At 38.7% G+C, this 72,089-nt stretch overlaps 1 protein-coding gene across 1 annotated transcript; it reads right to left on the bottom strand.

Annotated features, from left to right (window-relative positions):
- Positions 1 to 21,348: 21,348 nt before the first annotated feature.
- On the bottom strand, positions 21,349 to 32,072 carry C2H3orf85 (chromosome 2 C3orf85 homolog). Its single transcript, XM_063150403.1, has 4 exons — positions 31,946 to 32,072; positions 24,346 to 24,494; positions 24,064 to 24,149; positions 21,349 to 22,283 (listed from the first exon to the last, which is right to left on the bottom strand). Exons 1-4 carry the CDS (start codon positions 31,992 to 31,994, stop codon positions 22,118 to 22,120), a joined length of 450 nt encoding a protein of 149 aa, XP_063006473.1. The 5' UTR covers positions 31,995 to 32,072; the 3' UTR covers positions 21,349 to 22,117.
- Positions 32,073 to 72,089: the final 40,017 nt, after the last annotated feature.

Below are 72,089 nucleotides of genomic sequence, written 5' to 3'. Positions count from 1 at the left end.
ACTCTGTTCTCTTGGCTTAGTCTCCACCTGTCAGGTACTCTTTTGAAGAAAAAAAGATCAGGGAGAAACCAAATAGATTTAGGCTTCCTTATTTTGAACCAGATTTTCCAGTGAAATCTATAGGCAAGTGTTATATTCTCATTCTTAGAGAAACAATTTCATTGTGGCCCTGCCTGTCTCCTCTCCTTCAAAGCTGCTGTTTCATTCACTTGTCTACTATGGGAATTTTCTGCCCATCTTTTCATATCAGGAGTTATAAATCAATTGTGGTACTTGGCCCATCATTCAAAGATGATGGAAAGCCTGTGGCATAGCTTTGTTTTGATAGAAAGAGCCCACTTCTGTGTCTCTGACACGGGAGGTAAAATGCTGCTGGAAGACAGAGCCTGAAGAGTCCTTCTATCTGCTGTGGGAACAGCAGCCCCTTGATGGAGATTCAGTGAAGTAGGAAAGCTGGAAGGTGGTTCCTCTGCATGTCTCAAAGGAACATCCCACAGTCTGCCAGTAGTGATCCTGGTATGGCTGTAAATGGTTCCAGATTCCCCATCTCCTCCTAACTCAGAGGATAATATCCAAGAACTTTGTACTGAAAGCTGGTTGTTTTTTTCTTGCATTGAGCAGGAATGGCTGGAACTTAAGAAGACAAAGCAGAATTATCACATCCCTAGCTTTTAAACACATTGATTTTAGAGGTTATCCATATCTTTCTGGCATGTTAGGTGCACAAACTCAATGTCTACTTGTTGCAGCTACAAGGAGCACTCCTCAACTCCTAGAATTGGAGGCAGACTACAGCAGTAACCCAGCTCTGTAGTATTTTTGGGCAATTATCTCCACAATGTAAACCTGGGCCAAATTTTTCCAAGGGTGCTGGGGTATGCTATGTGTCACCCTGATTTTTTAAGATTTTCCAAGCCTTCTGATGTTGACATTCTTGTAGTGAACTTTCTCACACACTTTCTGTAAATAACTCATTGTGTTGCATTCCTTTATGGAAGAGGAGAAAGTTGATGGACTGTTAGTTTGTTCAGTGTTATTGGAGAGGAAGCTCTCTCACTCTCCAATCCACTGTCACGTTTGGAAAACTATAAATTTTGGAGTCAGAATATAAACTTCCCTTTTTTTCTTCACCTTGAGAACAGTGGTGTGCACTTGTGTTCTTTTGTGTCCTATAGGGACAGCTGTGGTTCTCTTTCATGGCTGAGCTATAATTGTCTAATGAAAGGTGATAATTTGCTGTTTTACCATGGTCATTGGAAATATCTTTGAAAGATAGCATAGAATGCAATAAAAGAAATAACAGGACTCAAGTCAGGGCCAAGGCTGTTGCTGAATAGAAAACCGAGAGTTGTTATAGCAACAGGAGATTTTTTTTAACAAATTCATGGACTTTAGAACCCTAACATAGATATAACTGAGAAAGTCTAGATGGTACCTCTTAGTTTTGTGTGTGTTTGCTGCACTTGCACTCCAGGCTGACCAAAGCTAAGTGCCTGTATTGCTGCCATCATAAGCCCTAGCTTTCAAGACTCATTGAGGATCCAAGCCTTGGATATATCAGCCCATCATCTGCTGTAATTGGGACATGGTTTTTGGAACACAGTTATTTGTACTGGAGCCCATGTGGACCAGGCTTCCATCTGCCCATGAGGTACTGTGCAGGCACAGCCTAGCTGCGTTTGCCTTGTTTTGCTGTCAGCAGCGTTCTGAAGATCTCAGAGATGTAAAGCAGACTTCTTTAAATGAGAGATGGCAGCTGCTATGCCATCTCTTATCTGGTATGGGGCATGTCTAATCCACTCACTAATAACCAAACGTCACCTGCATGAGCCTGGATTTGAACAGCATTCCTGCCCCTTGTAATGCTAAAATAGTAGCTACCACAAGAGTAGGAGTTTTCCTCACACATAAAAGCAGGAGAAGGGATTAGTAACATCCACAAACAAGGTGTAGATGAATACATGTTCCACTAGAAGCCAAGCAGATATTTGACCTCAGGTTCATATTTCTGTAAACACATACCTTGGCATCGTATCATTCAGTTTCTCAATAGGATGCAATAGAAGCCATTTCTCATTCATCTCGGTTGTCTTGCTGTGTTATGTTACAAATGATTACTGTTAATTCTGTGTTTAATTGTGCTTAGCGTAATTTATTTGCTATCCAGTGATTTTAACTGTTGGACATAGCAAAATATGGTTGTTTTCTCTTCTGCTTCCTTCTGCTTCTCATTTGTGGATGCTGAAAGCAGCTGGACCTGTTCCAGGTGAATGGAAATAATTATGGGCATGTACAACAAATTCATTAATCTCAAGAAGGTAAGTCATGTGCAGCTATGCTTGGAGTATTCTTCATGAATTGTCTTCATCTTTCCTGTCCTTACAAAATTCCTTTATTTTAGTTTTCCATCACAAACCTATTCTCTGAGAACCTACCTCCTGTCTCTTTCTAATGGGGTTTGCAAGCAAATTGCATTTCAACTAAAATTGGTAATGATTACATGATGTTTCCTTAACCAAAATGCCTGTCCCAGAGATTCTGGAGGAAAGGGAAGTCCTGAATCTTTCAAATGCAATTGGAGCAGTAGGACTATTTTGTACAATGTGAGCCCAAAGGAGCAATTTTCCTTGGTGTCATTGTCCCTTAATTTTAAGTATATTTCTCCTGGGTTCCAAATGCAGAGCACTCAGAACACAAATACTTTATTTTGTAAAGTTTAGTGGTCTGAAAATAATCCATGTATTTCTGCTAGACTCACTTTTACTTTCCTCTTGGTTTGGCCTTTTTAATCCTTGTGTGCCATTTGTCAGTCTTTTATTGGACTAGGAGTAAACCTTGTTCCATTGCTTCCTAGAGGTTTTGCTTGCCCTTGAAGCCTCTGCTGGATGATTCTGTTCAAATCTTACCCTCCAAGGCTGCCAAAGTGCTTGAGTAGGAATCCACATGAAAAGCCAAGCACAAACCAGGGTGTTGAAGTCAGGCAGCAAAAGGAAGTGCATCATGATGGCTTTCAAAGAGGGTAAGAACCATGCATCCAGAACAGTAGCAGATATGTTCAGGTCTCAGTACATACACATTGGTTTAAGTATTTCCATGCCCTTTCAAGTATAAGAACAGAGACTTGTGTGCATAACCCTGTGGTACAGCTAATGAACTTCCTGAGGTATGCAGATGGAAGCTGATCCTTCATCTCAAAATCAAATCTGATAATGCCCACATCACTGCCTTTTAAATATAGTGGGTTTGATCATATCAGGGAATGTTTCCAGCTTATCCATATTCAATTTATGTTACTTTTGTTTCTTATTTATCAAAAATACACTCTGTGTGAAAAAATGAGATTTTTCATTTTCCTTAATAGAAGGAGCTTTTGAAGATGTCTCAGCTCTTGTTCACTGTCATCTGCCAAAAAAAAATAATGACAAAATACAAGGCAGTGCAGACATTGCATCTAATGTGATTAGTCTTCTAATGCAGAGGATGTAAGGAAGAACACTGTCTGCAGGTAAAATGGACGCCATGGTAAATGTTTTAAAGAGTGTTTAGTGTTTAAAGAGTGAAAGGCTACTCTGAAATACAAAAAACCATACAAAATTAGCAATTTTTTCACTGTAGATTCTCGTCTTATGTATATACAGTACTTAATTACCTTGAGGAGGAACTGCAGTAAGACTGCATGGAGATGCAGTGCTGGGAGAAGCAACATAAATTTGGTATGGTAGGTTATGATTAAATCTTTACCCCAATCAGATTTTGCAAAGGTGCACTTCAGGCAGCAATTTGAATTATTGGAGGTGAATGGCAGCAGAAACTTAAGAATCTATTTCTCTTATAATGCACTGTAGACCTCTCTGCACAATTGTTGTGGCTCAAATCCAGCTGGAAATGAAGCACTACACAGCTGCTTAACCAGGCAAAAAATGCAGCCACAATAAAAGTGACCTCAGTTAAGAACTGAGTTGTATCTTCTACCCAGTGTTGAAGGGGAGGTCTAGTATTTTATCTGATTTCTAAGTTCATTCCCATTTAACTGTAAAGGGTTTGATGATGGGACAGAGAGTTTTCTGTTTGCTGTTGTGAATGGGCCTCCAATCTATGTACTGAACTTTATTAGATGGATAGTGCTTTCACAGACATGCCTGGGAACTTCTGGATTTTATGATCCCGAAGGTCCATCTGAGGTCTATAAAAGCAAAAAACCCCAAACCATAATCTACTATTTGGATATGCAGATGGATCTTCTCATCTTCTGTTTCCCAGATAATATTTATTGTATTTTCAGTTTGTCACAATTTGGACTGGTCAGAAACATCTCAATTTTTAAATTGTTATAAATTTGCTGATTTGAGTTGTTTTTAAAACCTCCCTTTTTGTGTGTGTGTGTGTGTAAAATACTCCAGCAGTAGCGCTATCAATAATTATCAGCCCATAATGGAATTTTCACTTGAGAGACAGACAAAATATCAGATGTAACCTGGAAAATCAGCAGAATTGAAGTGTGGTGGAGAGGGGCCTTACACTGTATGCTACGTACTGCTAGTGATTGGCCCAGGTACCTGCATGCAGAATATTTTGTGCTGTGTGTACATATAATCCTTATTCCTCCTAGTTCCCCGTATCAAACTGAAAAGCTGTGCAGTCTTAGGCTCATATTAATTAAAAACTCTCCCCAGCTTACAAACATTTGAGGATGTAAAACTTCTTGTTTGTTAGCAAACTTCAGCTGCCCTTTCCTGATCTCTAACTCTACCACAGCTTACATATCAATGCAATGTTATTCTGATTTGAAAAACCTGTTTAAGAATTGAGGAGTTTTTCTGGCATCACAGTTCCAAAACTGGGGTATATTAAAGGACTGTGTCAAAAATACATGGATAAAATTCATATACATGGATAAAATTTCATAGTTTTGCTCTCAACATTTTGAACTATTCTGGTGTCTTCTGTGAGGGGAGCTCCCTAGAAGGTCATAAATAAATTTCATAGAAACATTTGAGTTCTTCAGTATTCATTCTTTTCAGCTTAATCCAAAGAACAGATTTGATTCACAGAGAAGAGAATTGTTTTGGCATTAATTTCTAAATAAAACCTGAGGATGGCAAACTCTGTGTGGTGCATAGATTCACAGTAGGAACTGGGGCAACAGACTATCCTGTAAATGGTCCCTGGTTAAGTATCATCTTCTGTAAAATGGATAGATAATATTTTGCAAGCAAGGAAAAAAATCAGCTGCTTCAGTAGGGACACACATTAATTTAATTGCTGTTATTGCATATTTCCATATCAGCAAAGTACAATCTGCATTATTTTTCTAGTGTCATAATATTCTTTCCAGTTCAATAGCAGTCTTCAAAGTGAAAATCTCAGCTGTTTTCTGTTAGTCTCCCACCTGGGAAGAAGATTTAAAATCAGTTGTATCAGCAGTTTGTTCTTGCTGGCATTGAGATTATATTTTCTTCCCCCTCCCTAAGTATCCTAATGATTTTTTCTGTTCTCTGCCATGGCTCCATTCATGAAACAGCCATGCAAAATTAAAGATTCAAGGCTTTCTTGCAACAGGAGTATCCTAGAAAAAGAAGAATGGGTATCTAAACAGCTATGTCTTAGCAATAAAAAATATTCCACTCTGATTATGAAGATCCTTTGCACAAATTTGGTTATGGCAGGATTTTGCACTAACTGACATGGAGTGAAAAAGTTATGTGGGGACAAAAACGAGTAAGTAATTGTTGATGTGAATGTAGTAGACTTTGTTCAGTTTCTTCATTGACTTTAGGACTTAAGAGCATGGAACTTCATACTGCCCTAATTAGGATGCCAGCGGAAAGAAATTATTTAGATCTCTGTTTAGCATTCTGTAGAAGTGGCAAGTCCTACAAGAGTGTCAGTTAGATCCATGGACCTCTCCAGGGAAGGAGGAGAGCTAGGGAAGCATGATGATTATTTAATGCATACAAATGCTGGATAAGAATAGTTATATTTAATGAAAATGCTGCGGGGGTGATAGCCACTGTCTTCATTTGTCTACAACTGCAGATGATATGTCCTGTATTTTTCCTCTTTGTGCATGTCTTCTTTGGAGCTGTAAATGTACAATTAATGCAGCGTAGAAATGCGCACTAGCCATATTATTGAAAGTTATCATGGCATTAACTTTCAAAAATTAGTAGCAACTTGAAGTTGAAGCTGTATAAAAGACTTTCCTGTGAGGAATTCCATCATACAAAGCATTGAAATTTATTTCAATATTATTTTATTAGAGCTTTTTAATAACTACGGACAGATAAGCAGGTCTGTCCATTATCTTGGCAGAACATTTGTATTAATAATGTCATTCAATTTCCAATGATTGCCACAGAATATTCTGTCCCTTTCAGGAGCATAGTTTAAGCTTATATGCAAAAGCCAATCTTCTATGGGGCCCATTCTCTTCCACTGGGCTCCCAAGTCACAGCTGTTTTGCTCAGCTGGCTGACAGCCCTCCCTTAAATAATACAGCCAAAGAAAATAGAAAAAATACGTTGTGGCGCGCATCCATAATACCAAATTCTGAATGCATGCATGGTAGACAGAATAATAGTCACCTTTTTTGTTTTAAGATAATTCTGCTGTTTATAAAATGTGACACTAGGTCATTTTGTAATGCAAAACTGTACCTTCAATTATTTACAGGTACTTCTATGGGTTTTCTTTTTTTTTTTAAGATTCATAACCTGAAGTCCAGCAATTTATTTCAAAGCATAACTTTGCCTCTAAGTGGGATATTTGTAGCCATGATAAGGGATGAAAGAAGAAGATATATTCTAGTTAACCCTTCTCTTCAAAAAGATCAAGTGCCAAGTTCTAACACTGAATTTGAAGTAGCAGCAGATTTCTTGTAATGCTGCAGAACTCACCAAAGCCTTACGTGTAATGTTCCTGGTTTGGAGTGATATCCAGATTTATATATTTCAAGCAGGAGTTATATTTTTAGTGGATAGGCAAAGCAAATAATTATTTATGGATATCATTTATGCTACACTGTTCTGAGTTTTATCTCTGGAAGAGCCCGTCTCTGTATTCAGAGCACACATCATGAAACAATGAAGAAATTCAAGGTTTGCTGTAGCACCACAAGAAATATCCTTTTCTGTTCATAATGAGATTTTTAAAGTACTGCTGAGAAGAATTCAAATATCTATATTGGCTGCAAACAAGTTTTTGTCCTTGAGTTATCTTGACTTCATTTAATTCAGGACAGTTCAGTGTTTGTATTATACCTCCACAGCTCTCAGAATCTTACATAGAAAAGGGCCACTAAGATCCATTGTTCTCCCTCTTCTTTGCAGGTCAAGGCAGTATTGTTCCTTAAATTGCATTTTTATGCCATTTGCCTGGCCTTGGTAAAGCTTTGTTAGGCTGATTTTAAAAAAGGACAGCTACAGGAAATGAGCCACACAGAATGAAGATGAGAAAGCTTCCAAATTTGGAAGCTGATAAAACTGGGTTGTGGTATTCATGCCAAAATGTGGCAGGAGTGTCCTGAAAAGTGCATTGGGGATGACTCCTGCTGTTAAGTGTAGAATTGAAAGTAATGATGGCCACTTGTGGCTTCAGGGCATGAAAACACAAGTACTTTGTATAAATCAAGTTTATGACCTTAAGGTTCTGCAGTTGTGCACTGTGAGGAATGAAAACCTTTTAGGATGCTGATACAGAAGTGAGAGAATACTAGGTTGAATTCTTAGATGCATCTGTTCAGGTTTTTTCTCTTGAACTCTGAGTCTTAGATAATATTCACACTGTTGACAAAAAATGGAAGACGTTGTTCTCCTAATTTTAAAATTAAAACAGATTTTGGGTTTTATATGGAAACTTGTAAGATTTAGTTTTTGTCTGCTGACTAAAGGGAAGTGCTTTATCTGAGGGAAAAGTTAGGAATTGCACAGCCAGCAGTAGAATGGTGGAAAATTGGATTTATGCAACTGAAGATACCTTTACTTTCTAATTCTAGGGCACTTATTAACAAAATAGTAAAAATTAAGGTAATTTAGAATTTACCAGAAATAGCTAATATGATAAGTGTTCTGCTCAAATATCTGTTCTTAAAAGCTTTTCTACAGCTTTTTCCGGCTGCAGTCTGTCGTCTTATTTGTAAGTTGCAGTTTAATGTGGAAACGGCACAGCTGCTAAATATAAAGAGGTAACAAATATAAGCATTTACGTAAGTAACATTAGATGGCTTACCAAGACATACGACACAAACAGATTGGACAGTTGCTGGCTAGACTGTCTTTACTTTAAAATCTCTTCTTTCAATATGTTTTTTTATTAATATCATCATAATTTTAATTTTATGAGCTAGTTTTGAAATATTAGCAGTACTCTCCATGCTGCCCTCCAACTCTTAAAGCCATAGCTCCTTCACTAAAATGTTAACTATTGGCATCTTTCATGTGACCCTTATATTTTACAGTCTCATCCTGTCTTTAAAAACTTTTTCTCCTAGATTTATACATCCTTTGGCTTCCTCTTCTCTGTAAATCAATTGACCCTGTAGGTCTTCATGGTCACCTTTTTGTTCTCTGATAAGCACTAGAAACAAGAAAAACACCTAAAATGCTATTTAAAGTCATCACTTACGACATATGAGGTAATACTTCTCAAAATGAACAGGGCTGCTCATGGTTGCAAGTTCCAGTCTCTCTGCAAGACCCCAAGCTGAAATCCCTCTGCAACTGAAGCAGTTACAGACAGTGGGTTCCTCGTGGTGAGGTAACTGTCCTTGTGCTCTCACACAGCATATGTGAAATAGTGTCACTTATTTTGAGTTTCTGTCATCTGGAGAATCCTTGATGCATGTTTGCTGAGTTCCTTTGTTTTGCCTTTTTTTTTTGACACAGGGATTGGCTTCAGAGAACAGGATTCACGCCAGTCTGTTAGCACAGCACAACATTCCATATGGCCACACATTCCTCCTCACTGTTTACAAAGGGTGCCACAAATGAGCTGATGTGCTCATCCACCTCCTCTGAAATACTGGGAAGAAGTGAAGCCCTCACTAAGGCAGGATGGGCAGGTGATACAGCTCCATGATGTGCAGCTTCTGGGAAAGTGGTTGGAGTAGGGGCTAAGGGTGAAATGAGAACTTGAAATAGAGATATTGTCACAAATACAAACCTCAGCACTGTATGGACTGCTATGAAGGAAATCAACTCCATCCCAGTTAGAGAGAGTACACACACCAGAAATGTTCAATTCACAAAGGAAAGAAATGCCTCGTTCCCCAGACCTTGAGGCTATGTGCAGCCAGCTCTATAAACATCCCTGTGAGATCCCAAACCAACTTGTCAGTTTTCTGCAGCGTGTAGGGTTGGACATTTTCTATAGGGCAAATTATGCCATAATTGGTGACACCTGTGAAAACACACTTGACAGTGGGGTTTGGGTGGGACTGATTTCGTCCTGATGTTTACTTAGGTCATGAATGAGCAAACAGCAACAACATTTTTCCCTCTGTAGTGCAGTCCCAGTTAATTGGCAAGCTAGGAAAAAATAGGGAGAAATTACTAGTCATGGCAGTCTGCTACTATGATGGTTAACAGTATATAGATCTGTACAATAAAATGAAATATCTTAAAGCAGCTCTTCAGAGAGGCAATCTACTTGGAATACCTTTTTCTCTGTCTCCATAGCATGATATATGTAAAGAAGCACAAAACTACTAAACACATGTAAGCTTGTGAACGGGAATTTGCTGGCTGCAGTTAGACATATAAGTCAGACTTGAAAATAAACCATTTTAAAAATTAATCCTGTGCAGAAGACAAAAAAAAAGGAGAGTGACCACTGAGAGAGCCAATAATTTGCCTATTGTTCATATACCTGAACACCTGCTATATCCTGTGAATTTCCTGGATTTCCATCAGGCCTGCCTTCTATGTGGGATTTCTCTCCAATAGACTTCAACGTAAGGGACCAGAAACAAGGGCTACTTAAGATGAGTGCTGCTGGTGGTGTGTAGAAGGGTGCCCTGTATTTTTTCTTCCCCATTATTTGAGAGAGAGCAAGCACTAGCTACTATCCTGGAGCTCTTCCTTTAATTAATTAGTAGTCATTTTAATAAAAGAATATCTTTGAGCAGAAATGAGAACAGGGTTGTGAAAACCATGTCTGTTCCAGTGACTTACAATGAGCTTTTTTTTCCTTTTTCTGATTTTGAAAGTTATCAATACAGCGCCAGTAACTTCATTATACCTCAATTTCAAGCTTCTCTCAATTCCACTGCTTTCTCTAACTCTTGAAGTGGTGTTTGCACAGGGCAGGATGAAGAATGTTACTCATGGTTAATTCTCTTCTTATATGCTTCAGTGTGTCCACTGCAGAGGAATTGGGCAAGGCTGGAGGGACTGCAAACCAAAGCCTAGTGCTGATTGATCTCTGTTGCTTCTTTTCTGCTTTTGTCTCGTGGTCTACAGGTATTCAGCTGTGTCTCAGCATCTCCTTAACTTCTCCAAAGCTAAAGAATAGTATTGCATCAAGAACTGTATCAAGAACAGTATTGCTTTACTTTCTTCACCTGTAACTGTATTATAAAAGTCTGCCTAAATACATATTCTCGAGGTCATATCCCTGGTATGTTATGGTTCAGGGAAATGCCTCCTCCAGACTGTGGTGAACTTGTGTCTATTGCTGCAAAAATCCTCTGAGCTGGGAAAATAATGTCAGGGCTGGACGGGAGTTCAAAAGTGAAGTGACTTTTCAGAAGAAACAGAACACAGTGATTACAGTCTGGAAAGTGAAGAGTTTTAGGTTAGTTCTCTGTATATTCCTCTGATGGTCCTTGAAACCATCTCTGTGTGAGGAGGTGTGAAGAATAATTGCTGTTTCTCTGGGATGGAAATGTGGTTTATTGAGGGAATTATGAGTCAGAAGTTTCCATTGTAACAGCACCAATAAGGGGTGGGATGAAGAGGTTCTTTGAGTTTGCTGGGGTTTTGTTTTCCTTTGATCCCTTCAAAACAGTATGGGCTGATTTATTTGTCCAAACTAATATCAGTGATACTCTATTTAGCTACAGAAAATTGCAGCTGAAGCTGGCACAGGTATAAAAAAGTATTGCTATTTTAAGCACCTGTTCATCAAGTGTCTTACCATAAATTCATTTCAAATAGAGAGATCACTAAGTGACACCTTTTCATCATCATCAAATAAGTTTTGGACAAAAGATGTTGACATAAGACTCACTGACTTTGCCATCAGTTGTGAAGCACAGACCTGTCCTATCTCTGCACATAATTTAAGGCCACAGTTATGGTCGGAAACAGAAAATATTTTGCTTTCATTAAAAAATAATCTGAAGTCAGCTGGAATGTCAGCTGCTCTTTTGTCTATGAGAAATCTGCTTATCATCTGGAGGAAATAGTTAAAATGGCTCTTGCAGAATGCTGATACTGATCTATGGTGTCTTTTATAAGTGCTTTAAAAAAGGCTGGTAAACCTGACTAGTCTATTGATGAACAAATAGCACTGTGCAGAATTCTTTCTTCACCTCAGACAGGTTTTTTGACAAAATTATGATTGGACTGTACATAATAACACTTGAACTACAGAAGAAATTATAATCTCCTAAATAGGACATGAGGATTACAAATGACAGTCCAAAATAATGAGCAGGGATTAGCTAATTAAATTTTACCTGTGCATGCTACATTCTGTCTCTTGTTCCTGTTTTAGTTAGAAGACACAGACACGGGTGAGTTGCTTTAGATTAAAATAAAAACTATAGTGCTCTCATCTTCAAACTCAATTAAAAGTAATTACCATTTTTTGAAAACTTTTTCAAGGCAGGGAATTGCAGGATTACACTTTTGCATGTTCTCACAAGTTCCTTTCTCTTGGCATGCAAGCAAGTTGCCAGTCATCGTAGAAAATGTTTTGGCAGTACCTTCCTGACACTTCTGTGTGGGAGGTGTAAGAAGAAATAGGGAGTTCGCTCTTTGCTGCAACTATTCTTTCAAGAAGTGAGATTTTTGAGGTGGAGTTGCTTCCTGAGAGCTAAGAAATGGGGGTTGTCAAAGATCTCCAAAGGGGAGAATAGCAAGAGTTATAAAATGGCCTTTAAACATAATATTTGTTTAAAATTTTTACTACATGAGCAACAGCCTGTTGTAAACAGAAGTATGTGCTGTGTATGATCCCTCTTCCACCCAACTCCAGCCAACTTCTTCAACTCTAGAATCCAAACTCTGTGCTTCAGATGCTTTTCAGGGAGGTTTCCTGACTTGTGCTGGGAGCCCTTTGGGTTGACTGACTTGTGCTGGGAGCCCTGGGGGACAGCAGGGAAGCCAGGAGTAAAAAGGAGTGATGCCCCAGTCACAGCTCTCTCCTCCTTGATGGCACCTACAAGCCTTGGTAAGGCAGGTTTCCTTGGACTCTGCACAAATTCTGCAAGGTCAAATGAAGAATGGATGGTCTCCACTTCCTCTAACCTCGTGGGGACTCCCAGCTGTGTCTGAACTGCCTCTCCAGAGCCCCGTCTGGCTCCATCCTCTCCCGTCCAGGCCAGTGGTGACATACACCAGGTGACAAACACCCTGCTCCTTGTTTAAAAAACACAACCCCCAATTTGACCCTACCCCAGCCTTCTCTGTCCAAACTGTTGTGTTGCGTTTTTCTGCTTCATGTTACACCCCCAAATAAGCAAAACCTCACAGCCTTTCCCCGTGTACATGATGGTTCCACCATCACCATCGAGTTCAGCTTGGGATGATGCCACTTCCCATTTTTTGAGTTATTTTTTGCAGGGCCAGAAGCTGGACTTGATTATCCTTGTGGATGCCTTCCAGCTCAGGATATCCTGTGATTCTATGATTTCTTCTTGCTTCCTCCTGCCAGGAAGGGAGATCCTCACAGTACCATCCACGGTCATGTGTGTAATCCCCAGAGCATGATCAGAGCCCTTTTCGCATAAAAGCTGGAGTCTCCTGTGTGGTGTCTTTTCAGCAGGCTTGCCTCCTTACAGTAACTTACAGCACAGTGACACACTGTTATCATGGCTTGTGTAATGATAAATACTCTGCTGGGTGACTAAATCACTTGGTCTTCCCCATGATAGCCTTAAGCAAAAAAAAACAAGTCTCAAGAGGAAGAAGAAAAGATGTCTTTTAGGGGAACAACATACAAAACTTATAAGTTATTTCCTGGGAAAGAATGCTCTGTGTACAAGATCTTTAAAGTGTGAAGGTTTTAAAGGCATGGGGATGAAAAAGGTAGTAGTCCAAAATCCAGACATTTTATTTTTTGAAAGAGAAATATTTTTCAATTCTTTTAGTTCATTAATTTTTCCTACTTTTTCCTACTTTCTGTGTCTTGAGGCCACATGAGTTTCCAATTCCCAGACAACAGGATCAGAATCACAGTGTTTTGTGTGACCCCCATTCCCCTCCACCTGCACATGGCACATTTCATCTTTTCTCCTTGCTGCCCTCCTGCTCACTGCACGTTTTTGCATGAGCAGCCCAGACACTTGGCTGTTATCTCACAATCACCTGCCCCACAAACCAATGCATGAAAGAGTTCATCTGCAGCATCCAAAAATGGAAACATTGGCACAAATATTCATAAAAGTCCTTGCAAGGAAATGCAAGGAAATTTGAAATTAAAATTCTATTCAAATTCTATTGAAACTAAATCTAAAAGATCACTTTGTGCTTCCACTTCACTATTTTCAGCTGCCTTATGCAGACACTTCCCCTCCTCACCTGTTCTGTGCTTCTTTGTGCCCCAGCTCCAGGCTGCATCTGCCAGACATGAACTCTTCCCAGCCAAACTCATTCACTCCCATGGATGCTCTGCTCTCCTGGAAGGAGGCAAACTTATTTTTCAATTCAGTTTTTATTCTCCCAAGCCAAATTTCTTTCCAATGTATTCAGGATGATGTGTTTCCACTAAATAAAAACTTGATCTCCTTTTTGGAGGAGAAGCTCAGGAATATTTCTGTTGCAAAATATGACTCGTATATGGGGTTTGACTATGTTATTTAACTGTTTCTACACTTACCAAGGAGTTACACTTCATTTTTCCCTGTTCTTTTCCCAGACATATCAACATTAACCTCTGAATGTGAAATGTGAAACTGCCAAAGTTTCTAGCGGATACCAGCTCAAAATTAACTACAACATTTGACCAAACCACTGAATCAGAAAAATACATGCAGTTCATTACTAACTCTTGTCACTAGGCATGATGGTAATCAATTGATTTAGGCTGATTATTGGCTGATTTGAGAGGTGTTTTGGGCTTTACAGAAGGTGTTAATATTGAGACTTAGGCTTTATTCAATGATGTGTTGAATGACTTCCAGGACTGATACCATCTCGCAAGAAGAAATTCTTGAGTCATCCCATGCAGTTCTAAAAATCTGAGGCTCTTTTTGGAAGAATCTTTCTCTCACCATTATGATAGTACTATGCAGAGGAAGAAAAAGTCAGTGAATTTAATTCAAACAATCTGGAGCCTTGTGGGACAAAATGAAACTCTGTCCAGAAGCTGTAGCCTATAGAATCACTGGTAGTAGCTGTAGTTTCAATAAGACTGTTTCAATAAGCCATTTTGCAGATTTAAATTAATTTCATATCCTTTTGACTGACCTGATCTCCCTTGAATGTGCTTAAAAAAAGTATTTCCTCTGTAAGTGTGCAAAGTTGAGGGTTAGTGCTAAAAAGCATCTCTACTAGAACATGGAAGGGAATTCAGGTAATTCAGATGGTTATCTATGCATAAGTAAGTAAAAATACAAGTAGCTTCTCTTCAATCAACTTGCAACGGGAGTTCAAGTGACATGTATATCCATGCATGTATATTTGTGGGTTGAAAATTTTAATTGTTCTTCTGCTGGTCAATAAGGTGAGTGCCCAGTAGGACCTGTGCTCATTCCTCCTAAAAGCAAAGACAACACAACAGGATCTGCTGTAAAAATTTCAGCTTGGCATTCAAGATTAAATATGATTTTGTAGTTTCTAAGAAATGTAATATTAAAAAAATGTATAAAAGCTGTAAAATTAAAATAAATACTTAAACCCAACTGAAAAAAAATCCCAACTCTTATTTTCTTCAAATTACTCAAGCCTTCTTCAGCGACATTGAGCCCAGGGAAGAGATGAAAATGAAAAACTGAGTTTCACTCTCGAAGGAGACACTGCTAGCATATTATTATATCTGTCTATTATACGAATTGTTCTATTCTACCTGTGCAATCTTTGCACGAATTCATCACCCTCCAATGTTTCTGCTGATGAAGTACCTGTACAAATGCTATCATTAATTATTTCTGGAGGCACTGTCTTACCAAATTAGCAGGACATCCGTACATGCTGGAAAAGCCTCAGGCCTCATTATCACCTTGTAATTTGATGACACTTTCCAACCTTTTTTGGAAATTCATGTTCTCACTGTGAACTGTTATGCCATCTTAACAGCCAACTTTTCTGGGTTTGAAAAAAAAATCTGTGATATATATTTCCTTGCATTAATGCAAGCTTGGAGATCTCGAAAGCCCACAGTTTATCAATCTCTTATTGGTCCATTCAATTTAACTTCCAATCTAGGCAGTGGGGAAAAGAAGAAAATGAATTAGGCATATATATATATATATATATATATATATATATATATATATACATGTATATAGCCTGTCCTTGAGGAGACTTTCTACAAAACTGTTGTTTAGTCACAAGTTAATAACAATCCTGTCACAAGATAATGAGACAGAAACACAATCCATTATTTGCATTGGATATAATGATTGGTTGCACATCAAGTGATCTTGTACCAGAAAGGTAATGAATTCAATTCTGTCCTCTTCAGTGCTGTGAGCCTGAAACACACACGTTTCAGGATGTCCAATTTTAGGGGCTGGTAAAATCAACTCAAAATTGATTGACTCCTGATGCTGCAAAACTTGTTCAAGAAGCCATATCACTTGTACCAGGGTCAAATGCAAAGGACAGATCCAGTCTTTGCTAGCCAATTTATTGACACAGATGAGCTACTTTTAATCCTTGTTCAGAACCAGAACTGACAATTTCAAAATATTTCTCTGAGAGTTCCCAATCTGGACATCTGGATATTAACAGCAGTCTCAAGCTAGCAGGTTTCAGGGCACATTAGTTCAATTTGAAAAAGATTTAGAGAAAACTTGGCTTGCCCAGGCTGTCTAATGACCTTCTGGGACAGATACAGTTATCTGCTCCTGATTCTCCTGACTCATTTCTTCTAATCAATTGGCTACAATGTAGGTGATGCAGTCTTCTTCTGCGTTAATCTCATTAACTCATTAATAGTTCTTTCAGAAGCTGATTTTAGGAGGGTGTGAATAAATTTTCAGCATGCGTTGGTAACTGCCCCTCCATTTCCACCATGCAATTTTATATGTTAGTTAAGAACTGAAAAGGAAGACTGTCAAACGGGATCCTGTCCTCAGTTGTCACTGTTTCCATTAATAACATAGCTTCAAAGCTTTCTCTGTGGGAAAGAGGGATCCATCTGATGAGCAATTCTCTCAAAATCCTTCAGCTTCGTTTTCTGGTTTCAGACTAGTATGCCTGAATTACAAAAACTATAATTTCAAGAGAAGGGACTTTTTTGTAATTCTCTTATTTTGTAATTGCTGCTGCATATGCTGTCCTTGATACAGTTGACTTGACAGATCAAGGCAGACTGGACATTTTAGTGAGGCACAGAGTAATCTTTGGTTGCTATACAAGTACCTGTACTTGTACTTGGGCTAGATGTAATCCTCTGGCAATTATTAAGAGAATGAAAATAGATTTTAGCTTGGGGCAGAGAGGATGAGAAAGGATGAGTATGTGTAATCCTGAATAATGAAAGGGAGGCTATTCTCTTATTTGTAGAAAAATTATTTCTGTTATCCACAAAGTATAATATTGAATTGTTTGTACACTTAGCAAAAGGTAATTGTTTCAAATGATTTATGAGTAAAAGCATGGGGGTTTTTAAATTTTTGTTCCTCTTAAGTTCACTATTTAAATGTTTTAAATAGGCTCTTCCTCATTATTGCAAGTTCTCTAAATTAAAAACCAAAAGTCAGCAGATGTAGCTTTGCTATAATGTAGTTGCTTTATAAGGTACCATTGGAAAATTTGGACTGCATCCTGCCCACAGTTTAACATGGGGCTGTATAAGTCCCAAGCCATCAGGAAGGTTGTGGTAGATCTTTTGGCAGTGAGCCTCCTGCCTGAACTCCATAGGAAGGGTAGCACCATAAATATTTCAACAGAGACACCAAGAGGAAGCAGCACTTCATAGTTCTCAGTGCTGTGTTCAACTAAAGCCAGTTTGAAGTTACAAATAATATATTTTTAAAATATTTCTTCTAAATAACTACCAAATCAGTTGTTTTTCAGTGCTAATCAGCCACCAGCATCATCCATGGTTTTCTTTTTAGTCACTTTCTTTCTGTGGTTGTTTTCTTGCCCTTAGATAGTCCTACCTTCATTTTGAAGATGCCACAATAACTGTTTTCTCATTGCACCTTGCACAGTCCAGCCTTGGATTTATGATAATAGGATTGACAGCAGTTTTAAGGATGTTTTATAAGCCTTGCTTGAGTGAGCTCCCTGCTGCACAGCAGCTTTCAATCACAAGCAGGACATAGTTGAATTATTCAGATAGGATTTCACATACTTATTCAGTTCTGCCACGGAGTCAGTGACTGGCATGAAATCACCTTAGCAGTGGCTGCTATGACCAGGAATAAGGAGGTGAATAGGAAGTGTCACTCCAAGCTGACTATCCTGTAATGCTTCATAGAGAAAGAAGCTTTTAGTAGTTGACCCTAGAGGGCTGAAATTCGTCTGTCGGTCCCTTCTTCCCTCCCTATCCCTGTCTGGATTGACACTGGCATAGGGAAAGCTTGCTCCCCTTGGGAGGTGGTGGTTAAATTTGCATTACGAGTCTCAATGAGTACTTGTTCTATCTCTAAGGCAGTCAGCTGCAGCTCTCAGCCTGCCTAGCGCTGCAGTGGGATGTGGCTTGGGCTCAAAGGGAACAGCTGTTTGCTGTGTTGCCTTACATTGATCACCTTTACAGATATCCAGCTTGATACCACTCATCTCTCATAGAAGGAATTGCTCCTCTTTTTAGCAGCTGGTGGAAAGTAGGCTCTGCAGGTTTGATGTAATATTGTTTGAAATTCATAGCTCTTCAACAGTGTTTGAGGCAGAATAGTAATTATTGATGTTTGTTTACTTAACATAATAGTCACATACAAAGACTGCTTATTTCCTGGCTGAACTTTTTGGGTTTTGGATAACTTTCTATGTTTATATTTTAACTACTGAGCTCATGTTCTCCTATGGATGGTGCAAAACACTAACAATTTATTTCACACTCTACATGAAGAGGTTGTGGCAATGCTCCTGCCTCAGGTGGGTGGTTGATACACTTAATCAGCCAATATAAATTGCCTTGAACACAGCTCACTCTTGCTGGCAGCCAGCAGCAGGTGTAGATTAGATGAGTATTTTGTCTCAGCTGTTCTGGTTTAAATTAAGACAACAGAAGATCAAATGTAAAGCAAGGCACAGTATTAGTGTGATGCAAGCTCAAAAGGTTTATGCATTAAAATTATCTGGGACCAGGTTCAATCACATGAACTACAGCAGTGATGAAGTAGTGGATAGAATTTTCACTGAATACCAGTTGCCACTGTTCAGTTTAAAGAAACCATTTCAGGTCATAAAATAAGTGTTTTTTTCTCATTGCCTCTATATACTCACCTGCTGAGTTCATAGACAACTGTATCTTAGTACTTATCCCACACTCAACACTTGTAATGTGGGTTATATATAGGTTACTTGGATTCTACAGCTTTTTCTCTTCACTGTGTTCAGAATGACTTGCTTTTCTCATTAAAAGAAAGCTATGGAGTATTAATATTTTTCTTCAATTATTATTGAAATGACAGGTTTTCTTACTTCTCCTGTCATGTCTGACTAGAGTGAATCCTTCCTCTGTTTCCCTAACAAAGCAAGGCTCCTACAACCATGCTGTCTCCATAGGTACACATTTATCCCTTATGTCTAGCCACAGTAATTTTTTAACTTGTGGGCTGTTTTCAATTCAACTTGACAGAGTAGAAAAGATTCAAAGGCAGTTTGATTCTTCTAAGATTAGGAAAGATAGGGATACAAGAAGCTGGGGAAATGGGCAGGTGCTCTGAGGAAGGATTTGCAGCATGACTGACTTGCCACTCCCATGGGAAGGACACCCTGTAAGGGCCTTGCCTGGCAAAAAGCTGCTGCTGGAGTTGGATATCAACCATGAGATACCTGGAAATCCTGATTTCTGTTGTTCTGTTATTTTAGTCACCGTGTTCACATGAGTCAGAAACAGTTGGAAAATCAGGCTGCCTGGTGGAAGTTCTGCATCCATCCAGTTAACATCTATACAGAGACAAACCTGACTCTAGCTTCCTGTGACTCCTCTTCCTCTCTGCCTGTTCCCTCTCTCAGAGGAACTCTGTTCTCTCTAGCCTCAGGGAGCTCTGGTATTTGTGTGGCTTAGGGTTTTTCTCCTCAAAAAACTTGCAGTATTCAGAAAATAGTAATAAATACTGCTCTCCATTGCACCAGAAGCAAAATGCCCTGAGACCTGTAATTCCACTCCCATGATCAGCACAGATGTACTTGAAGTTCTCTTTAGTTTAACACTACTCTTTGGTTTTGTCATTGCTAAGGTATTGCATGTGTAGAAAAAGCTGTGCTGTGTAGAAAAAAGCAAGGAGATAAAATTTGTAGGTGGAAACATAAAGATGCATTGGAAAAGTCAGCAGAAAAGAGTCCAGCTTTACTTGTGTCAAAGTACTGAAACAATACGTGAAGATAAACAGGGGTAGCAAATTCACAGGGTAAATATTTTCCCCAGTTATTAATAAATGCAGATTAAGGTGTTTAATATTCAAATGCTGTGAACACCATTTGCTCATTGTCATGAGTGGCATGTATTTGATAACACAAAATAAGCATCTCGTCCTCCACCGCTACTCATGCGTGCACAATTCTTCCCATTTAATTCAGCAAGACTAATTATCTGAATTACTGACATTAGCTTGAAGCTATGGATTTGCAGATTGAGTATTGAGTCTCTGGCTTTCAGAACAACTCCTTTAAAGGAATTAGTCATGTCTAAGTACAACAGATCTGTCAAATTGCATCCCCTGGCATTGTCTGACGTTTTGGTTGCAAAGCCAGCCTTGTGCAAGACTGTCCTCGTGGCAATAGACAGTGGTTATCCTAATTTTATGGCTCTGACAACCCTAAAATGGCTCATAAGGGTTGGGCAGTTACTTCACTAGCTGATAGCAGATAGTAGCTGATAGCACTTCACTTTACCTTCCACCTCACTAATGGACTTTGTCATCCCCACTCCAGGGATGTCTACTGTCCATCTGCAAACCAGGTCCTGAACTACCTCCATTTTGGTTTAACTTGACATGCAGGCATGAAAACTGCAGTTAATGCACAGAGAGATCACAAACCTCTGCCTTGACAGAAACTACACCAATTAGAGAGATGGGCAGAAAAGAGCAATACTTCAGGAACGGGTTCACAAGTGGCGTGAGCATCAATGCCGGCAGAGTTGCAACTTCTCTGGGACCAGCAAGATGCTCAGCTGGAGCAGGTGCATCCTTGGAGTTTCAATGCATATCCACTTAAAATAAAAGGCAATGCTTATCCTTACGGTCCTGCACTTTGCTATAAATTGAAGAGTTTCAGTAACTCTATCATGTCTGTGCTGCTACTGAGGAAAACACTGGAATTTTTAGGGTCTGGACCCCTAGCTTATCCAAGATTGACCAGTGCAGAGAAGGCAGACAGCAGGGACAGGCCATGACTGTGTTTAACCAGTGAGGTCTTTAGTCTATATATCACTTGTCAACCCTCATCTTTGAATGAACTGTTCATAATTAAGTAGTGTGACTAAAGATGTGAAATCCTACACGGCAAATACTGAACTTGCACCTCATTTATCTCTTTCAAGTGTTTAATGAACTTTCAGCTTCAGCTAATGAATAATGGCAATTTCAGGGTCATTGTCCTACGCAGGGAAATTAATAATGACCTAAGAATAGTTTCATACCTAGAAGCATGGTAGAGATTGCCAAAAATCCAGAATGTGGATTTCTTTCTAGAAGATCCAACATTGTCTTCAAATTTGTTCCAGTTAGTGTACAGTCCATATTCACAAAGAATCCTGAAAGCACAACATGAACAAACTGCTCTTTGGGGATAAAAAGCAAGCAAAAATTTCCTTCCTTCACCTACCCTGACATTAGGTTACCATACATTTTGTTTTCCTGAACAGGTCATCTTTATTCATGCAGAAATTTTGACCAAGTTTGAAAAAGCTTTTTATTGTTAGCATTATATTAATAATATATAAAAGAAACATGGAAGCCTCATCCTCTCTTCAAAGATGTTCTGAAATAAGGTACATTAATTAACAGGAACTAGGAAACTTCCAAGCTCAAGAACATAAAGAACATTTGTCACCACCATTTTCTTTATAGAAAAGGAGCCATGAATGTTTCTACCATTTCCCATTTCTGTGGAATAAGAAAAAACAACTCACAGTAATAGCTGTGAGTTCAGTTCATTTTGGCATTCAAGACCAAGTACAGAAGATTAAATGAGGAAAGAGAAGCATTGACATGAATGAATGTGTACTACAACACCTACTACTAGTACTTGAAAAAATGGAAATGCACTTGAACTACAGAGGTATACCTGAAGCAAATGTGCTCTACTTCTCTCATCCATCCAAAGTAACCCATTTTAATTTCTTCTTCACCTCTCAAAAACATTTCATGTTTAAGGAAAATACTGAGAAATAAAAACGTGGTTTTCAGTCACAGAAGCAGGAATGTGTGTCTTCAAACAGTTTTTTAGTCAAAAGAATGTTTTACCTGAACACCAGACATTTTAAATCCAACCTGCTAAAAGTTCATGGTTGTTTTCTTCAACATATTCAATTTACCATGACTTACATCTCAGTTCTACTTATGAATATAAAATATGCAGTATTTATGCAGAGAATTAGTGTGTTAATTTTGAGTTTAGACCCAAGTGGGAGGAGATATAGTCATCTTATCAAATACATAATGGCAAATACATAACACGCCATAACATGGCCAGATACAGGATGTGTAGGATTTAATAGCTTGTTGCTGGAGGTGAGTCTCAGACTGCTGTAGATGCTCCATGTAGGATCTGATGTTGTTGCTAGAAAAGATGGAATAAATTACTTTTAGAAAAACAAAAATCACAGAATTAATTAAAGATCCTATCAACAGGTGTAGTCTTCAGATTTGCCAGCTTTTGCAAATGTTTTCTTCTGGAAGTTCAGCCCCTGAACCACATTCCTGCATAGGTTTTATGGGCTTTCCATTTCAGAACTATCAATAATGAAGAAAAATAAGGTTGGAAAGAATTCTTCTACTTTTCCATAATGGTCTTTGTAACTTCTAGCTTGATGCTTCTTTGCTACTATATGGCTTCTCAAAAACTCTAGATGTCAATTCCTGTCACATTAGCACTGGAAAGTTTATTTCAGTCTGTGAGTTAACTAGCCTTGCTTTAAAATCATAACCATATTTCAGTGGGAGTGCCTGCAAATGTGTTTATGTAAGTGGCTTTAATCCTGTCATACAACAATCATTAGGATTATCTTTCTGGAGGCATAACTCATCCTGGAGTCTGCCTGGCAGCTGCTGCAATCACAGCCATCAGGCACATGGATGCACAACCAGTAATTAGACAAAGGGCTTTTCTCTGTCAGGAATTTTGCTGATGGGAAAGACAGTGGGTTTTTCTCAGAAAACCGAATAAAGTGTCTTCAGGTAAATTTGTCATAAGGCAGAAGTGACTGCTGTTATCCACCCATATCAGTATTAGAAATTGTGAATGAATAACCTGGTGCTTCCTTCCAGTTGCCCAAGGGCTCCAGCTGAAGCCTCAGCAGGAGGGAAAGTAAACTATAGCTTTTAGCTATTCCCTCCTACTTTATTTCTGCTCAAAGTAAGTGAAACTGGTGTCACCTTTCAGGTGGAACAGTCCTGGAAAGCTTACTCTGAGAGTCTCCAAGTCAAATTCCTATCTTATAAAAAAAAAAAAAAGGTCTTTTCAAAAGCAACATTTCAAAATGAACCACATTTTCAAAAAAAAAAGGTACTTTTTAAGTCAATAAAATTCAAAGCACATTCAATTCAAAGTATATTAGAAGTTTACCCATTTTCCTCTTCCTGGCTTCAGTCAGACTGACAGATTGCTGTCTTAGTAATTATTTTAAGTATTGAAACTGTAGAGTTTTAGTTCTACCTGCTCCTTTAGTTCTACCATTTTTAAGGACTGCAGTATCTTCTCAGGAAAAGTGCTCCACAGGAATAATGTGGGTATTGTGCTTGTCCAACTGAATAATTTAGTAATTGTTCCCCAAATTTGAAAAAAAATTTGTTCCAAAAATGTGTCCAATCCTTAACAATTTCTCTGAGACAGTTTGCAACACTTTGTTTCATGTACTCCTGTGCCAATCTATAAATATTGCTTTTACCAACTGCTATGTCTCATTCTCTGTTTTGTTCTGCTGAGATTTTATTCCACACTGAATATAGTTTTGCTACTGAAATAGATGGTGTTTTTTATCTTTTATTTTTCTCCTCAGGAATTGCTTTCTGTCTGCTTTTTAAATCAACTCTATAGGAAGCAGTTTAGTTTCTGTGGACTTTTAAAAGGATATATATTCTTTAAGCCCTTAATGAGCTTTTCCAAAACATACTTTAAAAAGACTCTGCCACAATAAAATGACCACATTTAAATAACCATTAAACTCAGACAGCAGAAATAAATCTTCTTTAGTTTTTCAAGATACAATTGGGTTTTTCACTGTGTCAGGCTATGACACTATAAACCAATTGTCAGCAGTTTTTTAGGGGCCAGTTTTACTTACTCAGGTACACACAGGCTCCGAGTCTATGAAATGCTCTGTTGAGAAACCCCATCGAACCCAGCTGTCGAAGGATCGAAGGCATAAGGGTCCAAGTCCATGTAGTATTTTGCTGTTTCCCTCAGAGCTGCCCATGATTCACTAATCTGAAGTAGATCAATACAGAAAGGAATATTCTGAGCTTTAATACTAAATAAATATTCTCTGTGACTACTGAGCAGCCTTGCCCAGGTTGATAAATCAGAAAAACTTCCTCCCATGACCCAAAGGATGTATGTTACACATTAATTCCAGACCCATGCTTTCTCTTTCTCAGTAGGTGCTGCATGAGGAAGGAGATACCTGTTGAGCCACAGTGTGTGCCCACGTGTTCTGGCTGCTGCCTGAGTCCCAGTAGCTCGGAGAATATGGTACGTGTCGTTTGAGCCGCAGGAACTGATTCACTGATTCTTCTGTCAGAAAGGGTGCTCCAAGGACACTCGAAACAGAAGCTAATAAATATTTGTAATATCATAAAAATATGTTTGAATGTGCACTTCAATAATACGCTTATATCCACAGAACATGGTTTTGAATCTGTAGTTTATTTAATAAAAATCAGAGGTGGTCCTACCTTAGATTCACAGAAAGAAAATTTATTTTTAGGCCTGAAGTTAATAAAACAAATGTTCTAAATCATTATTTTGCAGTTGAATCTGAAGTAAATAAAGTTACAACTTAATTGAGGAACTAATTTATTTTTAATGCAAAATTTTGTTACAAAAATCCTCTTAGACTATAATTCCACTAGTCTCAGGTGTGCTGAGAGCCTAAAGTTTTTTAAAATAACACAAACCCTACCTATGAATGTATCTATGGTTTCTGACCCTCCTGGTTTATATGTGATATTTACTCTCATTAGTATCAACATAGAAACCACATGCTTGGAAATTACTTTCTGAAGAGAAGATATTGCACTTCTAATCTTGTTATTGCATTGCTTCAGATAGCTTCTGAGGTCACCATAGATGCAGGAGGAGTCCTTACAAATCCTGAAAAAAATATTCTTCACAAGACAAAGGCCAGAATTCCTCTTTAGCTTCACATGAAAGATGCTGGTACAGGGAAAAAACCTTTTCGTTTTAGTCTTGAGTGTTTGAGACAAATTAATTTTGAGACAAATTAATTTCGGGCTGAAAGAGTCCAAAATAGCATGTCAGTCCAAATCACACAATTTTTAATGAACCACTGATTAAGATGGAGCTCAGATCCATCAACTGAGCTGAGGCCAGTGTCTGCAAACAGCTGTGCTCCAATTTAGTCAAGTGGGTTTAAATGGACACTTGAGAGCGACCTGCACATACTTGGAACACATGGGCCAAGAACCTCAACCGTTTTCTAATATGTCTTAGAGTAGAAGCTCAGCAGGGCAATCTATAACCTCACTCACAGCTCTCCTATGCCCTGATTCCTGAATTTCTAGGGGGAAAATCTAACTGGGAGTATCAAATGTTTGCTTTCATATGCAATTTCAGTTGAATTCAGTTCACTTGTAATTATTTCTGGCTTTCCTGATCATCCACAATATTGCTGCTTTTTAGTTTTTTAAATAGAAGAAAATGTTCGTTGAATTCATATACGTAGAAGATATGTGAGCTAGAGTGTTTGCTGGTCCTTTTCACTTTGTTTCTTTTCAGTGCCAAAAATGCTTAAAAAGAAGATGAGAAAGAGTTTGGTTATACAGTAATGAACAAAAAAATAAAAAGTGAGGATAGTCATAATCTTTGCTCTTAATACAGACATCAAATAGTACTTTAGAAAAGTTACTTAGCAAGCAATCACAGTCCCAGTAGTTCCTTGCTACTTCAGTTTCTTCATATTCCAAGTTATTATAATCATAAAGTGGAGGTAGAAGTTTTAGGGCAGGGAATTTTCAAGGAATACCATCTTCAAAAATGTTACCAACTCCATGAAAAAAAGTAAGTTCAGACATTTGGTGGAAGGCTGGGAAAGAAGAAAATATATTTCATGCATATGTCTATTAAGCTGCTATACTTGTATTCTAGAGCTGCACAAGAGAAAACTATGCTTGTACCAAATTTCAACATTCCTCTGGCAATTTACTATTTTCCAATAGAAAAATCTCTGAGCTGTTGATTTCTCTTTAGGGAATTTTGGGTGGATTTTTTTGTATTAAATATTTTGTAAGCTCATGATTACATTTCTGGACTGAAATAACTGAACTGGGATCAGAAACTGACTCAATCCCAGAAATTTAAAAGGCTTCAATTTTCTTTAAATGTACATATAGTTAGTAAGGGCCATTAAACATTACATTTTATCACCAATATGTGCTCTGGCCCTCCAAATTTGAAATAAGCTGAAAAAAAAGGACATTAAGCAGCTCTGCTTCTTGTAGGTTTTTTTCTTGTTTCCAGCATCTTCAAAAATGATCTTGTCATTCCACTGGTGGGACAGTGAGGTGTTAGCTACTGTGGCACAGAGAGCTGCATCTTCAGGGTTTTATATGTCAATTTTTAATAGATAGCTTCCTCTGGCTGCATCTGTATCCAACGAGAAATGCCACCCCTAACTAGGCTAAGTATTCACTTTGATTGAAGTGCACTTGCCTGCTCTGAGGAGAGGTAGGTATGCCAGCACTGCTCTTGGCTTCTCTTGTCAATGCTGACACCCAGTTCTTATTCTTTTCTAGCTGCTATTTCATTTCCTGGGAGCTGTCTCTGCAGAACTTGTCCCCAGCTGCTGGAGCACTCCAAAAAGGCAGAAGTACCATGAGAAAATCATGTAAGAGCCGTTATATATCACCTAATCTTTAGGCTTATCTCATTCTTTCTTTGTCTTGCTGTAAAGATCACAATAAGTCTCTGAACATGGCAAACTTCACTCACCTCTGGAAAAACTCCAGCGAGATAATTTCTAGCATAACCAGAATCAGCCCTGTTGGTCTTTCAGTGTGGCTGCACATTTGCTTGTGCTCTGGCAGAGTTCAGAAAAAGCAAGGTCTCCACTCAGCTCTAATGTAGACCTGGGGTCATCAGACCAGCTGTCTCCATCTGAGTAGCCCCTCTGAATACAATGTAGAGTTTTCATCAAGTGAACTCAATTTGCTTCAATTTAAGCTTCTTGGACTGGGTGTAATTTTCCCCCTGCTTTTGAATAGCTTAACAAAATATTGTGGAAGGATTTGCTTTATAAACACAGTTTTACTGAAGGAGTGCATCTTGTAGAAGATTAGCACACAAACCGGGAGATTGGAATTTCAGAGCATCTGATATGAGACTAGAGGGGGTTAGGAGCAAGTGGGTGAATGGCTCATAGTGCATAAAGTCAAGCTGCAAAAAATGAAGAACTTCGAGTTGTACTGAAACAGTTAACTCACTGTGAAGAGCAGCCAGACATATTGTATTTTCTTTTGTGTTTTTTTTATTATTATTCAATACTGTTTTCCTCTCTTAGATAAATATGTTATTTGAAAATACTTTTAGATATAAATGTCCCAGTGGGAAAACAGAAGGAACATGTGCAGAGGGTGAACTATTGCTGAGGTTATGTCAGCTGTTACCAGTTAGAGTGTTTCCTTTCATCATCTCCTGAAGATTCACTCAGTGTTCTCACATGAAAAGCAAATTATACAAAAAAATTGGTTGTTTTGAGCAAGCAGATGCTTAGCTCATGTAATTATTGCATTCAGCAGATAGCTTTGTCTATCCTGGGCACCTAAAGACATTGTCCAGAGGGAAAACTGTTAGTAGTCATTATTGCTACCATGCCTTCTGAGCATCTGATTTTGGATTACTATGATCTGAGACTAAAATTGAGGAGAGATGGTTATACAACCTTGCCATCTTTGTCAAAAAACAAAATGTGCACTTAATCCAGCATTGAGTATATAAAAAAGAAAAAGCAAACCAATGAAAAAAGCCTGATTATGAAACGGCATATCAAATATCTTGGAATGTCCAAGTAATAATAAAAAATATCACAGCAAACTGCACTCAAAATAGAAAATCAACCTGGATACATTTTAAATTACTGTGCTTTAAAATCTCTTCATCCTAGACTTCAATGGAAGCATATTTCTCTTTACAAGGATAGATTTCTAGACAGCAACATACTCAGCTGGGTGCAGCCACAAAATCTTCCCAGGAAGACATCTTTTTCTGTCAGCTGAATTTGCAGTGATCCACTTCATCACACAATCAAAAAGATGAGTATGGGATTAAGTTTTGACACATTTGCCTGCTAAGGGACCTTTTTAATTGATATACATTTTCTTTTGTAGAAGTTAAGTAGCAAGAGCCATTGTATACTTAGTAGTCTGGGGAGAACAGGCAGGCCTCAATCTGCACATTTAATGGAAGAGTTTAATGATAGGAAGACAAATCTTCAAGCTTGCCTTAGTACAGGACATACTTCTTCTTCCACTATCTACCCCAAAGCCTGTTTGTTTTATCCACATCAGCACTATTTTATAGGTGGTAAGGAGCAATCTCTAGGCTTAGGATCAAAATTTACCCCTGGTGTGCATCTACGACAGGGAAAAGTGCTTTATGTCTGATTTGTTGTGATATTTATAAAAACCTGACAATTATTTAGCAGCATTTCAAACACTCTCTGTGCACACTACTGTTTCTTCCTAGTTTCTGAGGACTTGCAACTTTCTGACAACTTGAAAACATATTGTTTAAGTTAATATCAATGTAATTTAAATGTCAAAATTTGGTAATTGCCCTGGCTCCTTTCCTTTAGGTCTAATAACTCTTCTTATTATTGGCTATGGTGACTTTGGTCAAAATCTCAGTTCATGGAGGTAAGGCTGCCAGTCTTATCAGCTCTTTAGGACAGAGCTTGGACAGAGGCTAAACTTGGACAGAGCTAAACTTCAACCTTGCTGAGGTGGCAGGTGCTGACGTGTTAGGAACTTTGAAAAGTAAATCAAGTCTGCAGCTCAGCTGTGTTTCCTAAGACTAGAATGAGCCAGAACGGACCACCTCCCCACCAGGTTCCAGCTATCTGACTTTCTAAATCTAAGTTCACAAAGTCAGACCATAGAACTCAGTCTGAGGACTCGGAATACCACAGTGCAACAGCTGAAAAGAATGTGGCAGCAGCTGCTTCTCTCCTCACTCAAGTATTTCTCTAGATTATGTGGCATTCCATGGAAATCAAGACATCTGTCAGTACACTGCAAAAAGCAGCTGGATTGCAGCAAAGATAGACTTGTGGATTCTGCAGGTCAACTCTGGCCCAAATATCACCTTTTTTTCAGTTGAAAAGTATAATTGTATTAATGTCTAACACCGGCACATTGCTTTTCAAATTATTTTTTAAAATGTTTGTGTGTACATGTCAGGACTCATCCCCATATGGGCCACCAATTGTTGGCATCAGTGCTTGGAACCAATCTGACTGTCACCATCGGTTTATCATCTTACTACAAAACTTTCAGACCTTCTCTCTTTGAGTTCCCATGGGCAGCTCCTCACAACACTGACTCCTTTACTCTTCCTCCTGCACAGCCAGCTGACTCCTTCCTGTCCCTTGCACGACTGCCTTACCCGTACTACTCCGCACAGCAGAGCCAACAAACTCCTAACCCGCTTTTTTATAACACCCATCCTTATTGGACATAGCTGTGACCTATAAAGGGCAGGCCTGTTCCTACTCTTTAGTAATTGGTACAGCTGCAACTCCTCAGGGATGAGATTGCCTTCAGCACTGTCTCTATTCTCCTACAATCCATCCTTCCACATGTACATAGGCTTTGAATCCTGGAGTGTTTGGATGGTAACAAGCCTTAGAATAGAATTAAATTAGTCAGATTTGCTAATACCTGTTGACAGCAAGAGTTAAAGTAACTGATTAAGTGCTTCAACTCTTTGTATATCATCCAGTCTTTGAAATTTTGGCCTTATCTGTTTCTATTTCAAGCTTCAAGTAAAACAGATTTTATTCTTTGACAATTCTTAATTTCAAGAACACAAAGAGCTCTCTGGTTCAAGAGATGTCATTAGCAATCCTTAGAGCTATAGCATCAGCCTCATTCCCTCATCAGCAAAGGCATAGAGAAGTTACAGACACTTAATGCAGAATTAGCTATTGAACATATTCAATATGTGTGATGATGCCAGGGGTCAGGAAAGTTTCCAGCATGGGTAAATAGCAAGACAATTTGGCAAAAATCCTAGATAATCCTAGGGAAGGAGCTACTTCCACTGCAGCAAAGTATTAGAAAAAGCACCAGTCCATTGGTCCACTCAGTGGGTCCTGTTGAGATTTCCTTTCTACATCCATTTGTGGCAAAACACCCCCATCAGACACCTGAGAAACTTCAGCAGTTATCTCAGTGCCAAGACATCACACTCCTACCTCATCCCTTGCAGCTGCTCTCCAGAAGCTAAAGTAAAAGATCCAGAGAGCCTATTCCAAGTGCTGTGACCATGGTTTACTATGAGGAGTGATTTATAGCAGCTGAATTGATGGCATGAAGAAAAATAAGATTCTCACAACAATCTTATAGTCTCTATTTTACTTCACCACCACTTTAACTGTTGCTGAAAGGATTTACAATTAATAAAAAACTGAACTGATTGTGATCAAATTTTTAACAGCTCATTAAAACTAGTAATAAGTAGTTCTGCATGTATTTTGAAGAATAGAAACCTGGAAAAGAGGGTAAACAAGACAAGAGACATAAAAGAGAGGAAAGTAAAGTCTTCCAAAAGTAAGGGCTGCAAGCTGCTGCACTCCCAGCTTGGCCTTGGTGACACTATTTGTGCTATAAATGGCCTTCAATGGAAAGGAGGTGAAGTTCAAGAAGATAGGCAAGTACTCAGGAATTGTACCAGTTCAACTGCAGATCAGGAAGGACAAATATGGGGAAAAGGTTTATAGGTGAGCTCAAACTCGCCAAAGAGACAAAGTCCCTTTCCATCTCCTTATTTCCCTACAGAGCCTCACTGCAGCCAAAACTCAGGTTCATATGGCATGGAAGTGAATTCAAACCATGAGAGATTATACCTGACTGTGGTCCCAATTTAAAAACATTTTTCAGTAATCCACAATTAATCATTGTCTCCCTCATTCTGCCTTAGCTACTCACATCATGTATTTACCGCATGTGCATTGGAGCACTCGAATCTAAGAAATGCTTTTAATGCATGCATGTGGATAGACCATCTTGTCAGGATGCAGGCAATCACTTGGGAAGTCAGCTGTCACTTACTGCCTGCCTGGTTAGTTCTAATTTTGTGAGAAACAAATTAATCCTGCAGCACATGCACCACTGATCATTGACTGTACCAGCGTGTGCTGCTTTGGGAAGGGCATGTGGTAGCCCTGCCCCACCCATTTTCCCTCTGGTCCAAGTTTTACAGGTTGAGTCTTGATTGTAGATGCTCTGGTTACACAGTGCTGTGAAGAATTGGCATCCAGGCAGCCCAAGTGCTTTAAAACAATCAATCTCCTTAAGAAATTCAGGCCAGGTATTCCAGAAATCATTTGTGAAATAGATTATTTTGGGTCCTTATAAAGGTATGTGAAATTGTTTCCTACAAACAATAAATGTTGAGATAAGAATAATATTTAAAGAAGATTTTGTAGAAACAGCATCAAGCTCTTTTTACAATTTTAACAGTTCAGGAAATCATCCTGTAAGAATGCCTTTCAGTCAGAAATGCATCCTTCTTACTTATACATGAGCAGTAAAAAGCTCAAAAGTAGTCACGAGGAGCAGAATCAAACTATATTTCACAGAATGTTCCATGCAATCTTGCGGTACTCTCTCTTGCGGCACTCACTCTCCTGTATGTCCCTGCTGCAGTGATTTCCAGTTAATTCTCTTCCATTAGTGCTGTTCTGGTGGTAACATAGGATTTTTTTGCCAGCTGACTATTTAACAAGCATGAAGAGAATGACATGAGATAGGATGCCAAGCACGTACCTGTAAACAGCAGAGCAGACACCAAAATTTGAAACATTTTCCGAGCCATGGCAAATTACTCAGAAATGGTTTCGTTTGTAAAGTGAAGAGAGTGATACAGTTTTATACTTTGCTATCTTTAGGTTTATAAATCATTTACCAGATACGTGTAAGGGGTTGGTTCAGGCAGAGGGCAGGGTACAATGCTTAGTTCAGATTTGTCCTATATGCCCGTTTGTACACTTTGGACTTTGCAAGCTGAGTCTCTAATAAGCCATAATGGCTCATTATTGTATGGATAGATTTACTTCTTTGTAAGTTTTATGATGCAAAATAGCACATCAGGCTTGTTCTATGAGCATTTAACAGGTAAACTTCAGTCAATCAGTCTTTTGCATGACTATTTTCCCCCTCATCCTGGTGATAGGCACAGGCAGTTTATAGTCTGGCTTGAATACAGATGGTGTTAGAGTCTACCTGCTCTGAGAGCAGTGGCAGAGTATGCCATTTATTTCAGATGCATACTGCTTGGGTTAAGGAAATAAAGCTATAATAAAATTGACTAAAAAAAGCACTGAGCAGGGGAGGAGGGAAGAAATTTGGTTTCTGATCTAAGCCAGGCAGAAGTCCCAGGGTGTCTTGTTGCCTCCTGCTGGTGTAAGGACTCTGTAATGTGGGACACTATGAGTTCATGCTGCCTTACCTTTCCCACCCATCCAGCTAGCTGTTGCCTCTTATATACAACTCACCTGCTGACAGCAGCCGTTGTACCACAGAGCAGTTTATCTTTGTAAGCTCACCTACATCGACGATATGAGAGCAGAGCAAAGCTGAGCTCCGTCACACATTGGCGTGCTTAGATCTGCAGTCCATCAGCACAGGCTGGCGTGTACTCCGAGGTCTTCACGTCAGGTAATCAGACCCTGCTGACGTTACAGGTCAGGGACCAGGCTTCCTGCTGATGGGCAGTAGTGCTTCATCCTCATATCCACTATCCAGTCTAGAGAGTGCAGGGAGTAAACGTTTGCTGGGAAGCAAAATATCGAGTTATGTAGTTACAAAGCCTAACAGTTTTTTATTGCACACAGGTGGATAGGAGGGCACACTATTGTGAGAGACAACTGCTCACTTTGAAAATTTGAAAAGGTTTATTAAACCTTAACAAAAATACGAACGACTAATATGGAAAAAGTTGCAGTGCTGGGAACTGCCCTCATGCATACCACATAACCAGTTCATCTTCAGGATGGATGCTCAGTCTTTTATACCCCTGGGTTTGCACCAGCCAGCCCTGGCCCCTCCCAAAGTCTGTCAGTCAGCTCTTCTTTGCCATTTATCAGTAGAAATTGCTTTCTTGTAACTTGATTGGAGGTCAGGTGTCGCCGGGCTGCACCCTCTGAGCAACCCCTGAGCTTTTCCATTCCCCACTGCCCCATGCCAGGGACACCTGTGCAACTTCTTTGTACCAGCCCTAGACAGCCCTGGCTGTGTGATGGCAACAATACAGGGGGAAAGGGAACTGTGGGGAGAGCAGAGGACATCTAAACTACAATAACATAACTATACATCACTAAAGCCTCTCTTAATATTCACACAATAGTTATCTTTTAATTGGGAGAGCCATTCATCTCATTACCCATCTATAACAATATTGAACAGCAGGTCTAACAATGTAATCCCTAACTTTTCTGTAGGTCATGTCACAAATTTTGTACTATTTTAGTATTGTTCTAAAAAAAAAGAAAATTAATCCATCCACCCCTGGTAGCAAATTAAATATGGAGGCAGGTGTTCTGCATTCTGGTGCCATATTAACAACAAATATTAATTATCCAAACTTATCATCACCAGTTTCCCCACCTCTGAGCTACTATATTAAATGTTAGATAATAGCTTTTTTGTGGACTAGAAAAAAAAATGTAATGACTGGGATATTTAATAATAGGTGGCACAGAACTCTAGAGAACTGTAGATCCCCCAGAAATAAGTTCCAGGAAAGCATACAAGTTATCCTTTCACCTCACAAACTTTGTGGGTCACTGCCTCTACCCTTCCCCACTTTTCACTTAAATGGCTGTGCATTTCTATTGCAGCTTTCTTCCTACAGGTTTTTCCTCACAGTTCCTGATATAATGATTGGAAGACAATGTTGGTATGTCATTTTATTTTTATTGCAGTTATATCTTTAGCATGCAACCTGCTCACAGAGGTGGTCTCTGCTGGTTATATGGCAGAGGTGAAGAGAAAAGAGCAGCCAGCAACGTATCACAGGGAGGCATGCTTGACTGGCAACAAAGACCCAAGCCACCTCCTCCTATTTCATCTTAGGAAGTAAGAGGAGAAGATGAGAAAGTTTTTCAGGAGTAGGAGTCAAAAAAGTGGTAAAACAGTTAGAGGCCATAAATCCCAACTGATTCTGAGTAACCTAAGTCCAGGCTCTCAGAACCTAAAAACAGCCTTGATCCCATGATTTCCAAATAAAACCTGGAGAATATGACTTGTCGCTATCCTTTACTGATGAAGCCTTGAGTCTATTATAGGAAAAGTCCTCCCCGAGAGGCACAGAATATCTTCTGGTAGGGTCACAAAACATGATGGGGACATTGCAATGCCTGGATTTGGCTCTGAGTTCAGAGCATAAGGATTTCTCTGCTGTAGAATGGAACAGTGGTCAGCCAGATTTGGCTTTGATAGAAGATCTGGGAAGCAGCTAAATTACAGGTAGCATGTCCCCTAGCACATAGAGATCCATGACACCTGAACACTCCTAGTTTTCCTTTGTTTCATCTTCTATCCTGCCATGTTTGCTTCTTGACTGTTTCAGGCCTTGCTCTTGGCCCACACTCTGTCTTGTGTAGGCTGCCCAGCTCTGCGTTCTTCCCCTGAGACACATCTTCCTTCTTGTTGTGTGTTTTGCAACTTCACATAAAAAAGACAGTATGCCTGTAAAACCCAACATCTTCAGATTGAAGAATTTATAGATCTCTTATGAGGAGAGTGGCTTTCCAGCGTGATTTTCCTTTCCTCCTTCCTTTGGTGTCCTGTTTCCCATATCCACAAGGGGTGTTCAGCTCTGACGTTCACTCCCTCCCTACCTCCTACCCCAGTCGTACTGTAGCCAAGTCTCACTTCTGCTCACAACAGCCAGTGTTTTTCCTGAAGCCCTGTAATGTACACGTAGTTTGGGGCTTGCATGCGCCCTACTGGCTCACATACAAAAATTTTCAGAAGACAGATGAGATCTTAGCAGTTCTTTGAGGGCATTATATAGGCAATCTGGATATCACTAAAAACCCATGAAAAGCATGATTTTTTTCATTGAATGTAAAATTTCAGTTGTTAATCACTAACAGAAATGCAGGCTGTAATTTTCTGGAAGATTTGTGACTTGGCGCAAAGGCTCAAATTTTCATATGGAGGAATCAATCATTGTATCATTCTCTTATGATGTCCTCCCTCTCCTGTCAGACTTCTATTCCCTCCTTTAAAACACAGAAAGCTTAGTTAAGGGAATTGTCATCAGAATATTCAGTGCAAATTAAACTTCACAACACACATCCTTATATCATTTGCAGAAATTATCAAGATACTGGCTAAAGTGGTTCCAAAAATTTCAGCTTGATGCAGATACCTTATATAGTAAAAAAAAAAAAAAAAAAAAAAAAAAAAATTAAAATCTCAGACCAAATTATAAAACTTCAAACGAGTTATAGGTGAGTGAAAGCAGGATTATCTGAAGTGACATTTTAGGCAATATACAATACTACCAGACTTACCAAGAGGGAGTAAGGTGGACTTCAAACAGCAGAACTCCATTAGGGAAAGATCAGACCATTTTTCCTTCTACATTTCACAACCTTAGACAGTAAATCACCGTTTCAGAGGAACTATCTGTGTTCTTCCCTTAATACTATTAATTATTTTTCTTTAAGGAAAAAGAGCAAAACCCCAAACCTTAGCTGATTATAAATGAAACCATTTTAGCAAGAAAAGGATTTAAAGAGGTTGGACTCATCTTAAAAACATCCTGAGGAAGTTGATGGTGACTGGCTATACAATGAGGTCTCCAGCTCCTTGACTACTTATTTTATTTCTTTTTCACAGGTGGAGTGGTAGTAAAATATTTGAGACGGTAGCTGAATATCACTAAGATTATTTGTTGCTTCAATTTGATTGAAAGCAGATAACATAGAAAGTTACTGGGAAGGAGAAAGCAGGTAGGAAATCTTAGTTGGGTTGGGAACAAAAAGCTAAACAACTTGAGCTGGAAAATCCATATTCTTTCTCTTCTTTGGCACCAGCTCCTCATCTGCCTAGGAAGCTTAATTCTTTTGGTTCACTTTCACCAGCTAAGTATAATGCTAATCTATGAGATTTTGTAAACCTCTATGTAACTGCTGAAAAATATAATCTTCTGATGTATTTAATATGAAATTCCTCATTTGTTTTAGATTGTGTAACATTTACCAGTTCTCTTTGTTCATCTCTAAGACATCTTTGATTTAAGTAAATATGCCAACACCAGTGTTTAACTTCAGGTTTTGTGCATCTGAAAATACTGTTGTGTTGCTGTAATATCTTTTCACAGTACAGAGGAAAAAGGTGCTATGTAATATTTAAAGGAACATGAAACATAGGAAAACCTCTCTCAAGAAAAAGGACTAGGAAGAGGGAAAAGAAAATAATGACCATTGTTGTTGTGACCAGTACCCCATGACCTGTACAACCACCATATTGAAGCTCAGGACTTGAAATTAGAGGCAGTAGCTTAGTGTTTAGTGTTTCTTGACTGAATCTCAACACCTTAGTTTTGTAACCACTTCTAATATCCATAGCTGAACAAGTTGTACCACTGAACCCTGCCTCTGATCATTATTTGAGCAACATTTCTTCTGTTACTTTTGTCTTGTGGGAAAGCCTGGCTTAATTCTACATCCTATTTCTTGCTTGGTGGCAAGGCAGGAAGGCTACAGTTTGACCTGTTTTCAGTGTGGGTGCTGCTGCAGTTCGGTAGAAAAAATGATCCTTGGCAGGAGTTTTGAAAATGTACCCCATGGCTTTCAGTATTTTGGGTCAGTCACTGATTCCAGTGAATGTTTTCTATATTCTGTCCCAGAGGCTCTGAGAAGTGCAAGTCTGGAAAGACACCTGCAATCAGCCTGGCTCTGAAGGCATGTATCTGCACAGGAACTTGGGGCAGCACACTGGTTCTGGCCATGGCAAGTAGTGCAGGAGAGGATGCCTCTCTGATTCATCACTGCTAACCAACTTATCTTTAGAAAATATTCCCCCCCTGAAGAAATTCATTATTTCCTATTTTTCCAAGCTGATGCTATAAAGGCATTTTGTATAAATCTGTGTGCAATGGAATTGAACTAAGACCCAAAGAGAGATCTAATAGTGAGCAAGTTAATTGATCTTTTGTTAACCACTACTTCAAATATCTGTCATACTTTGAAGAAAGCCTACTGGCACAAGGTAAGGTATTTAGTACAGCAGGACTGTGCTCTTTACACCTTCTGACTTGGATGTGGGCTTTAGTTCAGTTTTGTCTTCCAAACAGCTACAGCTCCACCAGTCCTGCTGCTCTTGTGCTTGAGCACTTTTGTTCCTCTTATGAGAGGCTCAAGTAACTCTCTTTTCATGGTGGGAGAAGGCATGAATGCTTTATCCTGACTTGTCTTCCCAGAACTGCAATCTGCAAAACTCCTACCTTCCAATGGCATGTACTCCTCAGTTTTCCAGTTCCAGGAGCAGATTGTGCCCCGGTATTTGCACAGCACAGCCATGTCTGAGGCAGAATTCCCACACTGGTCTGCACTCCCTCTGGCTTTCTGGGTGTAGATAATAGTTTGGAGCCTTGCTCTTTCCATGACCACAGGCACTTCAATTTCCCTACAAGTATCACCCACTGGCCCAAACCTCGTAGTCCTTTTCTTAACGTGTTGAGTCACCAGGACGCACAACTACCGATTGTGGTTTCCCTCCTCTAATTGGTGCAAAGCTTAAGAAAGGATGCCAGCATCCAGATAAGTGGACTAGAAAGCTAATCACTGCTTTAAATGGTCATCTGCTTTCAAAGTCATGACCTTCATACCCGACTGTAATGCCTAATAGGCATTGTTGCTGAGATTGCGATGACCAAACTTCTAATATTCTTTGCGGAACATTTCCTATGGTACAAACAGTGTTTTACTAGAATTTCAGCAACTTCATTATGCTTTACAATATGACTGATTTGGTATGTGTTGAGTGCCTTATTTTCATGGGATAATGGGTGTCTTCAATGCAGAGTAAAATTAGAGGAGCAACAAGTATATGGATTGCCTAGATTTTTTTTTTACCATTGAACTCAAGTACAGGTCCCAAGGTGTAACTGAGTGACCTGCTTAGTCACCCTCACTGATAACTGAGACACTGGCCTTGTTCACCTGAATGCAGCTGTTCCAATCTAACAAGAAAATACAGTGGCATCAGAGTGCCCAAGAAAGTAGTGCAGCATGCAAAATCTCCAAGAAGCTGTCAGTGCTTTATTAGCTGAATGCTTTCTTCCTATTCTGCAGAAGATTACGCACTCTGGGTGCCTTTTCCTATTTAAACTTTAGGTTTCTACTTTAAAACCTCTCATGGAAGCATGACCTGTGGTTCTCATGGCAGCAGCCAGAAATTGTCACAGCATTCCAGAGAGGTTGCTACTGTCTGATCATGCTGCAGTGTAGATATTAGCTGACAGCCCTTGGAGCCATTCTAATCCATCACTCCTGATCCACAATGGAAAAATTCAGGCTTGCAAAAACAAAACACACACCCCATGATCCTCTTGATGTAGCTTAAAGCTATATCCAGAATCTTCTGTATGTTTTTCTTGTCTTTCTGCCAGCTGTGATGTAGGAACTGTGGTAGCTGCAACTTGAAACAATTTTAAATGCAGAATTTTACAAGCCCCTCTCCTCTTCTGGAAATTAATATATATTGCTTCCCCTGAACAGATTTGGGATGGTGTTTATGAAATCAAGATGATCTAGGCAGGGCAGGACCTGATGAATCTGCTCCCTCTAACACGATCCCTTGGAGGCAGAGCATGTGAATACCATCTCTCAGCTAAAACAATAAAGCTGTTGGGAGTGTCTTGTGCTGCCACCCCCTTTTTACTTACGTAGTGCCACAATTTCTAACAGCTATAAACAAACAAATGTTTTAGTTTGTCATGGAGTCAATTTTTATTACCTCTTAAAAGCTGAGTAACACACAGCAAGAAGAACTGACTTTGATATATAGGACTGAGCATCAAGCCATAGCCTGCATTCTCACAGTCCTGTCATACAACTGGGAAAATTAGTGTCCCAATGAGAAATAAGAAAAATTCTATAGCTAGAGCAATATAAGGAGCATTTTAGCTCTGTCACAAACTACAGTAAGAATTAACTGCCATTGGTGTGACTTATGCCATGGGTGTATTTAACACAGTCAAGGTAAATCCTTGTACTGTGAAGTCCATCTGTTAATCTGGCTTCGATCCCTCTGTCACCTACTGTTGCTGAAGGTGGATGAACTGATCCTTATGTGCACTTGGAAGATAAGACTTGGCTTTAAATCTCACTGGTAAGACATGGATAGATGCCCTAAGAATGGAGCTACACAGGTATGAAACGTGGTTAGATCTCACTAATTACAGTAACACGAGTCTCGTAGCTCCAGCTCTTCATAGATCATTCTGTCACACTAGCACAAAAGGAAGGAGGTGCTATACTAGATAAAAATATATATATTAGCCTTACAACTCAGTAGAGAACAGCCCTGGTAATTGCAGCACCATTTTGAAGGGTTTAATGGATGTACAGAGTGCAATATAAAAAAAAAAAGTTAAAATATAGTTTGAGATAGAGGATTAGATGCCTTGGTCTGCATTTTGCTGCTTTGAAATTCCTAACAGAACCCTTTGAATTGTGTGTTGGAATCACCACAAAAAGCAGCTCTTACCTGACTCAGTATATCTAAAACTGAGGATATTGCTCCTGTCTATTAACATGGCACAGTTACTTAGTACTGCTAATTAATTCTAATTCTTAAAAACATTCAAATTGATTTATTTTAGCTCTACTCATTACTTCCATAGTGACTGCAGATATGTTCAATAATTAGCCATTATTATGTTTTTAAGGATATATTTTTCATGTTTGTGGGATCTGAAGTGACCATTGTAGTGAGGAAAATATCAACTGTCAGCTGGCTGGTAAAAGCTTTTTCAAAATCAACCATGCCTTACAAAAGTGGCACAGGAATTGATAATGGTGCCAATGAAGTAATACAATTCAAATGTTTTGGATTTCAGGTTTGGGATTTTTTTCATTGTTTTTTAATGAGAAAAAGTATTTTATTGGGTTACATCCTCCATGATTGTGTTTCCTTTGCTATTTCAGCAATGACTGATGTCTGTGGCTTCTCAATCTCAAGAAAATGCCAAAGACATTCTCTGCATTTTATAGGAAAAGTAACTGTTGCAACTTTATTATGATTTGTTTGATTGATCAAAACTACAGTAATTATCAGCACTAAATCTGGGAAGGTATAATCTACTTTGGCATGGTGGAGATGCAGCCTCTGAGCTTCATGTCTTAATTTCCTAGACATACACAACAAACAGGAACACAGAAATCAAGGTTAATCTATAATCTCTTGCAATTGTTTCAGTAAAAAGGGGCCACCATTCATTTCAACTCACATGCAGTAGACACCATATTTAGTTGCTGATTCATGTTGACTTGCCCTTTTAGCACAGTTCCTCAAAGGAGCATCTCTGTCCAACATCTTTCTTGTCTCCAATGACCAAACAGCATATACCTCTAAAACTCCTTTATTGCGTGTGCCAGTTTATTGTTTTCCATTTTGTTATTATGATAGTTTAATTCTTTAGCATAACTACCAAGAATACATGAGAAATTCCACAATGTGCAAGTTACTTGCTGAAGTTACTTCATAGCATGAGAGCACAATAGCTCGCTAGCAGTACAGGGGGAAGTAGTAATTTTTAAATAGTTTTTAATGTGAGTTTAAAAACAACAAAGATAATTCCCAGATTAATTATGTCGATTTTCTTTTTAATAGAAAGCAAAACTTCTTCAAGAAGTAAACCACTATTTTTTAAGTCATAAGATCTAGAAATTTACTCTTTATATTTCAAGCACTTTTAAAGTGCATGGATGAAAGACTGAAATATCATGTCAAGATAAAAGAAAGTACTGAGTATTATTTAACTTTCACAGTAGAGGATCTGTATTTAAACAAGATGTGGGAGAGAAATTTCTTATAACTGAGCATTTCCAGACAGTTATTAAGTAAATGTGCCATGAAAACATGGTAAACAGAAATAGTGTTTTGACAAGGTGTTAATTCATCAGTGTGCTTGATGAGCTCAAAGATTGAAAAAATGGTCCAAGCTTCTTAATGCCTTCCTGGTATTCTGGAGGCAGGGGAGGAAAACAAAGTTCATTTGAGATGTACTTGAGAAATAAAGGATAATATAAATAAAGTTATACCTAAATATCTCTCTGCTTTGTAAAAAGCTAGTGTTCTTCAAGTTGCGTGTTGTCAGGCTGTATCTTGAAGATCAGAAGTGAGACTACCAAATGAAGCAACTGGAAAGTGTTTCCTGCTGTGCCTTGCCTCTTGTCACTGACAAGCCTACAGAAAACACCTGGGCTTACCTCTGCCTTGTCCCATTCCTAAGAAATACATGTAATGCCTTGTAAAATTCTTCTACTGTCCACTTTTTCCCCCTGACTACATGCTCTTGATGGTGGTGAGACATAAGGGAGAAGATCTGTTAAAACATGTCATTAGAGGATGGGATAGGAAAAAGTAACTGTGATGAATACATCTTTGTGCAATCTCTTCTCTTTGGATCTGACCAGACTCTCACAGCTGGAAATGTGAAACTCCACCCACATCAGCAGCATTCAGGTGTCAATAAAAATTATCAATAAAGTATCAGCCCTCAAAGGCACCCTCAAATGTCACATCATTCCGGTGATGCTGTACACGCATCTCTGCAAATTTCCTTGGCAAGTGTTCGATGTCTCTGATGCACATTTACTGAAGCACTCACCATGGCATGAAAATCAGATTGAAATATCAGGATCCTAAAAGCTGCATAGCAACATCTGGAAGGCCTAAGGACTATTTTATTGTAAGTGTCCCTAAGATGTTTAAGTTTTCTGAACTTCCCATTGCATTAGTGGTGTTCTCTCCTTCATTTCTCATGAAATATTCACTAGCTTGCCTTCTAAAGCTTTCCACCTCTTAATCCTCTCATTGTCTCTCTTGATATCAACCTTAGCTGCTGATGTGACAGCTTTTTCTAATGTATATATGTGAACTAAATGGTTTGGATAAAAGCCAAGAAAGATCTTGCCTCTTGGAGAATTGTAGTAAACAGATATTGCATTAAGACCTTGCTACTCAGAATTAAAAAAAAAATCCTAGCAAACTGCTGCCTGAACAACAACTTACTTCTACAAATCATGTGAAGGACACACAGTACTCACAGTTCTTGGTCAGTCCCACTTGCTCCTGAGCTTCAGCATCCCTGAGCTTCCCACAGATGCGTAGTAATGGCTTTAAAGTTTAAATTACATTTATTCCTTGGAGTGGCTTTATTCCATTTCTGCAGATGACTTGTTAAAACAAAAGCTAAAGCTTTTTTGACTTTTTGTTCTGCATTTTTTATGTTTTTTTCTTTTGACAAGGATTTTTATTTGGGAATCCCTCCCCGCCTGGAAGAGCCAGCCACAGAGCTTTCTGGCACTGCTGGCTTTGGTCAGTGGCCATCAGGTGCTGACAGTGCCATGATGCAGGGTGGTTTGATGTGCTAGATATCCATGTGCATCCCAGCTGCTCCCTCCTGCTAAAGCTGGGCCAGTCTCTGCTTGTATAAGCAATGCCATCCATTTACTGAGGAGAGGCCCAGGATGATGCACTTGGAAGGAAGCCCAACCTGTCTTCACTCTTGCTTCCCTCCTCCCCAAAGGGGAGAGACCTAATCATCAGTATCAGGATTGAAAGGAGGAAATAGTTCTCTTTCCTCCACTGTTTGCATCTCAAGAGGAGGGAATGAAAGGGGAAAGGGTTTGTTCTGATTACTCCTGTGTGGGAAAGGGCTTCAGCTCCAACTCCCCTTGCTAACACACACTGTTAGGGTTGACATCTATCCAGCTCCTCAGAGGTGATGTTTTTCGTAAGTCATAGAGGGATTTTGAAACAAAAATAATTTTAAATAGTTCTGTGGATTGCTGAGAATTGTAAGATCTTTGAAGCCATGTACCAGCACAGGCTAACAGCTCCCCCAGGCAGCCTGGTGTGATCCTCAGGACTCTGGGGGCTGTGGTGAGGAAGGGGCAATTCCTGACATCCTGCTGGCTGGAGCACCTCAGTGTTGAGTTAATGCCTTCAGACTCCTCAGGGGAAGCCTCTAAGGCATGGTGCCTGTGTGTTTGCAGGAAACCTTCTGCCCCTGCATCGAGAATCCAGCTGTGCAACAAGAAAGGAGGGGATAAATTAGGCAGCCCAAAAGTTTCCCTGAGACAGGCTTTTGGTTAAATATGTTCTGGTTCTCTTCTCTGGGGATGTCACAGGGGAATTCAGAGAACTTTCTTTGAAAGGAATACTCAACTAAATTTTTTTTGAGAATGTATAAGTTAGAAGGATTCATTTTTCAATCTAAAGGTCCTGTCAATGTCTTTGTAGTGTTTATTTTCAGAGTGACCAGATTTGACATATTCACTGGTAAGCACAGTGAGCCCCTTCATAGGGGAAGTGACACTAATTGCCCCTGGGAAACATATGGAGAATGTACTGGCCTGTGACCAGATCTTCTGTTTAACACTCCTGCAGGCACTCTGTCTCAGGAGTTGAAAGCTCAGCTTTAGAAATGTCAGGTGATGACATTTTCATTTCCCTTTGAAAACTATCCCACAGTCATATGGATCTTGCCTGGTAGGAACCTTTTTTTCCCTTTTTTTTCCTCTAAGCTGTTTTGTGCCTCAAATAGAAGGTAAGCAAAACTGTATGTTTTCCATTTGTGTGCAAAGCTTATTTCTTGTTAGTATGGACATTAATGAACCTGGGAAAGTACTCTTTCTAGGTGAATTGTTTTCCACTGACCTTTCTAATCTTTGTCACTGGTAGAAAGGAATGTCAGCTCCACAGAGCTGAGCAGTCTCAAACATGTTCTGCCAGTTACTTTGCTACAAACTGGAGTTGAGCTGATCTGATTGATCACAGCACCTGTTTCTGACAATAAAGATCCAACCATAATTTTTGTTGCTATTACTTTTGCTATTGCTAAAACTACTATTACTGTTGTTATTATTGCTACACAGGAGACTTATAAAACAAGGTTTTTTATAGTTTTGTGATGTCTCAGAAGCTAGCCTTCATTGGTGCTCCTCCCTTCTTCCACCATGTGTGTCATTTTCTTCACATGCTGTCAGGAGCATCACATGTGGTCTTGAATGAAGGCCAGCGTTTGCGTAGCCCTCACCAGGTTTGAAAGGGACACCATGGAAAGTTTCCTTTCTGCACAGCTTGCAACAAAATGAAATACACCCATATGTAAAACACAACATTAGTAAACAGCAAAAAACAGACCTAGAATAGCACATCAGAACATTTTATCAGCTGTCCTCTGTGGGCGAAAGGGAAAAATTTCAACCAAAATATTGTAAATTTCCTGAATGGTTTGTTTTTTTTCCCAATGTGTAGAGGTGAGCTAAAAGCAATAGTTATCATGTGACCTCAAGTAAAGTAGTTACGTGAGTCCTGAGCTGCATAGGTATATTTCTCTCTGCTGCAGAGGTAAATTTCTTTAAAGCTTTGGAATACCATACATATAGACTCATTTATTGTAAAAGGAAAAATATTTCTAGATCAATGAATATGTGTACATTATTTTTATTAGAAGAAAAAAAAATCAATATGAAACTGGGGGGATTGCTTTTTGTTGTTTCTAAGATGACTGTGCATTTTTTTAAAGGAATGTCTGATTGATCTTTAGAGAAGCCTCTCTGACTTGCTTTAAACAGTAGCACCACCACATGTCAGGAAGTGGTCAGAGGTGCAAAATACTATATTAAATCTTAATCCTCTGATTAGGAGATAAAAAACCATAAAAGTGTGCTATAAGGAAAATATTCAATAGTTTTTGTTAATTTGATAAAAAACAGGATATTGATCCTATTTGCAAGTCAGAATAATTTTCTAGCTAAATATCTTTCCTATGATTTGTCTTCCTTTGTTGTTCAGCAGCTAAATTGTATAAGGGGGCAGAGAGTCCCCCCTGGCTGCTGCATTGCCCTCTCTCCAGAACCCATATTTCATTACTTGGCTGCTGCAACCCTTGCTGTGTGGTCCTTTTGGTTTATCTCTGCATGTTGCAGTCCTTTGGAAGAAGAAGTAAAGTGAAAATCTAGCCAAAACCCCTAGGTATGTAAGAATTAAGTTTGGGACTCACATGCTCTCTTAGAAATGCAGCCATAGTGAAAAATCAAAAGAGCACTTGAGAGCACTCTTTGCTCTGAATTCGCCGATTCTCTCATGCTGTACAGCTATTGCCATGGAAAGCTGACCTGCAGCAGTGCAATTGGAGCATTAAAAAAATTGTGGTATAAATGAATGTATATGACCTTTTGCTTTGAAGTTAGTGAGGGAAGAAGCTTGCAAGGGATTCTCATTTACTTTCTGAAAGATATGTGGAACTTTAATTGAAACATGATTTGAGCATTAACTCATGTGCTTAATTGTTACTGAGTTGTGGCTGGCACCTGAACTCCAGTCCTTGTATTTTGCTTAAACCAGGTAAAATGGAACCACTGAAGATCAGTTATCTGGACAAGGTTATATATTATCTAAATCCAACACTTTAAAGGAAACTGCCATCAACACCATCTCTCTGCAAGAAAAGAGTCCAGACAAACTCACCATCACCGCACATTATAGTTTTCTACATGGTCCCACACAGCTTCCTGAAGTTCTTTATAACAAATGGCTGTCATGGTGGTAACTTTCATTGGTTTGAATGCTCTGTGGTAAAATTTTATGCCTAGTTTTGCCATTGTGTTTTGCAGTCTCACGTGTGAACACCATTAAAGTGTTGTGGTAAGACAGTGCTCTCATTCACCAGTTGCTCCTCTCTGGGGAAAAAGCTATGCGCTGTTGTAGGGAGTTCTTAGCTGTCTCAAAAGTGTTCTCTGGATTTCTCTTGCTGTGTCTTTATTTGTATGTCTCTTTTAAAGAGATTTGCCCTTTTTCTAGTAGCCAAATATTGTTGTAATAAAAAAGTATCTTTTTTAATTGATATCTCTACCACTGTCAAGTAAATAAGGCAAAATCTATCTCCTGGTATCTTTAAATTTGACACAGGCTGAAAATAAGTTGTTCCTAACATGGTGTTGCCAGATATTTTTGCAAGCCAGAGCTTTGTATTTAAGCCTTTAAAAAACATCAAGTATATGGATTTTCCTACTAAACAGAGCTCTTTGCTATCTTCAGTAGGTACCAGTACCTCCCAGAGCTCCTGAATCTGCATGTTCGTGTTCCCCTTACCACGGGACAGCAAATCAGGCTGGTCTCTGTGAGGCCACTCAGCTCTCTGATCTCAAGTATAAGATACTTGCTGTTAACAGTGTTCTCCTTATGCTAGAAATGGGAATGCTGCCCTTATCTCTTCTGAAGGTGGAAAATCAATATACTCATGCTCCTGAAGTATCCAGAGCATTGTGTCAAATATAATGCAAATATTATATTATATTATATTATATTATATTATATTATATTATATTATATTATATTATATTATATTATATTATATTATATTATATTATATTATATTATATTATATTATATTATATTATATTATATTATATTATATTATATTATATTATATTATATTATATTATATTATATTATATTATGTTATGTTATGTTATATTATGAATATAATAGAATATTTATGGTTTTATATGATTAGAGGGTGGATCCAGCCATTGCAACTTGCCTCTTGTCTCTGAAATTGTTCTCTGGCTTCTGTTGGTGACTTGGGACAGGTGGAAGGGTGCAAATGTTGGCTGCACTGTTGAGCAGGAGGAAAATTTGTTAGATTCCCACCAAGCTCAGCAGATAATAATATATCAGAACTTGAGTTCTGATAACTGCTCAGAACTTGAGTTCTGATAACTGCTTTGTTTTGAAGCTTCATGAGCATGAAGAAAATTACATTCTTGAAATTCTGTATTACAAGTAAAATTTCAGGTATTATCTGATGAATGCCTTATAGGCACAACTCAGTAAATAAAAGGCTGTTTGCATTTCAGACAAAGCAAATTATTTCATTTATGCTGGAAAGCTTTCTAAATGGACTCGATACTCCAAGATTATTAGCTACAATTGTCTCCGATCTTAAAATGTTGTTCATTTAGTGACAAATTCCAAATATCAGGCAGAATTTAGTATATGACTGTGAGTAGTCAAAAACTAATGAGTTAGCTAACTCCGTGCTTAGATTAGTTGTGGCTAATAATGCAGATGAGTACTCTGGAGTACTTATTTTCTGGTTATCTCTAAGGAATCTCTCAGAAATGTATTTTTTCTAATCATTCTGCTTCCCATTGTCTTATAGGTGTTCAGAATAATGATGTCAACTGTTATTCATATTCTTGCTTTGTGTGGATGGAGCTTCTAACTGATCTAGGTAAGAAAAACAGACAACTTCCTTCACAAATTCTGCAGGGCAGCCTGGGATTGAAATGGTTGCTCCCTTCTCCAGAAACATACAAGGAACACAACAGCACTGGTACTGCAAATTTAATCTTGACCCATCAAATGTATTTCCACATTTTTTAAAATAGAGTAGCATCTTGATAACAAGCTTTTGAGAGTAATCAGTTCTTTCTTAATTTTATTGCACGTGAACATTATTCTCTGAAAGAGAAAAGACAATGACATAAACACTACCCTTAACTGTTTTCTCAGAAAGCAGATCTTAACGAGGCAAATTGCTTTTCCTTATTTGCCACATAAGCAGTTTGGGTAAAGCTTTCAGTTAACCGTCTCTTCAGTCTGATCAAACTCAAGGGTATTTAAGTGAGTGATGTTTCTAAATCAACATGAACATTTATATTGTTTTGAAAAGTGCTCTCACTAATGACCCTTCTTGCTCAAATGCTGGCTCACTGTCTGCTGTTTGAGGAGGGAAAATCAAATGGATATAATGGGCTGTGTCTGACCTTTGTGCACCAGAAAAGAGAAAGAAAGGTAGTAGTGCATAGAGTAGTATGAAGTCTTATACTTTCACAAGAATTTATTTATATGTCTAGCAAAGACAAGAGAGAGTGGGTCTGTGTTCCTGTGAAAAATTCCTGGGGAGCAGAAGTCTGAAAAATAATTCAATCTCTCCATAGATGAGACTCAACATCCTTGCAGTTCATATGCTGGTATGTTTAAATGCCTGTGAGTAAGTAGTGGCCACCAACAACAGCTGTTGGATATTTTCTCATACAGTCAAAGCTGAAGTAAAAACCCAAGAAATTTTCAGCAAGTACTCTCTATCTGTAAATGCAGATTTGCATCTGCTGAGGAGAGATGTGATACCAGCACGACAATAAAAAAGAAGGGCAAACATCTTTATGCTATTAAAAAAAAAAAAAAACTCAAAAACATTTCAGGTGTGTTAGGGGAAAAATTATAAGACAGAAACCCTAAAATAAACATCATATTTCTGTAAAAGAGTTACCAAGGGTAAGAAACTGTGACTGAAGAAGAACAATTTCTTATTAGCTGTTTTTTCTCTGTCCTGCTTCATGTCACATGTTGCAATACACAATGCATGGATCTAAATTCAGATGTGCTTTATATGTGTTTTGTGTTGCCTTTGATAACTTTCCCACTTCAAATATATAACTCCATAACAAGGGTCTTGATAAACTCTTTCGAGAAAGGACTGTGGATAGCAGCAAGTGTGATCTGGGGTGTTCCATAAAATTCTGTTATAATAACAATTCATGATGACAGCACTGAGAGTCAAAAAAGATAAGGAATATTGTATGTGTTCCATTTGGGGCTAATCTATTCCTGGAAGTGTGCTGTAGTTGTCTTCGTTGGTTTTGGTTTGTTTTTGTTTCTGTTGTTTCAATTTTGGCTTGGTTTGGGATTTTTTTTTTTTTTTTTTTTTTTTTTTTTTTGGTAAGGGAAAAAGGTTCCTTTTGTTGAAAAAGCAAATTGTCTCTCTCAGCTGTTTAGTCATTTCTCCTTGAGGTAATGAAGTAGTGTAGCAGCTTCAAGCATTCCAGATATCCTTATTAATATCCTTATTAATATTAATATTAATATCCTTAGTTAATGTTTTACAGATTTTGAGAATTTGCCAGTGAAGGCCAAATAGCGGCTAGAGTGTATCAAAAATTTTAGAAGAACCTTCCAAGACAGCACCCCTGTGAGAAGGACAGTGCTTTGAAGTGATTTCTAGTCATGCACTTGATTTTTTATTTGCAGTCATTCAATGGGTGTACGGTAGAGAACAGATCTGAACCTAGTTCTTTAGGCTGCAAGGTTAGAACAACAAAGTAGTTCAGGCATTCTGCTGTGGTTTTGTAGCTGATATCCATCAGTTGGTATCTGGGTTATCAGGTAATTTTGCTACCTTTTTCAGGGGTAGTCCTTGAAAAGATCTCCACAGAAACAGTAGTCAGCAGCATATATTTCAGAACTATTAATCACGTCTTGAAATGAGAACTATTAGCAGATTTCTCTGTGTTTTTATTTTCCTGAGCAAAAACTCATTACAAATGCAACTCTTCTCATCCTTTCTTATTTAGCCTCATTTGTGAGGCTAAATATCTTGAGAACAATTCTTTCAGTAGTGATTTCTCAAAGAAATTAAAAATTCAAGAGTAAGAATGTTTATTTTCTATTCGTGGAAAACTAGTGCATGGGGTATACTTTTAATTATTTTAGGTAGTTGTCCTAATAATTTTAGAGTGACTAAGTGCCAAAGAACCAATCAGAGATTATGTTAGTTCATTGTGTGGAGATGCCACTCACTTTTAAATAACTTTTAAAATACTGAGGCTGAATTGATGGAATGATTTGGTGCCTTCTGTGGCACAAAAAAAGTAGACAAGCTCCCATTTTAATGGTGATAGCTTATCATGATCTAAAAATATCATTTATGCGCAGACCTTTTAATGTGCAGTAACAATGAAGTATCATTTATGATTCCATGTAGTCACCACTTTTTATCGTGTTCAGTTCCTTAATTTTCTCTGGCCAGGTTTACCATTGTTAAAATACATCCAGCAAAAGCCATGCTAAGTGGCTCAGGCTAATACAACAGAAGTCAGCCAGATCTACTACATTTTCAGAAGAATTCATGTAGATGCTATGTAGACATTGAGGGGGTTTTTTGCCCTTCGCTTGCCTTTGGTACTGTGTTTTTTTCATGTCTTTACATAGGATGCAAGAACATTTGTTTCAGCTTGTGCCTTACACAAGTGACAGAAATTCTTGGGGTTTTCCCCCTCACCTTTACAGTTCTGATTTTACAAACACTTAGAAGTTCTCCATGATTTTTCTCAATATCTTCTCTTATTGCCTTTGCCTGAATCAGCACAGGGTATTAGCCTAGTTATGGTGTTCCAGGCATCTAAAAGAGGCAAGATCTGGAAAGAGAGATTAGTGTGCTTCCTCCTCCCCAACTTTACTTCTGCAGCAGTAAACATGTATTTACATCACTAGTGACTTTCCTAGCAGGACTGTGACCTGGAACTATGAGCTTTTCTTCCATGGTTTTGTCTGAACTGAAGCAGACCTTAGAAAATAATAGCCTTCTATGTGTGCATTTGAAAAATGAATATATTTCTCTAAGACCTTTAATTTTCTCAATGTCTTAAACTTTGGGGCAATGGAGAGCCCAGCTATATACAGAAAAAATTTGAATGCTGAGCTGCTGGGCAGTTGGCATGGCTTCATTGGGCTACTGGGATCATTTCTTCAGCAGACTCGGCAGGAGCATGGTCTGTTATTACAGCAAGCCAGTAGCACCTCTGGAGGTGAAAAATAACATGGAAATGGTGCTACTTTTTTAACAAAAAGGAATATGGAGGCCTGGTTGTGAAAATTAAATTAAGTATGGAGACAGTAACAAGATTTTGTTGTGGAAAATAAATGGGACAGTATTATGGCAATACTCAGGCATTTTTCAGCAAGGTTGGATGAACAGTAGAGAAAACATTAAAAATAAATAAATAAGTAAATCTACTGCCTATGTTAGCCAAGATTTTTTGACAAGAACTACCTAGAGGATAAAAAAGTTAAGCTCAACTCTTAAAAAGGAGGAAGCCACACTGGAAATAGGGAATGCTTTAATTAGTAATCAATCTTTGTATTTATTTTGGTGGTACTTTTGTGTCTTCCGGTCCATAAGGGTAGTTTCAAATAGTTTTTTAAAGCACCATCCTCCAGTGATGCTTTAGAGGAAAGTTCCAAAATGCTGGGATTTTTTTTTTTTTACAGAGCATGTCAGACATGTCAATAAATCCTGACTCTCAATTCTTAGAAAGAATTTCTTAGATATCTTGAGCTGAGAGGGAGAAGAAATAGACTAAACAGAAAGGCCGTACCTGGTGACCAAAAGCAGCTGTGAAAAAGTAAAAAGAAATGAGGCTGTGAAAGACAAATCTGTGGGAAATCTGTGGCAGCTGCTGGCGCTCCCTGTGCACAGTGTCCACGCTGATCTCCCAGGCTTTGTTGCACGTTTCAACAGGGAGCAGCAGTGAGCACAAAGACAGGAAGAAAAGGAGGCTTGATCTTTCTTTGGTCCTGGAGCAGAGCACCCTGAAATGGGTGAGGAGCTCCCTGAAGCCACACTCAGTGGGCAGCAAGCACAACCTTGTCCTTCGTAGCTGTCCAAGAACTGTGACCAGGTAATGGCTAACAAAGCAACATAAGCAGGGCAGAGGAACAAGTCTGACTCTCTCTCTCCCAGCAACCCAGGCTTCTTTCCAACTTGTTTTTCACTGCAACTCTTTTCACACTGACAGCAGCTCCTGCTGATTCTCTGCTAGACAGCCATGCCTTGGACCTATCTATCTATCATTAAATCCCTCCAAATGGTAAATTTTCATGCAACATAGCCCCAGTAGTCCATTATAGGTCTTGTTTCTAATCAAGCACAGTGACTGTTTACTTCTGTTAGATTCAACTCTAGAGAAAATGCTCAATTGAAGCTTCCTTGCAAGGATCTGAGAAACTTACTGCAAGGAAAATTTACAAAATCCTCTAAATTTACACAAAACTTGTGGAGGTCACCTAGGACACTTCAGTCTAATAACTCTGTGATGATTGTGCCGTCTTTGCTTATTATGCACTTCATATTCACTATATAATAGAGTTTTCACTTTGAGATTTCCAAATAAACTTATTTACATGTTAAAACATTTCATCCTTCCAGGATGGCAATCACTGGAAGACTAGGTAGTTATTATTGTGTTTTGACCCACAGATGAGCACATTCCTTCAAGCTGAGAAGGCAGTTGCAAATCACTTGCCTTCTTTTTTGTCTCTAGGCTCAGGTGAGCAGATTTGCATTATTGTTGCACTCTTGGGTATTTTAATTTTCAAACCAATGCATTTGAAAGTTTAAATAACCTTTTTTGTCATGGTGGGAATTGACTTAGATTGTGGGGTTACTTATAATTTAAGTAAAGTTCAAATCACACTGGCAGGCAAGTCTGTTTAAGCACGACCATCTGTGACAAAAAAAAACCCTTGGCAGTCACTGCCACCTAAGGCAGCAAACATGGTCCAAAATATCACCTTAATACAGCCTTCTTTTTTTTTTCCTTGTCTCCAAAGTGTATTAAAGTTGCCACATAAGAATATAGGTCACTTATGCAGGTCTTTTAAAAGGGATCCTTGATCTTTTAACACATCATTTACACAGAACTGCTCCTGAAATAAATCTTTCTCTACCTAATTGGTGGACAGATTCCCACTTCTGCTGGGACCTGATCCAGCTCTCTCAGATGTCAGCACAGAGATTCTGACTAAGTGTACAAGCTGAAGCAATCCATTATTTAGCAGCTAAGTTGTTAATAAAGGCCCTTAATGGAAAGACCGATCATTGGCCCTACCAGTCTGTACCACAGGTACACATGTAAAATGTTGCTGAGTCATGTCGTGGAGGTCTGAGTAAAAGGGCTCTGCTAAAGCTTCTCATTTGTGTGAAATGCAGCTCAGCCAAAAGAAGATATTGGAATTTCACACCCCACACAAATGGCACAGTGTGGTCCTGGGTTTTCTGGGTGTTCAGCCTATGTCAGATATATTCAGGTCTAACACATAAAGCTGGTGGCACAGCTTCTATAAGAGCTTTAAGTCTTTAGGAAGACTTGCTTCCAGTCCTCTTTGTTTGTGATAAATTACAAGGGTTGGCATGCTGTTCCCTGTGTGATGTATGAACAGCCCTGATTTTTATCTTGATCTGGTTGTCAGATTTTTATCAGGATTAAGTTTACTGCTGTTTAGATGCACATTTTCTTGCATCCTTTGTAGCTGCGGAGTCCAGGAGTAAATTTTTCAGTGTTTAACCTTGACCTTATTTCTGTCTTTTCAAGTTAATGGTGTTTGACCAGTGCTCTTTCCCTGCCTGCTGCTTGTAATCTGCCTGCTGGCTGCGGGGTGAGGTGCAGATTGTACCTGTCATATACACAGCTGGATTTCATAAATGATTCACACCTATTTTCAAACAGGTGCACTTCTCATAAAATTCCTTGTAGTAGGTGTTTTATAAACTCAGCAAGCCCAATGAGTCCAGCAATATAAATCAGAAAAGACCAAGACTCTGAGGGGTTTTTTTTATTATGACCTTGCCTGTCCTTAAACCTAGATTTCAATCACAAAACCTGCCTTTCCAGTTCAAACTTCTGAAACTGGATCACAAACTCGTGGCTTTCCTCTTTCTTGTCTCATGTTTTCCCAGTGGATTTACTGTCACAAGTAATTCTTGCTCTGTGCCTTTATTTTTGTATCCCCACTGAGCTTGACTAAGGGCTCTTTTAAGGAATTCTTTTGCTTGAGGTATATAAATTTAAATATTTGGGTTCTATCTAGCAGTGTTAGCATTTCTCCTGCTTCTTTTTCCAATTGTGATAAGTGTTTATTTATAATAACTGCTTAAGAATAATAAAGTAATTGTTTCTGCTAGGCAGTTTTCCAATCAGTTGTAAAAAAATGAATTCACTGTTTTTTGAGTAAATTCAGAACTTATCCAAGTATTTGTGTGAATTTTGTAAACATTTAAGCTGAAAATAGATATCTAAAGTCCACTACTGAGCCCAGTAGAAAGCAGCACACATAAAACTTGAAAAGTACACTTGGTGTGGGGAGCGATATCAAAGCGTAGGTGACACTTTGGAAAATGCTGAGCAAAAACTTATTGGGATAAAGTGGTACAACAAAGACTTCTGGCTTGAAGAAAGTGTACGTTCAAGAGTTGTGGTATTAACATAGTGAAATCTTTAGCTCCTGCCCTGAGGAGTTGCTTTTCATTGCTTAAAGTGTCAAGGTGGCTGCCTGCTAAGTATTGTCAAAAAATGAGTCGCTGCAGGTTTCCTGCTTTGAATTGGAAAGCACTCTGGATCAGAAAGGATTGCAGGAATCTAAGCCTTTCAGTTTCTTCAGCATAAAGCAAGTTAGCTGATGTCTTCTAGATGACCTCTGAAAGTCACTTGTAATTCTTCAGCAGGCTGGAGCCCCTGCTGCAATGCCACTGCAGCTCAGGCCACATTGTGATCTGACTCTCCTGGAACAATAATCATCCAGGGCCACCCTTGCTGCAGATGCTAGCAAAGTAATGCTAGGAAAATATTAAAATACTTTTTTAGGGACCAAAAACTCATTCCTGCTGAAAATAAACTACAAAAATTGCAATTCTTCTGTTCTAAATATGTGGAATAGTGACAATATTCACTTTTCCCATCATTTTTGGAGTTGTATCAGTTTTTAGCGTGGTAATAATTTCATTTGCATGTTCCTTCTTTGTTCAATCGCTTTTTAAATATTAAGCCCATTATCTTGGTTCTCAGTCATATTTAATTGACTTTTCTATGATTTGTTCTATTTTAAGTACCTATTGCCAGTTCTCTTTTTTTATGTATCATATTTAATTTTCCCCTTTTTTGCTTCATTTTACCATGAAATCAGAATCTCTTCAGATCTTATAATGTGCTGCTACATTCTTACATTTGTTACAGATTAAGAAAGGGATATTAGAATGAAATTAGGTCTAATCAACTCTATATATTACTTCCTTCACCCAAGAGTTTAGAGCTTTGTTCAATTTGTCTTTACCTGCTCTTTTTTTTCCTCTAGCAATGTGTGCTATTTCAAAACCCTTTTATTTAGTGAGGAGAAGCAAAAAATATCAATCCAACTGATTCTTGATTGCCTTTAAATCATAAATTGTTTTTGTAGCTTGCTCAGTAGTGGAAAGGTCACAAAGAGTCAGGTTAGTTGTTCCCGTCAGCTAAATTCTATCTGCTTTCCACGTTCTTCAGCTCCTGCACAAAAAGTGTCAACTCAGAAGAGTCTGTGCTGAATGCTGTCGCTACTGTTCAACAACTCAAACACTCAGGTTTGAGTTCCTGGCTTTCATATCTCTTTTTCTTCATTCACTGATTCCATAAGAATCAAAGATGAAAAAGAGGTGGTGCATGCTATAAATATCCAATTTTTAAGTCTTGTTTCTTTGCATCCATAGAAATTGCCATCTTCATCCATTCTTGGCTCTTTCACAATTGGCATCCTTTGAGCTATGTTCTTCCCACACCTGATGTTCCTGCTGGTTTGGGATCCAAGTCTGCACTTCAGACTGTGTTTGTTAAGAAAATTCCTTCACGCAGACAAGTGGCAAGCAAAACACTCTATATGCAGGACCAAGATACTCACAATTGTGTCTACCTTTCAAGGAGTCTGACTCCACATTCCCTACCCACTGATGTAAATGTTTTCTTTTTAGCATAACTTAAGTTGTTTAATTACAGCAGGAAAACATTAGGCATATGTTCAATTTCCAGTTATTATCAGTGTCATTTCTTGTTTGGTTTATGTGCCACAAAGGTTCTTTTTTAAAAAAAATATCATTTTGTTTTGACATTCCAGGTTCTGCATATTTTGAGCTGTGCTGTTGCCAGTGCTCTGTGGGTGTTTGGTCTCTGGGAACCCTCTGGACTAAATAAATGCCTCGTAATTTACATTTTATATCTGACATATTCTTGAACACTTCATTGCTTCAGGTCCAATATTATGTTCTGCCTACTTTCAGACTCAGAGAGAGTCATTCTGACTAACTATAAGAATCTTTCAGGTAGCATAAAAAATTTGTGCTATTCATACTCCTGTTGTGCTGTGCTGCCTCATTCCTTTGTGCTTTTCTTAGTAAGTGCTAAACACTAGTCATTGATTAAGAACTTTTGCTGCAACATTTTTCACTTATTTCTCTCCTGTCGACGTGGTCTTAAGGTGTAGGAACTACTTATCTGAACTTACCTGAACAATAACCAGAATTTCTGGCTCTGAGCTACTCTGTGTTCCCATAAGGCACAGATAGATATTTAGATAGATAATAGATATCTAAAACCAGCATTCATTGAAATTGCATATTTGACTCATGCTTACTGTTCTTAAAGATATTAATCTTTTGCTAAAAGCACAGCTACAGATTGTATTTTTTTCAAAGTTTTCTTTTAATTTCCCCTGCTATTCCTCCAGCTCAAAATGAACTTCACATTGGCCAATCTTTTCTTTAGTTTTTGTCATCCACAAAAGAAGTACAACAAAAGGGTGAGGAAATGCTTGTTCATTTCATGGTCCTTGAATAAACAGAGTATCTGTTGCTTCATCAAAAACACTAGAGTAGCAGCATCCTTCTGAAGTGACAAACCTTGACTTTTGTGCTCGTCAGTCACTATAAGAAAAGGCAGAAATGAACTCTTCAAAATTCCTGGGAGTTTCAAAAACAAGCTGCTGCTTCAAACAGGGCATGTTGATTGACTTCCATGACTTTAGTATGCATCTGATACTACCTGATCTTGAGCAGGAGCACAAGTGCAGATCAGGACGCCTGTGGCAAATCTGTTCCAGGGTCTACACAGACCCTCAGTTGCTCCAGTTCACTACACTGACCAAGTACACCCCTCCCAATCATTTCTTATTGCCTCAGCAGGTGGAGCTGTAACACGTCCAGATTCTCCCTTGGCCAACATGTGCCATTGCTGGTGCACGGAGCACAGCATCTGCCTCCCATCACTGCACATATTTATCCCTTTAATTCAGGTTGGCATTTTGCATCATATTTAAACTGCACATAAAAAGGAAATTCAAGTTCTGCGCTCATTCTGCTAGTTGGGAAAAGCAATCAGTCTCTGTTTCTAACATGCAGTCATCAGCTCTTTGATGGCTGTTTTCTACTGTTCAAAAGAACACAAAACGTGTCTAGGCTCAATTTTGGTATTTTGGGTTTTGGGGGAAAATAATCTCTAGCAAAGTACATTTTTCTTATTTTTCCAGTTGCTGGTTTGAAACAGACTCTTTGGAGCAGTTGAGAATTCACGAAATCCTCTCATTTATTTTTTTTCAATTTTAGAATCATGCCAAATCCACTGACAATTGTTAGTTTTCATGTTCTCAAGCAGTTTACTCTTTATATTGCCAATTAAAAACTCTTTAAATAATAGGACACCATTGTATAAATGGACATTTCTGATAATTTTTGCAAAATTGCTCTTAAAAATTCAGTGCTAGTGAAAAAAAGAAGAGCCTGGTAATGAGACTAATTCACTCTTCAAATGTTACAGCATCATTTGAACATTGTCACATCATCTCAAGTAATTCTTAATTCTAAAAACCCTTTTCCATTTCAATTTTCTCTGGAAAGCTTTCTGCAAAAGCAATGAGAGTATCCAAATTAATTTTAAAGATCACAAAATTGCTATTTCCTTTTAGAAGAAGAGCTGTCTTCTGCAGATCTCCTGTATGCAAAATTATCTTAATGGTATCTTCTTTCATCTTAGTATTCTCCCTTGAGCACTTTGAGTGCTTTCTAGTTCTCTTTGGTTGCAGCTCAATATTTCAAGCAGGCATCAGAAACATTACAGATTTTGGCTTCTCTCCTTTGAGACCTAAGAGCATCTCTGATGGGGGCTGGCTGTTCACATCTTTTCTCAGTGCACCGTATAACCCAGCAGTTCCTACCATTTTTCTCTACATTTTCTTTTTCTAGGGTTTTCTAAGGTCCATGAGATTTTCTGCCACTTCACTGCCTCACCCATGGACTCTCCATCCCTCGATGTAGGGAGGGGCTGCTGCAGCAGATGTCTCCAGCCCTGGCCCTTCATCCTTGTCCTAGCTCCTGGGCACACTGCACTTCCCAGGGGCAGGAGGAATTCAAGGGGGTCAGAGGGATGGAGAAAGGAGGATTCATTTGCAGATTTAGTGTCTCTCTTGGCTAGCCTGTGTTGCCAACTCCAGGGTTTATATGCCCAGCAGAGCTCAGCAGTTTGTACATTGCCATATATCTTGATTAAGGTGTGCGTGCCCTACAAACCTCTACTATAAACAAGGACTAGAAAAGAACCAATCTTTCATAAAATACCTGCTTTTTCTTGTTAGCCCTTGTACAAGATTTTTCATGATCTATAACAGCAATTATACATTCATTTTCAACTTGAAATATACTGTCCCACTTAGAAAATGTAATTATTGACACTGGTGTTATCCAAGACACTTTATTTGTCTGATCAGCTGAGTTGTCAGGTTGAGTTAGCAAATCCATTTGTATGAACCACAGAGAAGCTTGAAGCCCTGGTGTATCAGTTTACGGTATTTATTGGTACATGTGCTGGATAGTGTGAATGCAGAAATTACGATTCCTTTGCCACAGTCCTATGCAATTCATCATACACAAATACTTTTGAAAATCCCTGTGAAAATAGTACCACAGAGATGAGAAAAAACTTGTGGATTTTACATTGGAGCTGGGTGGCAGACCACATTTTGAAGAACTTGCTTAATATTATATCTAGCAGGTGCTGTGCATTGTAGAGCCATCATGTGTTATTGCTTTGTCAGAAGGTAAATTGGTCAGAACTGTGATAAACCATTACACAGGCCTTAATGTATGAAGAAACATTGTGTGTGCTTGCAAGTATCTTGAGGGGCCTGTAAAATCCACCCTTTGAAGAAAAAAGATTTAAAGATTTGCTGTACTCCTTCATAACATGTGTCCCTTCACCTCAATCATCAATAAAAAGGCTGCAGTAAATGAAGTTAAAATGCAGAAATGTAGCTGAAGATTGATATGCAGTATCAACCTGCTGGCTCTGTTTTGTTGCATTGTGTGCACTCCCACATTGCTATTTAGTACGTGCTTGTGGTTTACAAAGGTGAGCTAAGCTTAGCTAACATTAAAACTCGGTAACATTTTCTTGACAATCTTCACACTTCATTCATAGATCTCTATAATTCCACACTGTTTAAAAACAGCATCAACAGTGATAAGTGATCTCTGTTTAGGGATACCTTCTTTTAGAGAAGAATCTTGCTTCTCAAGTGAGACTGTAGTGATTGTTCTTGGAACTGGTAAGTGCAAAAGAACAGGAGAAAGTTTCAGTGTAAAGCACAAACAGGAAAATTAAGATTTACACAATATATCAGTTTGTTAATGCATAGAGTTCTTCTGTATTTTTTTTGTTAAAAAACAAGAAGCAAACTTTTCACTTTCATCAACTGATTTCTCCATGGCAATAGACCTGAATTTTAATAGCTGCAATGAAAAACTGCTTTTTCTACAGAAGCACATTTATTTTCTTTCCTCTTTCCCCATCACTTTTCTCATCTTTAAAAAAAAAAACCAAACACACAAACAAAAAACCCCAACAAAACAAAAACATAACAAAACCCAAAAGTACCTTTCTTTGAAATGTGTATATCTATCTATACATATATACATAGGCACGTGTGTAAATTACAAATAAAAAACATGTTATAACTTCATAATTATAGAAAATAATTGAATTCTTAGAAGAAAGAATTGGGAAACAGTAATTCTCAAGGAACCAAAACAAAGTCATGAAATCCCTTCTCTGGGAGGCAGCCATTGGTACATACCCAAGTCCGCCATCCCATTCCCCTGCACTTCCCCTCTTGCTTGTGTAAAAAACATTCATCAGTCAGCATGCTCCTACTTTGGGTTTACTGAAAAAGTGTTTTCTGATTGTTGTAGGTTGCATTATTTGCTACTCCTCCTGCTCTAGGTCTGCAAGTGAACTGCACTTTTCTCACTCAGACTGGGGTTGTTGTGAGATATCCTGAAATGTGAGTGGAGAAACACACTGCTCAGAAACATCTGGCCAACTGTTGTTGGATTTGTCCATATGGCTGGGGCTGGCAGGGGTGGCAGTGCCACTCTGCCATCTGCAGTGGCTGCAGCCACACAGCCCCAGGCAGCTCGCAAGGACCGGGCGCCTCCAAGCAGTTCAGCCACGCTCGTGGTGGCTTGCATGCCTGGAGGTGAACAAGCACGAGCACTCAGCATCTCACAGATGCGAAACTAATGACTTTTAAATCTAATATGGCCAAGTTTTCATGCCAATTATCAAATGAATGTTCCTATTTCCTGTAAAGATGTGCTTTATAATACTCGCAGCTACACTTTAACTGACTATGAGGTGCCGGCTGTCTGCGCAAACAGGCTGTAAAAGAAGCTAAGTGTCAATTAAAGCTTTGGGAAGCAGCTCTTTTGCACAAACCCAGCGGGGCACTGTAGCGTACAAAATATTGCTTATACACATCCTGCATTTCTGCCTTTCATTTCTAATACACGGCAGCAACACCTGGCTTAAAGGACCTAGGATATTCCTCTGGAAAATCAACAATGGCAGGCTTTTGGAAAAACCCTGTGTTTGTTTTTAATTTAATTGTTCCAAACCATAGCAAGAACAAGCTGAAGCAAAGGTTCTTGACATTATCCCTCTGGAAGACTTAAATGATAGAGAAGATCAACAGAGCAGTTTTCTGTTAATTACATTTTACTGTTACCAAGCTGCAAGTATTTAGTAGCTTTGGGATCAAATTCTGTCAATCCTCCAAAGCAAGATCTTAAGCAACTGGACTGATTATAATTCCCTAAATTTACATGTACTGAATTTCTTATACTTCCTTATATTTAAATCAATTGTATTATGAGAGAAAACAAATAAATGTTTTTTTCCATTTACTTCTTTCTACAGTCTCCTGTCTCTATATGTACACTCTGTAATTTCTCTAGAGATGATAACAGCAAGACTTTTCCTCTGCAAACATATAAAACTTTGGTGAATTAATAAAACATGGAAAAGGAGGACCAGCAGTAGATGCAGGTAGGTAAACAGTTGCTAACGAAGGAAATAAATCACTTTCTAAATTATTTTCTCACAGCATTCACACTTTTCAATAATTGGAAGGACTCTGCCATTTCTACCTGTGCTTTACAGCTTATTTTGTATTTTCTTGTCAAAGCCATCGGCTTTATTTTTTCAATTTTTTTTCTCATCTTCTCATCTCAAAGGACTGTTTTTGCTTTTTCTTGTTTTTCTTTGTGGAGAGAAAATTCCTTCAAGAGACCAATGTCAATGTATCCTGCTGCTGTTACTTTCAGCTCCATCTCTATGAAAAGGTGGAAGCAAAGGCTTGGCAGCCTTTTAAACTCATTTTGATTCAGTTTCCAGTGTACAAACATTAGGAAGAACCAAGTCAGCTTTCTGAATAAGGGGTAGCTTTGTAACCAACATGTGATCCAGACTGCATATTCTCTTTTACAGGAGAATGTAACTTGCTCTGTTTTACTCGATGCAAAATTAGATTTATTTTCCTCCTTCTTCCCCTGACAAAATAGCCTGCTCAGTTAGTATCTGTACAGGAAAACACTGAATGTGTCAGGAACTTGAAGAGAAACAAGGACAGAACGCAAAATATGAAAAGATTGGCTCTTCCATCTAAGGGACAGAGAAAAAATGTTCTGGGATAACTGTAATGCATAAAGAAGGTAAAGTCTCACATTCTGGTTCAATTTGTTATTCTGTCTCTGGGAGATTAATTTAAAACTATGTCAAAGTGGGTTCTGGAGCCCCCAAGTGCAGCTAAGCCACTCAGGACAGCAGTATGTAACAGGCAAGGCTGCTGGTAGTTTATAAAGCTGGGGGTTTGGAGAGGAATATTCTGCTGATTCCAGTACTGGTATATGCCTGTACTGGTTTCTGGGTGGAGCCTGTACCTTCTTCTCCACAACATCCTGTTAAAAAATTATTTTTATGATTATGAGCTTGGCTCGTAATTCCTAATGTTAGGAATATTTTTGTTCATTTAGTGTATTCTTTTGGAAAGCATGAAGGAAATAGAAAGCCTGGATTGTCTTTCTCAGCCAGGTCATCTTCAGAGTAGATCTCGGATATCCTTGGGAATACCACATGAGGACACCAGTATTCTGTAGGTACGCTGAGCCCTTTTATCTCCTCCTCAGTAGAGCTGTGCCTTTGTGTTCTCTGCAGGAACAACTGAAATCCAAAGCTATCTCATTTATCTGTGAAAACTCTATTTATCGTCCCTTTCAGCCCAGTGCTTGGATTTTTCATAAAGATTGCAGTGGGAATTCTATGGTGATTCATATTCTCTGTATCAGTTACCAGTATTCAGAAGCCCCTGTTTTTTCTTGCTATCAGAAAGGGTAGATTAGTAATTTTAGTAATAAGGGTAGATTACTAATTTTAAATAGTAATTAGTAATTTCTTGCTTTTGTTATTATTTTCTCTCACACAATGACAGCTACTCAATGTCAATGAACAAATTCTTTCCAAACACAGCTTGGCAATTGCTATTAAACAGGAAATATGTAAAGCATTTTTAAAAATTATAAGTAACAGCCTGTTCATTTTTCACAATCTAGAAAATTATGTAAGTCAAATAAGTGCTATCAAATATATGGAATAAATGTAGAAAATAGTTTGGGCAGATATTTAAATTGTAACAACATCAGTGGGATCAGAATGCATGAAAAATTACAACCCAAAAATAAACCACAATCTTAGCAAGGTTTATATTTGAGAGTTTTTTAATCATTAGACCTTGCTTAAAAACTTACATGTGCTTTCCCAGGAAACAGCAATTTTTATTTGGTGATAAGACATTTACCAACATTTGTAATATCTGAAATTTGGGATATCTAAACTTATGCCAGGATAAAATCATTTGTAGGAGAGCTAAAAAAGAACTAACTGGTTCTTGCTTTCTTCCAAGTCATCCTGCCTACAAAGTTATTACTCCTGATTATGCTGTTTCAAGCTGGGGTTTTTGCTGGGTAAAACCACAGGAAATGTCTTTGTTACTTCCTCAGGCTCCAAAAGCTCTTCCTTTCTCTCATCTGCTATACATTTTCATGTTTTTGTTTCAATCACTGCTCTGAGTGCTTTGAGTTCCAGCTGGTTTTCCTTGGGTTTGGAGCTCCTGTAATAAATATGGTGGGTGTGCTTTTGGATGTACTGTGAGCAACTCCTGATACACAAACTTTTACTGGCAATGAAGCCCCTCAGAGTCATCCTCGCAGTGGATGCAGATGGAACACTGGGAGGGCACAGCCACAAACAAGCCTGACCACTGGGCCCAGATCAGCAGGGTTTCTTAGGTTCTTGTGTTTCATGTTGTTTGGTTTTTTCTCTCCAGATGTCATTGCTAATTCATTAAATATACTTGGTAAAGTAGAAGGGAAACACAGGGAGAGGGTCTAAGTCAAAAATAGTACCCATGGCAATTTCTGGATAATTTTTGCATGCTGAGCATAAGTAGTAAACAGATAACTGGTGTACTTGCTGTGCAGCTGTCACCTTGTCTGGGAATATATGTAGGAGCAAAGACCAGTAAATGCCCGAACACCTCATAAGAGGCATATTTGGTGTAGAAGGATATTAGCAATTCAAAAGCTAAACTGGGATCTAAGAAGGGTCATTGTCTGGTCAGCCAGTTTATTTTTGACCTAAGCTGTCTTTAATTTAAGAAACAGAAGGACTGGGATAAGCAAGTACAAACCAAAATGGGCAGCTGGCTGCCAGGTGATGTTGAAGCTGAGTCACCCTAAAGGGCAGCCCACTTGTACCCTCAATCAAGACAGGAGAAAGTAAAGGCAAGAATGAGAGAAAGCACATCCTCTCTGTCCATATGATGCTTTGGTATCAGTGAAATCAAGCCATTTCTGTTACAATGGCAAAGAAAGAAAAAGGAAAAGCAAATAGAGAAATATGTAAACTTTAAATAAAATCTGCCTATGTATGCTTGTAAATTATCCAAAACCCTTGGTTTGTCCGAGCAAAAGCCATGTTTTAAAGGGGGTAATCTGGCTTTTGTAGTATTTCTTAATTCCAGTGTGTATTACAAATTTATGCAGTATGATTTAAATCCTGAGCTTTCTCATAACAATTCAGGAGTGAAAGCAATGAACAATCTTAGTACGGCTTTCTTATAAATAAAACATGCTACTATGTTTTGTTTAGGGTCTTAAGTCCTCATGTCTATACTGGTGACTCATACAATCAGCTGCTTTTAAAGTTGTGATTTTTTTTCAATAAAAGCATGAGTTTGTTACTCTTAAAAAGAAAATTTGTTCTGTTTCAGATAATATTTTTCTCATAGTTTGGGCCTTTTTCATCACCCAGCTCTATTTCTTAACAAATCTATTTTCTTTTTTTCTCATCCTTCCATACCATCAAGAGTGTTCTTTTGGGGAGGAGCTTTTGGCTTCCTTGGAAGAGTTGCTGTTTTCTATTTCAGCTTAGGTTTCCCTTTTCCCTCCCTCTTCCACCTTGGGCACAGAGGTGTTGTTGCAATACTTAAAAGTAGTATCTAATAGATCAGAGGTGACAGAACTCCCCAAAACCTCTATAAAAAGCTTTTCGCCCAGTTCCATCCTGAAGTATCACTGATGTGATTGTTTCACAGATTTGTGTAGATAAAAGATCTCAACTGCTATTATTACACAAGTAGTCTCTAAAAATATACTAATAGGCTTAAGTCTCCCTATTTCTGATTCCACTTACTAAACACAGCCCCAGTCTGTTTCTCTGGCTGACTACCTTTTTCCTCTTGTCCATTTTCATCTGTTTGTTTGACTCTGGAGGAAAAAACCAAAAAAAGAAGAAGAAGAAAAAAAGTCATTGCCACGGCCTCAACAGCAGCTGGGAAAAAACGGGGTGAAGGAATGAAATATTTCCAGTACTCCAGTGTATAAATCATAAAAGCTCAAGTGGGATACCTGCTTACTTCATCCTAGAGCATCAGAACCCACTTCTGGTGACTTCCCCACAGCTCTGACCTGTGTCTGAGAGCCCAGACATCAGCTGAGCACATGCTGGGATCTCAGGGACAGTCACGTGGGGAGGAGAATTGCTACTCGTCTTTTGAGGCTGCCAATACCTCTGGGTGCAGCATTATGGCTTGTTTGCTTACTGCTTATGAGATTGAGAATACTGGTGACAGTTACTGAGTTGTATCAATCACCTGAAACGCAACTGGGCTTTGGTAAAGGATAAAATCAAGCAGAAGTCCCTGCTTCAAAAGATGCACAGGGGCCCATAGCTAACCTGGTTAGATGTGCAGCACCCAAGGATATTTTAAGAGGAGAGGGGCTGAACTGGGGCAATGAACTAACTACCAGTTCTGCTGTCACAAGGAGCAAGGGTGGTAACTGCAGGGCAAACAGTCACACAGGGTGTGCTGTCATTAATTTTTTGTGCCTGTCTTTATCTATCATGCTGTGCAGCAAAGCTGTGGATTTTTGTGCAGAATACAAACTGGCAGAACTGTCTGGACACCCAGGTAACTTGGCACTCAAGTCTATTCACCTGAGACCAGGGCCAGTCTATTCACCTGGGACCAGGGCAGAATTTTCAGCAGTTCTCAATGAACTTCAAACCCAGAGTAAGAAAACAAATTATACTTGGGTATGCCATGTACACTTATCAACACTTCCTGTACTGTGTGCTCCACATGCTTCACCAAAACAAAATTGTCTCATTCTTCTGAGACACATTCTGTTGGAGACAATGAAAGGATGAGAAATACTTTCTGGAAGTTTACTCGGCTCTGTATTTTTTTACAGTAAATCTCCCATTGTTTCCTGTGACCTTGAGATTCTAAACAATTTATTTTCCAAACCTAAGTGCCCATGGATAGGTTTATAAATATTCTGGAGTTAAAATATGTAGGTTTTAAGCCCTAAAATTAAATATATGAAGCATTTACATAATTTAGTACTCCATTATTATTAATTGTTTTGATACTGACACGCCCATTAAATTGATGAGAACTCAAAAATTTGTTTTGAGTGCCTCAGTAAAGTTTTCCCAGAATTTAAATGCATCTGCATTCAGAAACCTTGCCTGGTCTGCCTCTGTTTTTCATCATAGGAGACTGGAATATACTTAGCTTCAAGAAAAATTATTTAGTTAAAATGTAGTTTGAAAGCTCCCATGGCATTGGAGATTTTTTAGGAAATGTATTTTACAAATTGATGCTAAAGAATCTTCTTTTGCTTACATTTGTGTCTTGGGGTTTAGACAGGTGGGAATGTCTTTCATTCTGAAAAGAAATAACAACACGTCTCTGGAAAGTGCTCTACTATCTATACATCTCCACTTCTATTTTGCACTAGGCACTTAAAGCATGTCTTCAAATTATAGATATGCAGGAGAACACAACTTACCTAGTGGAGTCTGATGATGAAGTGACACTTCCTGTGCCTTTAAGGACTTTCAGAGGACTTAGCAGAAATGAGATAATCAATCTTGCTGCAACCCTTAAGTAGGTAGTCAATTGAAAAAAAAGACAACCCTGATGCCACTTTGGCCTCTGGAAGAAAGCTCTTGCAGGGCAGCACAATGTCACACAGGCCTGTGTCCTGGCAGCTACTTGCTTCAGTTAGCCTCTTGTCCAGGCATGCTTTTTGATAGGGATAAAATTTAGATAAAATATGTACATTCTTCAACCACAAACTCTGAAAACTACTCAGACATGTTGCTCACGCAGAGGATAACTAGCAGGTTTTTGGGTTTGGTTTGGGGTTTTTTTGAATGCAAAGAGGGTAGCTTCATTCTGGAACATGTTTAGTTTTTAAGTGACAAATGGTCTGTGAAAGCCTCAGAGGCAACTCAGTATTAATGAAGCCAGGCAGCAGAAGTCCCCATTGTTGCTCATAGTGGTGAGCCAATATAATTGGAACTATAAAAAGTGAAACAGAGTTAGAATTTCTTTAGGTAGAACCCCTAAAAAGTCATAAAAATAAAGCACCTTGCTTCTGCTCTTTCCAGCACCTCAAGAATACACTGCCATTCTCTCATTTGATTCTTCCACATATGTTTTATTTCTTAATGTCCTCTTCTTTCATTTTTTCATTTCCGCCTAAAAATTGTGTTAATATTTTGTAAAGGCTGATTTGCTGATTTCATTTTTGTCAGTTTTTGTTTGGTCACTTCTGAAGATGCACAAAGGACTGCAGCAGTTCAGAGCATCACTGTATACCAGGACTCTTTACTTCAAGAAAAGAATGGAGGCAAAATTTTTTATCTAATTCTACCCATCTAAATCTAACATTAATCCTCATTCTAAACTCTTCTTACGAGAATCATCTTACAGAAGTGTGCTCCCTTTAAAGTTGTCTCACTTTTCCTTGTGTACCAGAGGCATGCAAGGCAGGGCTCTTCATATCAGCAACACACTGTGAGCAGAGGCCTTGCCAGCTTAGTTCAGGTTTAATTTCTTTTCTCACAGCTTCCAGCCTTCCCATGGAAGTGTTTATTTTACAGATAGTCAGCTTGACCTACTAACTTTATAATAGGGAACTATTCCTATGCCTCAGTTTATCATAACACGGTTAAACAAGTACAGCACAAATCATTCTGAAAAAGTGAGGAGACAAATGTTTCAAGTCAAAAGTTTAATAAGAGGTGTCTTCAAGGAGAATCTTCTGTAATAGGGTGGGTATTCTTTCCCCTCAATGCTTCTGAAATACAGTATTTTCTTGTTTGTTCTCATGAAGAAGACTACTGTAATAACAGTAAGAGTGAAGAACATGACATTTAAATGGTCTTTACAGTTAAAAAGGAAAAAGACAAAGATGGTGTATTGTGACCATGGTCACAGGGGTTTTCACAGGGGTTTTCAGGATGAGAGAGAGATGAGAATGTTGATTCCATGATCAGAAGGCTTGATTTATTATTTTATGATATATATATAACATTATAACTATACTAAAAAGAAATAGAAGGAAAAGTTCTCAGATGGCTAGCTAAGAATAGAATAGAGAAGAATGATAACAAAGGAGCTCTCTCCAACTCTGTCCGAGAGAGCTCAGTCCTTGATTGGCCATTAATTGTAAACATCCAAGATGTGCCAATCACAGGTACCCCTTTTGCATTCCACAGCAGCAGATAACCATTGTTTACATCTTATTGCTGAGGCCACAGATTCTTAGAAGAGAGAAAAATCGCAAGAAAGGATTTTTCACAAAAGATGTCTGCAACAGCGTATGGAATTTTAAATGTCTCTGTATTATATATGTTCCTCTGTTCAGTGAAGAGTCAAAAACATAAAATTATGTTCTTTGTCCGTGAAATACATGTATTTTCATACATCAAAAATTGTAAAATTGTTGCAGAAGAACTGAATATTTGACTTGTACTTGCACTTAAATGCTCAGCCTGTGTCAGTAGCAGAAAGTCTGCTGTAACACAGAAAAGCTATTGATAAACATTAAATGAACAGGACTCACCAAAATTTGCCTTAGATCAGAACCTCACACTGCTCAATCTCAAACTAGCATGCAAAGTCCTCATTTTCAGATTCAGAAAAACACAATGACTTGAATAATGAACTAAAAGTCCTAAAATTTAGTATCTGTCTGATTTTCCCAGGGCACTTGAATTCAAATGCAATTGATCACCTTCTGAAGCAAAACCAGTGGAACAGGAAGTTAGCTGGAGCTGGAGCCATCGAGCTGCTGCTTCCACAACAGTAGCACAATCCTTTGTGCATTTCTGTGACTTCTGTGACACTGAGAGTGTGGGAATTCAGCGGAGTGGAAATGAAAGCCAGCAGTGTAAACTGCAATATGACAGCAGACTTACTGGTACGGCATTTCTCAAATAGCTTTAAGATGTTGGACTGCTAATTAGAAAAATATTGATTTCTCTCACATAGGAAGCAACATTTAGAAAATATTCTTCTTTCTTTATTACTATTTAAGTCACGCAAAACCACTCTATACAACAACAGATTTATTCAGTTTTGACCAAGTAAGAACAAAAAGAATGTAAGCATTTAAACTACTGCTAGATACCAATGAACCTTAAAAAATTCTACCAGGAAAAATAAATCACATGGTTGAGCAATTTTGGCTTTAAATTTGGGTGGGTGATAGAAAAAAATTATTATTATTTTGAATAACACATATTAATTATGCAAAATCCTGGCATACTGTAAGCAAAATCATACCTACATATCATTATGCTAAAATTTTTATTAAGGGCAGAAGAAGAAGCATGCTATGTGCAATGCCAAGAATTTAAATTAAATCCAAATGGGAAAATAAACTATATAAGTAAATAGTGTTTACTAGCCCACTGTAGTCATCCTGGAAAAAATAAGTACTTTGAAAGAAAAAGTATAGTACCACAGAGCTGCTATATTTCATGCTTCTTAGTATCTGCTACTTCTGGTATTATGCACAGCCTTCCTGTGCCCCTTGGGTGATGAAGCTTTCAGAAATAAGAGGGGATCATGCAGCTCAGATCTTTGGTCATGAAGAGTATGATCTTTTTCATTCCTCCTGTCTCATGTTGGGAGTCTTTTGAGTAATATTTCTGTGTTCTAACGTGTCATGCACTCTGCTTGCTCTTTACTGAGTTCATGGTGCCGCTGCATTTCCCTTCCACGGTCCATTTCACACAAACTGCAAGTTTTTTCTCCATTCTCTTTGTACCTCTGCAGGTGTTGCTCAGCTCCCAGTCTGCATTTCTCCAGCTGACCATTGGTGACTTGTAGATAGTGCAGGTGCTCCCGTGTGAAACTAACCCACCTCTGTCCATCCCACGCCTGCACTTCTCTACACCATCTCCTGTGCTCCACTTTCCAAGGTGCTCTCATGCCATGTCTTTTACAGACAGTATCTGGATAAAACTATTGGACCATAGAAAGGTAAGCAAAGATAAAGCATATTAAGCATAACCACATGGTTTCAAAAATTTCTATTCTAGTTAAGCTGGGAAATGGCAGGCAGCTCAAGTAAGACATAGACAAAGTAAACTTGGAAAGCTGCTGTCCTGAGGCCTTGCAAACTCAATACTGCTGCTAGCACGGCAATACACTATGTGCTGGGCACCAGGGCTACCCTGCACCACTACAAAATCATGTATGTCTGCGGGTTTTCGGGGTCCTGGCTGCTGCCGGGAGCCACGAACCTGGGGGGGTACGGGCGGACCCCTCCTCGGCGCGTCCCGCCGCCATCACACACGGCCCCGGATGACGAAATGTCGGCGCGACCGGGTACAAGGCAGGGCGCGGAGACTCCCGTGCTGTTCCAACACGCTTTTCATGTCGGGGAGTCTGAGGGCGCAGGCGGGAAAGGAAAGCGGCGTACACCGCAGCTGAAAGGTACCGAAGCCGGGGTGCGGAGCCCCGAACCCAATAAGGAAACAGGGAGAGGGTGTTCTTTAGGGAGAGAGCCACTGGAAAGGTGGGGAACAGGGAACTTTCTGGGACAGAGGGTGTCACTTACATATGATTGACTGCTTCGTCCCAGGGTGTCCCAATCTCATAATCTTTGTCCCCTTCCCCCACATATGTCGTCTTCATTAGTATTGTGATTCCCGTTTGGGATATTACTCTTGGAAACACTTTGGAACTACTTCAGTTGGTTTTTTATGCGTCATGTCATTTCTATGGTGCCATATTTTCTCTCCTTGCAGGGTTTATGGTCCTAGTTCCTGACTTTTTAATGAGAAGCTGACAGCACGTTTCAGTCATTCCTACTCCAGGATGGGCCATCATCTCTCACCCTTCAAGTCACGGCACTTCATCTACCCCGAGTGTTACCCATTCTGGGATGTGGCAGTAGGTCAGGGAATATGAAAAGCAGGCTCCTCTGTGATGGGCTACACTGAAGGTTTGCTTTTGTTTTTAAGAAGAGCTGTTTGCTTACATTCATCTTGATGTGTTAAATTAATACAAGGGCCAATAAATGGTTAGTCGTGAAGAATGCAGTTAAGCATATTATTCAGAAGAGAGGAAAAAATGGGGCACACGGTTAGACATTAGATTATTTTGTATTACAATAATTTACAACGGCTTTACAACATTGCAATAATTTGTAACTGCTTTAATTTTCTCTCTCTGGTTGTCTCCTGATTTGTGTCTTCCATGGAGAGTTCAAACATACTCCTCTAGTGCAGAAGGTAGAGGTTTTAAGGACTTGTGCAAAAAATCCCCATGGTTTTGGAGGAAACTAATCTTTCAATTCATCACTTGAGTCCTTTTGATGTTGTTGTTTCTCCACTATCTACCTTCCATATTGCCGCAATAATAAATTACATTCAGTAAAGTGTGTGTAGAAACTAAATGTTGAATGGCCTTTTATTTTTATGATTTGCTCTGTTATTGCATATACATGTCTAAATGTAGCTATTGGGAATAAAATACATAGCATCTTTTGACTAGGAACAGCTGATGGCAAATTCCCTCAGATAAGTTCATTCTCATGACATAATAATTGGGAGTGGTTCTGTTCCATCTCTGCAAATATATATCAAGTATTTATGGCTCCTGTTGGATCCAGCCTAACAGTGACCTTAACCATTTGAGTCACCCAGTTTTTTCTCTCATGTTCATAGTTTCAGATCTCAGGGCCTCATCCTGGTGAGGATAAATGGATATGTGACTGAAAACCAGGTCATGTTGGAGACCTGAATGTATGGTGTAGTTCTAGTCTGAAAATTAACTTTGCAAACAAAATTTCAAAGGAAACCTTGCTTCTGGTAGCTCTACTAAA

Source organism: Melospiza melodia, chromosome 2, assembly GCF_035770615.1.
Source record: "Melospiza melodia melodia isolate bMelMel2 chromosome 2, bMelMel2.pri, whole genome shotgun sequence".
NCBI classification, from domain to species: Eukaryota; Metazoa; Chordata; class Aves; order Passeriformes; family Passerellidae; genus Melospiza; species Melospiza melodia.
Note: the sequence above shows the minus strand (reverse complement) of the source record. Positions and strands in the feature narration are given on the sequence as shown.

Coding starts and splice junctions, on each gene's coding strand:
- C2H3orf85 (XM_063150403.1), bottom strand. CDS start 31,994: ATGGCTCGGAAAATGTTTCAAATTTTGGTGTCTGCTCTGCTGTTTACA. Junction 24,495..31,945: donor GTCTGCTCTGCTGTTTACAG/GTACGTGCTTGG, acceptor AATATTTATTAG/CTTCTGTTTCGAGTGTCCTT. Junction 24,150..24,345: donor CACACACTGTGGCTCAACAG/GTATCTCCTTCC, acceptor GATCTACTTCAG/ATTAGTGAATCATGGGCAGC.